Genomic DNA, 71,468 nt, shown 5'->3' with positions numbered 1-71,468 from the left:
AAAAAGCTCTGGGATCCCCTCTCCTTCTTCTTGATTGACATCGGCCCAAGGCTTCCTTGACAAATGGGAAAGGCTACCTCCTGACTGCTTAACACCTCCTTTCCTCTTCTGCCTTATTTCTCTCCACTTACCTTTGTACCTGGGCAAACTGGAAGGAACATATCCATGGAACATGGACATGCTCTGACATCTGAATCTTCCTGGCAGCTCTCTGAGGGCTCCTTATGCAAACAGAATCAAGTGTATCGTAACACAGTGTGTTTGCAAATGATCATCAAGAGAACAAGAGAGTGAAAATCACTCCATTTTTACCTCCCTCTTCATGAAGTAGAACATGGACTTCTTCTTTCCTTCCTTCACTTCAATTACAATTCATTTCCATGCAGTGTTCGTTCCTTTGCTTCAGGGGTAGGATTTCATTATTCCTTGCCTGCACAGAACACCCAGAACTCATCACAATGAGTGCCCTTCCTAAGAGCCATCATGCATTGAATCCTTCCCCTCCACACCCCTGCTCTCTAGCTGCCCTCGGTTGGTGCTCTATGTTGGAGTCTCTTTCCTCATTGACCTATCTTTCTCCCCTCACTATGTTCATGTTTTCTTTCTGAAATTCCATAGAAGTCAAATTATAGGCTATTGGACATTTCTTACTGATATGGCTTAGCCAAATCCACTCTAGATCCATCCACATCTTTGCAAATGGTAAGATTTCATTCTTTTTGAACCTGGCTCCTATTCCATTGAGAATATGTGGGAGATTAGATATCTACATTCATATATGTGTGTGTACACACACACACACACACACACACACACACACATATATATATATATATATATATATATATATATATATATATATATCCCTCATCAGCGAATGGATATTGGGACCCCCTCCATCGTTTTGCTATCGTTGATAATGCTGGTGTCCATATCACGGTGCTTGTACCCCACTGAATGTGCATTTTTGTGCCCTTGAGGGAAATTCTTAGGAGGGCACCTGTTGTGTCCTAGGGTTGTTCAGTTTTGAGCATTCAGAGGAACCAGCGTGCTCTTGTCCAGAGTGGCTGTAACAACCTGCATGCCCACCGACAGTGCACGAGTGTTCCTCTGGATGCAGAACCTTCCCTGCCAGCAATTTCCTAAGGAGGAAACAGAAAACCTGGGGGATAACATGACTCAGACAGCGTCCGGCAAGCAGCCCCAGAAATTCACCCCAGGGTTCCTGACGCCATGCCCTTTGGAGGCCATCAGAATGCCTCTATCCAGTGGAATACCCAAAGACTCTCCTTCTGACTTCACCACCCATGGAACTGCAGAGAAAGGATGCCATGGCCAACTCTCTAGTGGGTCCACTGAGTGAGACTAGAAAGTCAAGCTTCCCTTTTCAATCGTCCAAGGCTCCTTGGAATCCTTTTGAATGTTCCCTCTGCCCTCATTGGAACTCTTTGGATAAAAAAGACAAATCCATTAGGATCCATCCCCTTGGACAGAGGAGAAGCCATCCTCCCAGCCTCTATCTGACCACAAACCGCCACCTGACTCTAGATGCAGGCCATCCCACCACAGCCTAGGACCCATGGAATCAACATTGTTCGATGAAGGAAGACATTCTAGGTCCCAAACACACATCAAGTCCATCTCATCTTCCTTTTTGAATCCAAGGGATTGCCTAGGAAAGAGATGTTCCAAATACCTCTGTGAGCCAGAAAGAAGCCGAGAAAATGAAATCCCCTGCCAGGTGCTCCCTGCAGGAAAACTCAGAACCCTAGCACCCACTCTCCATTGCTGACAGCTGTGTGTGACTTTTTGGCTCCACTGGAGATATGAGAAAACCCAGGATGTTTGTGGTGAAAGAGGTTTTATCTCTCGTCCTGGCATGGATGTGACCTTGCGCCCAATTGGTCTGCTGTTTTCTCTGAATGCTGAGGTCCTGGGACAAGCCGCATGATGGACTCAGATGCTGATTTCCAAATTTCAGGTCTCATGGAGCCAGAGCGAAGAAGGACTGTCAGGTGCAGATAAGTAGGCACCTCCCACCTAAAGCCTACACACCTGCTCCATTTCCTGGGCAAAGGAGAGACACATGCTTGTTTCTTCAATGGTCATTCACTTCCTTCGAAAGCCAGCCAATGCCCTTGTCCTTTTTGGAGAAGCAAATAGACTCTTCCAAACAAACACTCAACTCCTCAGTTCCAAAGGCACCATGGGTTGAGTTTGGTTCCCCCGGCTGCAGAGCCCCATCAGGAGGACCCTCCTGAACCATCCTGAGAGCACATTCCCATCCAACCTGGGGCAACGGGGCACAGCACTGACTGAGTGGCGGCCTGGTTCCAGCTGTTGTTACCACCACTCTTGAGCCTAGGGAAACAGAGAGTCTTCAGCTCAACACTCTATCCTGTCAAAACAAGCTGCAGTGCCTCACGTTTCAGGGTCTCTCACCCAGCACCTCCCCACTGCCCTCAGAGCCAGCAGGCTGCACAGAATCCTCTTCTGGTGTGTTTCCCATGGCAAGTCGCCACTCCCTCCTGTGGTGGCAAGTAGCATTGCCACACCTACCATGCTCTCTCACACCACAGCTCACCAAGCCCCCCAGGGGTGTGAATTGGCACTGCCAAGCCTTCCACAGACTCCTGATGCAGCTCCCACACCCTCCACAGGTCTAAAGCCACACTGGCACTGTCCCTTCAGATTGGGACCTCTAGGCCACACCCCATGAATCCGCCTGCCACCAGGAGGAAGCCGTGCCATTCGAAGCTATGTAGAAACCTAGGAATGGTACAACCTTCATGCCTCCCTGAGGACACCCCCAACCTCAACGGACCCCCCAGTCACAAACTCACAGCCTGACGTGCTTCCTGACCTCTGTGCTTGACTCAGCCCCCGGGTTCTTGCCTCAGGGCCTGAATACCCCTAAGCCCTAACACAAACCCTAGTTTGTGTTTTCAGGCTTCTGCGCCCAAAGATATGGCCAACGAGCCCTCCAGATTGGGAACCCCTTGGCCACACCTAAGGACTCCACCTGCCATCCAGGAAGAAGCCCTATGGTCCGGAGCTGCCCACAACCCTCAGACTGCGAGAGACCCGCATGCATTCCTGAGGCCACCCTCACTGCAAATGGCCCAAATGACAACAAAACCCAGATCTTGCCACTTGACCCCCATTCTTGACTCAACCCATAAAGGAACCTGCCTCAGCACCAGCGGATTTGTTCTGCCATGCCCCTAGGCCCTAACCTTATCCCATACCATCAGTGACACGCTGGGCCTAGAACTAAGAGACTGATGTGTGGCCACCACCCGTACGTCAACTCTCCCCTAAGAAACCTCCCCTGTGCTGGGGTCCTCTGGGGAGCCATGTGGTCACGGCCCATTTCCCAGAGGGTTTCAACACGCATCGAGTAAAAAAGGGGTCTAGAACACAGCTGACAGTGCGGCCCAAATCACCTCTCAATACGGGCCAATTCAAATGAGCTTTCTGTGAAAATTCACTTTAATATGGGCAGAAAGCTCATGAGAATTGGCCGGAAATCCCCTGGCAAACTTGCTTCATGCATGGCATGTCTGCAGAGCCGCACCCTGGGCCTGGCCCTGGATCGCAAGTTGTCACGGTTCGAACCCTGACAGAAAGCCCTCTGTGAGGAAGGTGTAGGTGAGGCCAATACTCACCCTACGGGGGAACCCTCCCTTGCACTGGCAGATGGGGCCTGCTTTGCCCCTAGTACTGCGCCCTAACCCTCGCCTGGTATCTCACTCTTCCTTTTCCAGGGTCCTGTCCCTTGAGCTCTGCAATTGGGGAGCCCTGAGTCCCACGCCACGAGACCACCTGTCACTCAGGTGGAAACTGTGCCTTTCAGAGCTGTGGAACAGCCTCAGAGCGAGAGAAACCTTCGTGCCCCCACTGAGGCCAGCCTCAAACTTTCTGCGCCTCAGCGGGCAGAACAGTCAGAGGCTGATGCCCAGCCCCAACCCCTCCCTCAACTCTGTTCTGGGAAAGCTCCCCTGCGCCGGGGCCCTCCGGGTGGGCCACGTCATCTTTGAGCGTTTTCTGGGTGGCTGTGACATGCTCTGAACGAGAAAACACTCTAGGGTGGTCCGAAGGGCTGCCCAATGCTGGCCAATTCTCATGAGTGGTCTGCCCAAAGCGATCCCGATTTGGGTAGAATACTTGTGAGAACTGGCCCGAAAACCCCCGGCGAACTCACTTCAGGTGCCGCATGTCTGCAGGGCTGCCCCCTGGGCCTGGCCTGGGATCCCGAGTTATCGCGGCTTGAACCCTGCCAGAAAGCTCTGCTTGAGTCAGGAACAGGCGAGGCCAATGCCTCCTGCTACTCACCTTCCGGGGTTACCCTCCCTTGCACTGGCAGATGGGGCCTGCCTTGCCCCTAGGCCCAGGCCCTAACTCTCACCTGGTTTTTCAGACTTCCTTTTCTAGGGTCCTGTCCCTTGAGCCCTCCAATTTGGGAATTCTGAGTCACACACCTAGATTCTGCCTGCCACCCAGGCAGAGACAGTGTCTTTCAGAGCCACTGAAAACCCTCAGAGCGAAAGGAACCTTCATGCAACTACTGAGGCCATCCCCAATCTTCAATGCCACAGCAGGCCAAAAAGTCACAAGCCCTGACACAACCCTTCCCTCAACTCTGCTCTGGGAAATCTCTCTTGCGTCGCGGGTCCCCAGGTGGGCTGCGTTGTGCCCGCACATTTTCTGGATGGCTGCGGCATGCACCAAGGGAGAAAGCGTTTTTGGCCACAGGCGGCAGTGCTGTCCAAAGGGCTGCCCTACGGTGGCCAATTCTTGTGAGTTTTCTGCCCAAAATGATATTGATTTGGGCAGAAAGCTTGTGAGAATTGGCCAGATACCCTTTGCTAACTTCCTTCTGGCTGTACAGGCCTTCCAGAGAACTGCCTGGGCCTGGCCTGAGTTCCCAAATGGTTGCGGTCTGATTCCTGCAGGAAAGCGCTCTAAAAGCCAGGTGCATGTGTGGCCACACCTCCCCTCTACTCAGTCCCTTAGGAAGCTCACCCCAACACTGACAGATTGGGCCTGCCATGCCCATATCCTCTGACCCTAACTTTATGTTGGGTTTCAGGCTTTTGTCCCCAGAGGACTGACCCCAAATCCCACCAGATTGGCAAGCCCAGAGCTACAACTCAAAACACTGTCTGCCCTCCAATGGAAACCATGAAATTTGGAGCTGTGCAATATAGAAAGCTTTTGCACAGCAAAGGAAACATTCAACAAATCAAAAAAAAAAAAAAAAACCAACCCATAATGAGAGAAGATATTTGGAAATATATATCAGATAAAGGGCTAGCATTCAAAATCTAAGAAGGACTTACCAAACTCAACACCCACTGAACAAATAATCCAATCAAGTCATATCCAAATACATAAACAGACATTTCTCCAAAGAAGACATCAAAATGGCCAGCAGATGTATAAAAACTGTTCAACTTCCCTTGACATTAGGCAAACACAAATCAAAACCATGAGATACCACCTTACACCAGTCAGAATGGCTAAAATGAACAACTCAGGAAATGACAGGTGTTGGTGAGGATGTGGAAAAAGGGGAACACTTTTATACTGTTGGTGGGAATGCAAGTTGGTGAAGCCATCCTGGAAAAGTGTGGACGTTCCTCAAGAAGTTGAAAATGGAGCTACCCTACAACCTTGCAACTGCACTACTGGGTATTTACCCCAAAGATATAAATGTAGTGATCTGAAGGGGCACCTGCACCCCAATTTCTATAGCAGCAATGACCACAAGAGCCAAAGTATGCAAAGAGCCCAGATGTCCATCAACAGATGAATGGATAGGACAATGAATTGAATATGAGACAGGCATCAAAAAATGAAATCTTAACATTTGCAATGTCATGGATATAATGAGAGGTTATTATGCTAAGCAAAATAAGTCAGAGAAGGATAGTCATCATTATCCTTCTCTGATTGACTTATTTCATGTATGATAGGCAGAATTTAAGAAATAAGACAAAGGATCATGGGGAAAGAGAGGGAAAAAGGAAGCAAGACAAAACCAGAGATGGGGACAAAGCATAAGAGACACAAACTCAGGAAACAAACTGAGGATTTCTGAAGGGTGGGCGGGGGTGGTGGTGGTGGATGAATGGGGTGGCTGAGTGATGGGCATTGGGGAGGGTATGTGCTGTGGTGAGCACTGTGTGTTGTGTAAAATGGAAAGATCTCAAACCTGTACGCTTGAAACAAAAAACACACTATACGATCATAATAAAAAAGAAGTCAAAGAAAAACATTTAGTATATAAATGTATACTAAGTAAAGATAAATAAAAAAAAATAATGTCACTGATGAGAAAGCAAGCAAGCAAGCAAGCAAACGAACAAGCAACTAAGCAACCTGAAGTCACCACACTCCAATTTCAAGCTAGATTACAAAGTTGTTGTCATCAAAACAGTATGGTACTGGCATAAAAACACACACACAGGTCAATGGAACACAACAGAAAGCTCAGAAACATAATCATAGTACTTTTTACAAAGTTTATTAATTTTATATTTAAGGTTTATTTAAACTTAGCTCTGATAGAATTATTAACTCTGAGTGGGAATTAATAATATCGATGTCCTATTCCAACAGTTGCTTCCAATAAATGCATTTATTTAAACATGCTGTTTTATATAAATATATATTATAAAATAAAGATGATTCAGAACCCACCCTTTGAGGAAAAATTAAATTCACTCTAATTAACATACTACAGAAAAGGAAATATAGATATCCATCATCACAACTGAGAACATCACAAAAGAAGACAGCCAGCCACATACTGGTGTCTGATGGAAGAATACAATACTACTTAAGTAGTTCTGCCCAAATATTCAACCTGTTGAAAGGTATAGATCCAGGGACTCATTTACAAAAACACAGACGTCAGAGAAAAGTCCTAACAAAGAGTATGAAGACATCATTAATGAAGACCACACTGCATATATTCTGACAGGAAAAATGTTTTCCCAAAATATTAACTGTAAGACCAGAGAGAAGGCAAGAAGGCAAGAAGGGAAGTAGGGACGGAAAGCAAAGCAAAGCAAAGCAAGGAAAGGGAAGGAAAGAAAAGGAAAGGAAGAAAAGAAAAAAGAAAAGAAAAGAAAAGAAAAGAAAAGAAGAGAAGAGAAAAGGAGGAACTTCAGAAGCTAACCCACACATGTATGGTCTTAATCTATGAAACAGCAGCAGAAAATATACAGTTGGGAGAGGACTGTCTCTTCAGTGAACATTACTAGGAGAACTTGACACTAATTGCAGAAGAAGATGATTGGATCACTTTCTTACACCACACATGCAAATTATGAATGGATGAATGACTTGAATATAAGAACTAAATCCATAAAATTCTAAGAAGAAAACACAGGTACTAAGTTTCTCTATATTGGTTTGGTGAAGAGTCTTTTACATCAGACACCAAAAGCAAAGGCAACAAAAGCAAAAATAAACAAGTGAATGGACATCAAACTGAAATTTCTGCATGACAAAAGAAACCATCAAACCCTTAAAAGGCAACCTCCACAATGAGAAAATATACCTACACATCATATGTGTGAAGAGGCTAATATCCAAAATACACAAAAAATTCCTTCAAATCAAACAAAAACTGAATAAAAACTGAGGAGGATATGTGAATAGATATTTCCAAAGATGGTATACAGGTGGCCAACAGACACAGAAAAAGTTCAACATCACTAACTGTTTTCAGGGAAATAGAAGTCAAAACTGCCATCAACTATCACCTCACGTGGTTGGAATGGCCATCATATGAGAGAGAGACACCCGATGCATTAAGGGTGTGTAGACAAGGGGACCTTGTGCACTGTTGGTGGGAATAGAAATGGGTGCAGCCACTGTGACAAACACTATGGAGGGTCTGAAAAAAAAATACAGCTACAGCATGACAGAGTAGCCACTTTACTGAGTATTTCTTTGGAGAACACAAAAACACTCACTCCAAAAGAGAGAGGCGCTACCATATTCACAGCAGATTATTCACAATAACCAGACATGGAAACATTGACCTTGGGAGCCTTATGCTAAGTAACCTAGACATGGAAAGACAAATACCAGAGCCTGTCATGGACATTCTACATGGAAAAATATACTGAATGCATAGATAATGAGAACAGATTGGTGGTTGCCAGCTTCGGAATTGGTGGCGGGAAATGGGTGAAGGTAGTCAAAGGTGTCATGTTTGAGTGATAAAATCCTCAAGTCATGGAATGTTCTGTGCAGAATGGAGACTACTACTTGAAAGTACAGTGTTCCTAGGAAACCTTTCACAGAAGAAATGGTGTAAATGGAAAAAAGAATGACCATTCATTTCTACAGAAAAATGAGTGAGTATGCCCAGACACCAAAAGTTCCTTCTCTTTGGCTCTTCTTAGACCTCAGGACACAGCATCCTAATGGATGCCCAAAATAAATGGAGAGAAAGCACAGCAGATACTCACAGACAAAATTCAAAGTGCCGGTGGCTGGACGCAGAGAGCAGTGCCCAGGAAGGAGCTCGTTGGGGTTCACGCCACCTCTGTAGTGGTTCCCCACAAAACAGAAGCTGAACGCAATGCCACTTCTTGACTTTTTTCATAAGAGGGAAATTCTCTTCAGGTTTCTTCCTGCTACTGGAGCTGGGTAATAACTTAGATCTTTTCAAAAAGCCAAGTGTCTTACCATGAACTTTGAGAAAAGTGGGGGAGACTTGTACTTGAAAGTTGCTGAGGGGGTAGATGTTCAGAGTTCTCCTGGACACACACATGAGCAGGTCCACTGTGAAAGGCATCTTCCTCAGCAGGTGGAACACAGACTACCTCCTACCCCCAGAAACCTCCTTCATCTTGCTCAGGACAACCCACAGGAGCTGGGAGTTACCTCAATTCCTCCTTTCTTGGATTCCCAATATCAAACCTATTGGCAAACCCTGTGAACTCCATCCTCAATAGGTACCCAGAATAGTACTAACCCCTCCTTCCAAGGCCACCCGTCTGGTCCACACTGGAGCCCATCTTTTTCCTGAATTTTTGGAAAAGCTTCATCATTGACCTCCCTTGCCCATCCTTAATGCTCTGTCATCTGTTCTCAACACTGTTGCCAGGATGGCCCATAGGGCCATAGGGTCTCATAGGGTCTGGCCCTGCAATGGCTTTCTGCCACCCTACTGTCACCTCCATGAGGTCATGTCTTAAGCCATCTCCTGTGGCCACAGGGCCTTGTTGCTGCTCCTGGACATACCTGGTATGTTCCTGCCCCCAGGGCTTTGCATTTGCTTTCCCTTCCTTTTAGAAGGCTTTTGATATGAGATCACACACCTTCTTTTTAACTTGACTCAAACATCACCATCCTAGCAAAGTCCCACCTGGACCCTATATGAATAGCAAGCACCACTGTCACCTCCCCTTCAGCACCCCAGCCCTGTCTCCTGCTTTATATTTCCAGAGCAGTTATCACAGTCACCAGTCCATCTCAGCAAGGGCCAAATGGAGGCCTAGTCAGATTGTTTCACCAGAGACTCCCTCCGATTTCCTAGTCCAGAGCCCTGGTGGAGAAGTTGACCAGAGCACTTGCACAGCCAGGATGCCCAGGACAACGGGTCCCCTTATAGGACCCTGAAGACCATTATGGAAATGATCCATAAGAGAAATCCATTTGTACATGAAACCTGAAACCAGATACCTTCCTCAATTCCAGGCGAGCACACACACTTCCTCTCCTTTCCTGATGTACTCATCTCAGAAAGCTGAGCAGAGAGCATCCCAGGGTCCAAATCTCCTTCTGACGAAGGTCCTGGGAAACAGACATCCTGCACCAGCCACCTGTGATTGACATCTGGCATCCTTCTGTGTTGGGGCGGAATGGTGCACCTGTCCCTCTTTCCTGGGATGTCATCACAAACCAGGCATTGCTGCACCGTTTTCAGGAAGGAACATGAAGCAGCAGTAGCAGCAGCAGCAGCAGCAGCAGCAGCAGCAGCAGCAGCAGCAGCAATAGGCCTCCTTGGTTCAGTCTCAGTCTGGCACATGAGGTCCCATGTGGAATGAGAGCTTCAGTGAGACCGGTGTCATGTGGCCTTGAAACCTAATATCAGGAGCTGAGGTTTCAGTTCCAAATGAAAAGTGGTCTCTTCCACACAACACAGGAAAGTGGAGGATTTCTCAGGGGTGTGGATCTGGAAGAAGTGCTTCTGCTGGCTGAATTCACAGACACCAGGCAGAGGACACCTGTGGTGCCTTATCTGAGGAAGCAAGGGGCACACTGGACAAGAATCCAGAAGGCTGCCTGTGGGCTGCTTCCCACCAAGCCCCCTGCTGAGATGAGGGTTTGAGAATCCAACAGGAAACAAATTTCCTATCACATCTGCAGCAGGAGGGCTGGCTGGGGAGCAAAGCCCTGTCCCTGGAGCAAGCTGGCTTGTGCATCAAGAATGATGACCCACTGCCACAGCCTCACAGTCTCCCAGCTATGATCTGACTCCACTGCCAGGCTCATAACTGCTGACACGGTGACTCTTAAGACCCAGAGACTGCTTTCTACCACAGCTCGATGTTACTCACAGAGAAGCCAACTCCAGTCTCAGAAACATGTTCATCATTAGCTCTGAAATTCCCTCGGTTTGTCTACACTGGCCTACACAGGTGTCTCTTCCAGATCATTCCTCTCATCCCCTAGGGTTTCAAGCCACCTTAAAGCTGCCCTTCAAAAGGCGGAAACTGGTCCAATGAGGCAGACCAGCCGGGTGACTCTGTGTGTGGGAAACTCAGACCACATCCTCCCTGAACACCAGTGCTTCCAAGTCCAGGCTTCAAACCCTCACTCACTGGGCATGGAAAACCATGTCAGCATGAACACTGCTCTTTCAAATCTCTTGTCTTCCATTCTTTCAAATCAGAAACCAAGCTCCAGTCACCACTCTATTTTCCCTTCAGAGAAGTAAAGAAAAGGATAGAATAAAGCACTCTGTGTGCACAGCACACTTCTATTCAAATAGAATTCCTTGTTCTTTCTCATACAGGCAGTCCTACATTGCCCATACTAATGAGAGGCACCACAAGTTCAGTCCTCATATATATATTTGATCTTGTGTTTTTCCTTTTGATATTTGGATTTCAAAGTCAATGTCTATATTACTTTCTTAAAATAACAAGAATAATAATGGCATGGTCACATAAAAGTCTGGATCTCCTTAACCAGACAACATGGTTCTGGTTCAGATAAGGATGAAGACTCAACCTCTTGCCAGGAAGCAAAGCCCACACCCTCAGGGATCCTGAAATGCCTCATTGGTGATGGATTCCTTTGCTCCATGGAGTTGTTTGAGTGCAAAGGATGCAGGTGCCCTCTAGGATTCATTCTGTTTCTTCATAAATTCCCCAGTTAAAGTGAAAAGGGACTCACAGGGTCAGGATTCAGAGCCCAGGATGTGCCACCAAGTAAGCAGCCACACACACACACACACACACACAGCCTCCCAGCCCCCTGCCAGGGAAGGCTAACAGGGGCTTTTGTTCAATTGGGAGCACAATGAGCCACTCCCCAGGCTCCTAACAACTTACACTCCTCCTCCATTTCGCCCCCTCATAAAGAGCACTGCACCCCATTACTGCTCTTAGGCTGTGCTTTACTTTAAAAAACAATTCTTTTAGATTCTCAGAAAATACGGCAGAGAAGTAGCAGGCTGAGACTACTTCAGGTAGCAGGAGATCAGCTAGATAGCTTATCTAAAGATTGCAAACACCTACAAATCCAACGGGAGATCGAAGAGAAGAAGAACAGCAACTCTAGAAACAGAAAATCAACCACTTTCTGCAAGGTAGGACTGGCGGAGAAGTGAATCCAAAGCAACGGGAAGATAGACCGTGGTGGGAGGGGCCGGCTCCCGGCAAGCGGCGGAGCAACGGAGCACAAAATCGGGAATTTTAAAAGTCTGTTCTGCTGAGGGACATCGCTCCAGAGGCTTAACCGGGGTGAAGCCCATGCGGGGTCAGCGTGGCCTCAGGTCCCGCAGGGTCACAGAAGGATCGGGGGTGTCTGAGTGTCGCAGAGCTTACCGGTATTAGAACAGGGAAGCCGGCTACAGAGACAGAGCCGAGGAGTGACTCTCAGCTCGGGGTTACCTTGAACCGGTTGCAGGCTCGGTCAGCTCGGAGCGCGGCCGGAGGCCAGGGTGACCGGAGTCATTGGGCGCTGTTCTCTGAGGGTGCACTGAGGAGAGGGGCCCTGGGCTCTTGGCTCCTCCGGGCCAGAGACCGGGAGGCCGCCATCTTCATTCCCGCCCTCCAGAACTCTACGGAAAGCGCTCAGGGAACAAAAGCTCCCGAAAGCAAACCCGAGCAGATTACTCAGCCGGGCCCCAGGTAAGGGCGGTGCAACTCCGCCTGGGGCAAAGACGCTTGAGAATCACTACAACAGGCCCCTCCCCCAGAAGATCAATGGGAAACCCAGCCAGGACCAAGTTCACCTGCCAAGGAGTGCAGTTTCAATACCAAGGAGAGCGGCGGAATTCCAGAGGAGAAGAAAGCAAAGCACGGAACTCATGGCTTTCTCCCCATGATTCTTTAGCCTTGCAGTTAATTTAATTTTTTTTCTTTTTCAATTTTTTTTCTTCTTCTGCTAAATTTTTTAAACTTTGACCCTTTTCTTTTCTAACGGTTTTTAACTAGTTTATCTAATATATATATATATATATATATATATATATATTTCCTTTTTATATTTTTTCTTTACTGGTTTTCTTTTTTTAATTGATTTTTTTTTCTTTCTGAATCTCTTTTTATCCCCTTTCTCCCCCCTCACGATTTGGGATCTCTTCTGATTTGGCTAAAGCATATTTTCCTGGGGTTGTTGCCACCCTTTTAGTATTTTACTTGCTCCTTCATATACTCTTATCTGGACAAAATGACAAGGTGGAAAAATTCACCAAAAAAAAAAAAAAAAAAAAAAAAGAACAAGAGGCAGTACCAAAGGCTAGGGACCTAATCAATACAGACATTGGTAATATGTCAGATCTAGAGTTCAGAATGACGATTCTCAAGGTTCTAGCCGGGCTTGAAAAAGGCATGGAAGATATTAAAGCAACCCTCTCGGGAGATATAAAAGCCCTTTCTGGAGAAATAAAAGAACTAAAATCTAACCAAGTGGAAATCAAAAAAGCTATTAATGAGGTGCAATCAAAAATGGAGGCTCTCACTGCTAGGATAAATGAGGCAGAAGAAAGAATTAGCGATATAGAAGACCAAATGACAGAGAATAAAGAAGCTGAGCAAAAGAGGGACAAAGAGCTACTGGACCATGAGAGGAGAATTCGAGAGATAAGTGACACCATAATATGAAACAACATTAGAATAATTGGGATTTCAGAAGAAGAGGAAACAGAGAGGGGAGCAGAAGGTATATTGGAGAGAATTATTGGAGAGAATTTCCCCAATATGGCAAAGGGAACAAGCATCAAAATCCAGGAGGTTCAGAAAACCCCCCTCAAAATCAATAAGAATAGGTCTACACCCCATCACCTAATAGTAAAATTTACAAGTCTTAGTGACAAAGAGAAAATCCTGAAAGCAGCCCGGGAAAAGAAGTCTGTAACGTACAATGGTAAAAATATTAGATTGGCAGCAGACTTATCCACAGAGACCTGGCAGGCCAGAAAGAGATGGCATGATATATTCAGAGTACTAAACGAGAAAAACATGCAGCCAAGAATACTATATCCAGCTAGGCTATCATTGAAAATAGAAGGAGAGATTAAAAGCTTCCAGAACAAACAAAAACTGAAAGAATTTGCAAATACCAAACCAGCTCTACAGGAAATATTGAAAGGGGTCCTCTAAGCAAAGAGAGACCCTAAAACTAGTAGATCAGAAAGGAACAGAGACAATATACAATAACAGTCACCTTACAGGCAATACAATGGCACTAAATTCATATCTCTCAATAGTTACCCTGAATGTTAATGGGCTAAATGCCCCAATCAAAAGACACAGGGTATCAGAATGGATAAAAAAACAAAACCCATCTATATGTTGCCTACAAGAAACTCATCTTAAACCCAAAGACACCTCCCGATTTAAAGTGAGGGGGTGGAAAAGAATTTACCATGATAATGGACATCAGAAGAAAGCAGGAGTGGCAATCCTTAGATCAGATCAATTAGATTTTAAGCCAAAGACTATACTAAGAGATGAGAAAGGACACTATATCATATTCAAAGGATCTGTCCAACAAGAAGATCTAACAATTTTAAATATCTATGCCCCTAACGTGGGAGCAGCCAACTATATAAACCAATTAATAACAAAAGCAAAGAAACACATCGACAAGAATACAATAATAGTAGGGGACTTTAACACTCTACTCACTGAAATGGACAGATCACCCAAGCAAAAGATCAACGAGGAAATAAAGGCCTTAAATGACACACTGGACCAGATGGACATCACAGATATATTCAGAACATTTCATTCCAAAGCAACAGAATACACATTCTTCTCTAGTGCACATGGAACATTCTCCTGAATAGATCACATTCTTGGTCCTAAATCAGGTCTCAACCATTATCAAAAGATTGGAATCATTCCCTGCATATTTTCAGACCACAATGCTCTGAAGCTAGAACTCAATCACAAGAGGAAATTTGGAAAGAACCCATATACATGGAGACTAAACAGCATCGTTCTAAAGAATGAATGGGTCAACCAGGAAATTAAAGAAGAATTGAAAAAATTCATGGAAACAAATGATAATGAAAACACAACGGTTCAAAATCTGTGGGACACAACAAAGGCAGTCCTGAGAGGAAAATATATAGCAGTACAAGCCTTTCTCAAGAAACAAGAAAGGTCTCAGGTACGCAACCTAACCCTACACCTAAAAGAGCTGGAGAAAGAACAAGAAAGAAAGCCTAAACCCAGCAGGAGAAGAGAAATCATAAAGATCAGAGCAGAAATCAATGAAATAGAAACCAAAAAACAATAGAACAAATCAATGAAACTAGGAGCTGGTTCTTTGAAAGAATTAATAAGATCAATAAACCCCTGGCCAGACTTATCAAAAAGAAAAGAGAAAGGACCCAAATAAATAAAATCATGAATGAAAGAGAGATCACAATTAACACCAAAGAAATACAGACAATTATAAGAACATACTATGAGCAACTCTACGCCAACAAATTTGACAATTTGGAAGAAATGGATGCATTCTTAGAGACATATAAACTACCACAACTGAACCAGGAAGAAATAGAAAGCCTGAACAGACCCATAACCAGTAAGGAGATTGAAACAGTCATCAAAAATCTCCAAACAAACAAAAGTCCAGGGCCAGATGGCTTCCCAGGGAATTCTACCAAATATTTAAAGAAGAACTAATTCCTATTCTCCTGAAACTGTTCCTAAAAATAGAAATGGAAGGAAAACTTCCAAACTCATTTTATGAGGCCAGCATCACCTTGATCCCAAAACCAGACAAGGATCCCATCAAAAAAGAGAACTACAGACCAATATTCTTGATGAACACAGATGCAAAAATTCTCGCCAAAATACTAGCCAATAGGATTCAACAGTACATTAAAAGGATTATTCACCACGACCAAGTAGGATTTATTCCAGGGCTGCAAGGTTGGTTCAACATCCGCAAATCAATCAGTGTGATACAACACATTAATAAAAGAAAGAACAAGAACCATATGATACTCTCCATAGATGCTGAAAAGCATTTGACAAAGTACAGCATCCCTTCCTGATCAAAACTCTTCAAAGTGTAGGGATAGACGGCACATACCTCAATATTCTCAAAGCCATCTATGAAAAACCCACCGCAAATATCATTCTCAATGGAGAAAAACTGAAAGCTTTTCCGTAAAGGTCAGGAACACGGCAGGGATGTCCGTTATCACCACTGCTATTCAACATAGTACTAGAAGTCCTAGCCTCAGCAATCAGACAACAAAAGGAAATTAAAGGCATCCAAATCGGCAAAGAAGAAGTCAAACTATCACTCTTTGCAGATGATATGATACTCTATGTGGAAAACCCAAAAGACTCCACTCCAAAACTGCTAGAACTTGTACAGGAATTCAGTAAAGTGTCAGGATATAAAATCAATGCACAGAAATCAGTTGCATTTCTCTACACCAACAACAAGACAGAAGAAAGAGAAATTAAGGAGTCCATCCCATTTACAATTGCACCCAAAACTATAAGATACCTAGGAATAAACCTAACCAAAGAGACTAAGAATCTATACTCAGAAAACTATAAAGTACTCATGAAAGAAATTGAGGAAGACACAAAGAAATGGAAAAATGTTTCATGCTCCTGGATTGGAAGAATAAATATTGTGAAAATGTCTATGCTACCTAAAGCAATCTACACATTTAATGCAATTCCTATCAAAGTACCATCCATTTTTTTCAAAGAAATGGAACAAATAATCCTAAAATTTATATGGAACCAGAAAAGACCTCGAATAGCCAATGGAATATTGAAAAAGAAAGCCAAAGTCGGTGGCATCACAATTCCGGACTTCAAGCTCTATTACAAAGCTGTCATCATCAAGACAGCATGGTACTGGCACAAAAACAGACACATAGATCAATGGAACAGAATAGAGAGCCCAGAAATAGACCCTCAACTCTATGGTCAACTCATCTTCGACAAAGCAGGAAAGAATGTCCAATGGAACAAAGACAGCCTCTTCAATAAATGGTGTTGGAAAATTGGACAGCCACATGCAGAAAAATGAAATTGGATCATTTCCTTACACTACACACGAAAATAGACTCATAATGGGTGAAGGATCTCAATGTGAGAAAGGAATCCATCAAAATCCTTGAGGAGAACACAGGCAGCAACCTCTTTGACCTCAGCCGCAGCAACATCTTCCTAGGAACATCGCCAAAGGCAAGGGAAGCAAGGGCAAAAATGAACTATTGGGATTTTATCAAGATCAAAAGCTTTTGGACAGCAAAGGAAACAGTGAACAAAACCAAAAGACAACTGACAGAATGGGAGAAGATATTTGCAAATGACATATCAGATAAAGGGCTAGTGTCCAAAATCTATAAAGAACTTAGCAAACTCAACACCCAAAGAACAAATAATCCAATCAAGAAATGGGCAGAGGACATGAACAGACATTTCTGCAAAGAAGACATCCAGATGGCCAACAGACACATGAAAAAGTGCTCCATATCACTCGGCATCAGGGAAATACAAATCAAAACCACCATGAGATATCACCTCACACCAGTCAGAATGGCTAAAATTAACAAGTCAGGAAATGACAGATGCTGGTGAGGATGTGGAGAAAGGGAAACCCTCCTACACTGTTGGTGGGAATGCAAGCTGGTGCAACCACTCTGGAAAACATCATGGAGGTTCCTCAAAATGTTGAAAATAGAACTACCCTATGACCCAGCAATTGCACTGCTGGGTATTTACCCTAAAGATACAAACGTAGTGATCCGAAGGGGCATGTGCACCCAAATATTTATAGCAGCAATGTCTACAATAGCCAAACTATGGAAAGAACCTAGATGTCCATCAACAGACGAATGGATAAAGAAGATGTGGTATATATACACAATGGAATACTATGCAGCCATCAAAAGAAATGAAATCTTGCCATTTGCGATGACATGGATGGAACTAGAGGGTATCATGCTTAGCGAAATAAGTCAATCGGAGAAAGACAACTATCACATGATCTACCTGATATGAGGGAGAGGAGATGCGACATGGGGGATTTAGGGAGTAGGAGAAGAGTAAATGAAACAAGATGGGATTGGGAGGGAGACAAACCATAAGTGACTCTTAATCTCACAAAAGAAACTGAGGGTTGATGGGGGGAGGGGGGTTGGGAGAGGGAGGGTGGGATTATGGACATTGGGGATGGTATGTGCTATGGTGAGTGCTGTGAAGTGTGTAAACCTGGCGATTCACAGACCTGTACCCCTGGGGATAAAAATATATTATATATTTATAAAAAATTAAATAAATAAATAAATAAATAAATAAAACCAATTCCTTAAAAAAAGATTTTATTTATTTATTTGACAGAGAAAGACACATCAAAGGAGGGAACACAAGCAGGGGAGGTGAGAGAGGGAGAAGTAGGCTTCCTGCTGAGCAGGGATCCCAATGCATGGCTTGATCCTAGGACCCTGGGACCATGACCTGAGGTGCAGTTAGATGCTGAATGACTGAGCCACCCAGGTGCCCCTCAAACATAATTTCTAGTATCAGAATGTGATTCACAGGAGAGAAAAACATAAACACTCACAAAGGATTCTTTGACTATTTCAGAAGGCTGTTTTACTATTGTTTAATGAAATCAGGAAAGAAAAACACACAGACTGTCCTTCCACTAACAGGTCTGATTCACTTCAGTGATTGAAAGAAGAACAAGAAATAAAAGGAACATATGTTCTGAAGACCCATCATTCCAACCATCAAACTTTTGAAACTTCACACTCAAAGAACGAAGCCCAAACCAATGTTTCAGCCTGGCAACGTGGAGAAGTCTGAACTGGAATGACAGGGACAGACTAGGAGATTGTGTGTGTTGGCTGAGGCGGTGGCACAGAAGGCGCTCTGCCTACTCTCCAACTGGGCCTCAACTGTCCTTAGCTAGGAACCTCTTCACAGCCCTGACCTGTTCACAACTGTCACATGTGAGACACACAGCCACCACTGGTGCCAACCTGGCCACACCCTCCTGCAGAATGCACTCCAGTCTCCTCCAGGACCCCTGAATTCTACCCAGACCTGGAACTCCCCTGTCTGCCATAAAGCTATGGGATCCCCCCTCCTTCTTCCAAAATTTCACTGGCCCAAGTCTTTCATAAGAAAGGGAAAATACTCCTTCCTGAATGCTTAACACCTCTTTTCCTCTTCTGCCATATTTATCTCCACTTACCTTTGTACCTGGGCAAACTATAAGGAACATATCAATGGAACATGGACATGCTCTGGGATCTGAATCTTTCCTTGAAGCTTTCTGAGGACTCCTTATACAACCAGAAACTAGTGTATCCTACCACAGTGTGTTTGAAAATAATCATCTACAGAATAGGACAGTGAAAATCACTCCATTTTTACCTCACTCTTCATGAAGCAGAACATGGTCTTCTTTTCTTCATTGACTTCAATTCCAATTTGTTTCCATGCGGTTGTTAATTCCTTGCTTCAAGGGTAGGATTTTGTGATTCCCCACCTGCATAGAACACCCAGAGCTCATCACAACATGTGTTCTCCCTAATAGCCATCATCCATTTAACCCTTTCCTCCACAACCCTGCCCTCAACAACCCTTGGTTTGTGCTCTAAGGTTGAGTCTGTTTCCTCATTTGCCTATCTTTCTCCCTTCACTATGTTCATCTGTTTTCTTTCTGAAATTCCATAGGAGTCAAGTCAAGGGTATTTGTCTTTTCTTACTGATTTTGCTTAGCTAAATCCACTCTAGATCCATCCACTTCCTTGCAGATGGTAAGATTTCATTCATTTTGAAGCTGGGTTCTATTCCATTGTGTGGATAGATCAATAGATAGATTTATATCTAACTATATCTCTATCTACCTATCTATCTATCTCTATCTATCCCTCTATATCTATCTATCTTTATATGTATTGTAAGGACCTATTTAGCCAGAGTGATTCCATCTTGGCTAAAAGCCATTTTGTTGTTTGAGCAGTAAAACTTAAACTGACCCTGCTGCCCCCACCCCCAGAGAAACTTACTTAAAACCAAGTATGGGAAACCAGCAGAATATGGTCAGCTAGTTCCTGATAACAGAGCCCAGAATACAAGGACGAGTCAGGCCAGGTGGAGACATCCAATCAGTAAAACACACATACTTTTTCCCTAACCACCAAAGAATGTAAACCCCGCCATTTGGGCACCAACCTTGAGCACCAATTCTGACCAGAGTAATAGGTTAGTTCAAACAGCTACTATAGGGTAAATTGTAATTCAATTGGCCACCTGCATGAGACCTGACATGACTACAATCTCACTGGCCACCTATGTGTGGCCAGACTTTTGTTCTATAAAAGGTAGTCTGTAAGATGGGGAAGGGTCGCCCTCTTCAGAGGTGGCCCTGACCGGTCAGTCAGTCAATTCTTGAGCCTGTAAGCTGGGGGTGGTTGCTCTCTTCGGAGACGGCCCTGGCTGGTCAGTCTGACTTCTAATGCTTAACATAAAATAGAACTTTACATAACTTTCACCTTGTCTCAGTCTCGTTCCCCTGACCGATCAGTCTAACTTCTAATACTTATCATAAAATAAAGCTTTAAATAACTTTTACTTTGTCTCAGTCTCGTTTTGTTTAATAATGGACCTAACATGTATGTGTGTGTGTGTGTGTGTGTGTGTGTGTGTGTGTGTATCCCACATATTCTTTCTCCATTCATCAGTGAATGGACATTGGGACTACCTCTATAGTTTCACTATTCTTGATAATGTTTCTATAAACATCATGGTGCTTGTACCCCACTGAATGTGCATTTTTGCGCATTTTGGGGAAATACATAGGAGTGCAATGGCTGGATCCTAGGGTTATTCAGTTTTTAGCTTTTGGAGGAACCACCATACTCTTTTTCAGAGTGGCTGCAACAGCCTGCATGCCCACCGACAGTACAAGAGGGTTCCACTTTAAGCAGAACATTCCCTGCTACCCATTTCCTAAAAAGGAAATGGAAAACCTGTGGGATAACATGACTCACCCAGGATCAGGCAAGCAGCTACAGAATTTCACCCCAGGGCTCCTGACGCTAAGCCCTGTGAAGCCACCAGAATGCCTCTATCCAGGAGAATTCCCGAAGACTCTCCTTCTGACTTCACCACCAATGAAACTGCAGAGAAAATATGGCATGTCCAACTATCTAGATGGTCCACTGAGTGAAACTAGAAAGTCAAGATTCCCTTTTCAATCATCCAAGGTTCCTTGGAATCATTTTGAAATTTCCCTCTGCCCTCATTGAAACTCTGGATGAAAAGACAAATCCATTCGGATACATCATCTTGGACATAGGAGAAGCCATCATCCATGTCTCTATCTGACCACAAACAGCCACCTAACTCTAGACGCTGGCCATTACACCACAGCCTAGGCCCAACAGAATAAACACTATTAGATGAAGGAACACATTCTATGTTCAAAACACACACTGAGTCCATCTCATCTCCCCCTTTTAATCCAAGGATTGCCTAGGAAAGAGCTGTTCCAAATACCTTCATAAGCCAGAAATGAACAGAGTAAATGGGATCCCCTGCCATGAGCTCCCTGCAGGGAAACTCAGGACCTCTGGCACCCACTCTATATTGTTGACAGCTGCTTCAGTGTGACTTTGTGGCTCCACTGGAAAGAAGAGAAAAGCCCAGGATGTTTGGGGTGAAAGAGAAGTTTTACCTCTTGTCCTGGCATGGATGTGACCTTGCACCCAATGGGCCTGCTATATTCTTTGAACACTGATGTCCTGGGACAAGCTGCATGATGGACTCAGATGCTGATTTCCAAACTTCAGGTCTCGTGGAGCCAGAGTGAAGAAGGGTTGTCGGGGGGGATAAGTAGGCACCTCCCACCCAAAGCCTGCACACCTCCTCCAATTCCTGGGAGAAGGAAAGACACATACTTGTTTCTTCAGTGGTCATTCACTTCCTTTGAAAGCCGGCCAATGCTCTTGTCCTTTTTGAAGAAGCAAATAGACTCTTCCAAACAAACACTCAACTCCTGGGTTCAAAAGACACCATGTGTCGAGTTTGGTTCCCCCTGGCTCCAGACCCCCCACTGGGAGACACCTCCTGCACCATCCTGACAGCCCATTACCACGAACCTGGGGACACAGGGCACAATGCTGAGTGGGGGCCCGGCTCCAGGGATTGTTACCTCCACTCTTGAGCCTGGGGAAACAGACTATACAGCTTACCATTCCATCCTGTAGACAGAGCTGCAGTGCCTCACCTTTCGGGGTGTCACCCAGCACTTCACCACTGCCCTCAGTGCTGACAGGCTTCACTGACTCCTCTTCCAGCACTTTTCCCATGGCAGCTTGCCACTGCCTCCAGTGGTGGCAAGCAGCATTGCTATGTCTTCCAGTGACTCTAGCACCACAGCTCACCATTCCTTCCAGTGGTGTGAACTTGCACTGCTAGGCCTTCCAGCGTCTGGCAATGCAGCTAACAATGCCTCCACTGGTCTCAAGCCACACTGGCACATCTTCCACCATCCTTCAGACTGCAACTCAGCACTGCCTCCAGGGGAGGGAATCCACACTGCCTCGACTTCCCATGCTTTGTACCGTGCCTGTCCACTGCATCCATTGTCAGGAAGTTCCAGCAGCACATCTTCCAGTGTCTCGCCCACTGCAGCTTATCACTCCCTCCCTTGGTGGCAAGTTGAAGTGCCCTTTCAGCATCTGTTGCACTGGAGCTCAGCACTGCCTCCAGTGGTGGAAAGTTGAGTAATGATAGTTGTTTGATGGCATGGCAGTGAAGAATTCTGTCACTGGAAGCAGTGCTTAGCTGTATTGTGAGAGCAGCTGGGAGATGTGCCAGTCAGCTTGCAACCACTGCAGGCAGTGGTGAGCTGCATTGTGAGACCCTGGAAGAAATAGGAAAGTCATGTCCCACCACTGGAGGCAGTGGTCAGCTAGAGTGTGAGTGATGCCAGAAGGTTTTGCAGTGCTCATTAATGCCATTAGAGGTGGTGATGATCTGCAGTGTGAGACAATTAATGTCGTGGCTTTGCAGAATGTGGCCACTAGAGGCAGTGTGGAGTTGCAGCATGAGACCTTGGTAGAAGTGCAATGATGGTCCCATCACTGGAGGGGGTGGTCAGTTGCAGTGCGAGGGAAGCCTGATGGCTTTGCAGTGCTGTTTACAGCCACTAGTGGCAGTGCAAGGCCATGGATGGCATGGCTATGCACCTTGTCTCCACTGGAGGCAATGCTGAGCTGTAGTTCGAGGCACTAAGAGGAGTGCCAGTGAAGTATCCCACCACTGGAGGCAGTGGTCAGCTGCCATTTGGAGCATACCAGAAGGCTTTGCAGTGCTCCTTACTGCCATTAGAGGCAGTGGTGAGAAAGAGTGGGAGACTATAGGTAGCATGACTGTGCAGCTTGTTGCTACTGGAGGCAAGACCCTGCAAGAGTGGCCACTCAGGTTCCTACCACTCGAGGCAGAGGTGAACTGCAGTGCGAGTTCCTGGAAGAAGTCACCATGTCAGTTCCTGCCACTGGAGACAACAGTGAACTACAATTTGAGATGCTGCAAGGAGTGGCAATCTCGTTACCTAGTGGAAGCAGTGGTGAGCTGCATAGTGAGACGCTGGAAAAGGAAGTTGTGCTGATTCTTGTTACTGGAGGCAGAGGTCAGCTGCCTGTTGCTTTGCAGTGTCACTTATGGCCAAAGATGCAGTGTTGAGATGCAGTGCAAGTCTGTGGCTGGCATTGCTGTACACATTGTCTCCGCTGAAGGCAGTGGCTAAGCTGCAGGGTGGGATGATGCAAGGAGTGGCAGTGCAGTTTCCTGCAATTAGAGGCAGTGTTGAGCTCCAGTGGGAGACACTGGAAGTAGTGGTAGTGTCAGTTCCTGCCACTGGAGGCAGAGGTCAACTGTAGTGGGAGGGACACCTGAAGATTTTGCAGTGCTCCTTATGGCCACTAGAGGCAATGTTGACATGCAGTGTGGGACCCTGGATGGGTGGCCATGCAGTGTGTCGCCCTGAGGCATTGTTGAGCTACAGTGTGAGACCCTAAAAGAGTGGCAATGCAGTTTCCTATCACTGGAAGCAGTAGTGAGCTGCAGTTTAAAGTGCTGCAAGGCCCGGCAGGTTTTTAAATTTTTTTTATTTTAACCACTGGTGTCAGTGGTGAGCTGCAGGGCAAGACCCTAGGAAAGGCAGTATCCATTCCCATCACTGGAGGCAGTGGTCAGCAGCAGTGTGAGGGATGTCTGAAGGCTTTGCAGTGCTGCTTACAGTCACTAGAGGCAGTGTTGAGATGCAGTGTGAGACCATGAACGGCACGGCTGTGCAGCTTGTTGCTACTGGAGACAAGGCTGAGCTGCACTTCAAGGCATTGGAAGGAGTGGCGGTCTAGTTACCTAGCACTGGAAGCAGTGGTGAGCTGCAGGAAGAAGAAGAAACTATGTCTTTCTTTCCACTGGAGGCAGTGGTCAGCTGCAGTGCGAGGGATGCCAGAATGCTTTGCAATGCTGAGTACTGCCACTGGAGGCAGTAGACAGTTGCAGTGTCAGCCACTGGAAGGAGTTGCAGTGTTGGTTCCCGCCACTGGAAGTATGAGATCTCAGTCCAAATCTCATGATAACTCAGGCAGTTCCCATGAGATTCTTCCCCAAATGTCATGAGAACTCCTTCCAACTCAGTCCAAATCCTGAGAGATTTCAGTACAAATCTCATGCGATCTCCATCTAAATCAGGAGTCAAATGTATACATAAGGTCTTATATTTAAGAACAAAATGTGTAAACTTAAATAAGATAAACACTTGAGGATAAGGAGTTAAAAAGAACAGAGCTAACCAAAGCATATAAATGGTAGGCCCTGATATAATTTGAATAAACAATTTTAAAGGATAAAACAAAACAAAAAAATCAGAGTGTTTGCCAATAAAATTGAGTAAGAGTGTGTTTTATAAGAGTAGGAAAAATAGAAAAAGAACAAACAATATTAATAACACACAGAAATAAGATTTTATGATCACTACAGATTCAAAACTAGTAACAGGATAATGTAGAAAATTATATGCCAAGAAATTGAAAAGTACATACAAATGGAAATTTTTTTGATGAACATGTTTTAAAATATAAAATGTGATTTTGGATTCTATTCCCCACATTATGACAGAATTTATGTGTTCAGAAACATTCTCCAAATGGAGAACACATTAAAAATTTAGATAAAATAAAATTAACTCCTAAATTTATGTGTAAGCTAGCAGTAAATTAATTGAAATTCTGACATTATAAAGAATGAGTATAGGAATAGTAATAAGCTTTGAAGTCACTTTCACCATTTAGAGAATTTGCACATGTCTGGTGTACTAGAGTTTGAGGTTTATGGGGTGAATACTTGAGGAAGACAGAGACAAAGCCTGGTGGTTATCCAACACGGTGAGCCATTCAATGTGAGATTCTTCATAAATTCAATACCTCTCTTAAAGAAAATAGCTTTAGAAGTTAAGAAATGGAAAACTATTTTATCCTACATAGTACAAACATAGATATTCCAGCCTAATTTTTCTCAACAGCATTCGAAACCACAAACCTACAATTACATGTATATATCAGTATAATTCACACAACATACATGGTGCCAAAAAACAAACCCCAAATCTGCTCACCAGATTGGCAAAAATGAATGAAGTTCCTTTGCACAATAATTTAATTTAAAAGCAAAACTGAAAGAATTTTCATAGATAAAATAATAAGGAATCTGTTTTAACAGTCAATTTCTACAAAACATACCACAAAACAAACCTTTGTGATGAAAATTACAATATGAAAATAAGAACAGAATCAGAACAGATATTACACTATTGAAACTGTAGATAATAGGAATATCATATAGAAAAAAATCTTTAATATGTCTAAATAAATATGTTAAAGCCAGACTCACAGTCTGAATAATCTTATTAACATAAAAATAACTCTATTACTGAAAAAATTGTAACATATTAGGGGTGCCTGCATGGCTCAGTTGGTTGAGTGACTTTGGGTTTTGGCTTGGGTCATGATTTCAGTCATGGGATTGAGCCCCAAGTCAGGCTCCTAGCACAGTGGGGAGTCTGCTGGAGAGTCTCTCTCCATCTCCCTCTGCCCTCTGCCCCTCTCCCTGCTCATGCTCTCTCTCTCTCTCTCAAATAAATAAATAAATAAACAAATCTTTATAAAAAATGTGACATTTAAAAGATTATATTCCTCAGGTTGTGGAAGTGCAGAGAGAGACCTAAGATGAGAGAAGGTAAGATCTCTGAGATATATGCAAGTAGTAAACATGGATTTCTTCCCAATGGCTCTGTTGAACCAATGCAAACACAGTAGTTACTGAGGATTCCTTGATACGGGAAATACAAAAATATAAAATCTAGGACACAGCAGATGTGGGGAGTCTAAAATGCTACCTCCATATAAAAAAGGAAACAAATGTGAACAATAATTAAATTTACTGCACAGAAGGAGAAAGAATGGAACATGTATATCTTCAAGTTGGTGTTAAATAGGAAGAAAACCAATTTCCATTAAGAATTCATAACCAGGGGTACCTGAGTGGCTCAGTTGGTTAAGGATCTGACTCTTGGTTTCTGCTTCGGTTGTAATCTGAGGGTCATGAGATCGACCCCCCATGTTGGGCTCCATGCGCAGAGTGCAGTCTGCCTAAGGTTCTCTCTCCCTCTGGTCCTCTGCTATCTCCCTCTATCTCTGTCTCTGTCTCAAATAAATAAATAAATAAATAAATAAATAAATAAATAAAAAGAAAAAGAATTCATGCAGAAGAGTGCAGTCACCAGGATGGTGACATAGCTAATTTCTGACTTCACTTCCTCTCAAAAGAATGACTAACAACTATTCATGAACAAGATGCCACTGAGAGCATTCTAGAACACAGGAGTGAGGCTGAAGCACCCCCTGAACCACAGGGAACAAGACAGACTTGTTAGAGGGGTAAGGGAAAGAGATACATACTGATTGTATTGCCCTTCCCCCAGGCTGGCACAGCACCAAGCACAGGGATTTCTTTTGAGCCTACATCTCCAGTGGGAAAAGAGAGCCCAGGGGTGGAATCCAGCCCCTCCAGTGTTGCAGGCACTTGTGAGGGCCTCTCTTCTGGTCTGGTCTCACGGGAATTGCAGGGGAATCTTCAGGTCAAAACTGGGACTCTGTGACAGAGAAGGGGGAGGGGCTTCCAACAACTTGCACTCGGGTATTGGCAGACTGAGTTCCTGCCCGCAGAGCCTAAATAGTAGTTCCAATCAGTGGCTTTGCTCCCCTGCAGAACCAGTCAGTAGTGCAGTGTGACCAGGGGTGCAGGTCTGCCTGATTCAGGTCCTTGAATGAGCAATTTGCTGGTCTGGAACCTAGTCTGCCCATGCCAAGGTAGGGGACCTGAGTCATAGAGCCATCTGGTCTGGGGCATGGCTCCCAGTCCCTGGTAAATATGAGAGCTGAAAGCTGTTGAAATACCTGAAAACTGTGTAACTCAGTAAGTCTTGAGCCAAGAGGTGGATGGGCAGAGTTGATCACCCTCAGAGCAAACTCTATGGCCCTTTTTGACCAGGGAAAGTGGGGCACAGTTCGGCTTGAGTTAAGACCACAAGCAAAGAACCTTAGCAGCCTTGGAGTTGCTTCTCTCGCTGCACATGTGCAGAAAAACTAATCTGTAGACCAACTCATTGCTGAATATAGCCTTCAGCTTGCCTGCCTAGGGAACCTAACCAGAGTATATATGAGAAGCTGTATAGCCCATCCATCAGCCCTGCTTACAGTGACACTTAACAGATAACAGCGACACTTAACAGTGACACTTACAGTGACTGTGGCTTTATCTTTCAGCAGAGCAAGACTCGTGGCCTCATCTGACCAGGGAACTCAGGTTCCCTGCCTGATTCAGGTCCCTAAACAACAAGTCATGTAGGTCCTGTTTTATCCTGCTACCCTTCCAGACCCAGGAAGTTAAGTTATGGCCCCACCTATTGCTAAATACAGTACCCAGTCCTGATCTACAAATGCAGACAACTTTGGAGGCCATCCTATAGCCATAGGTGGGCAGGCAAGCAAGCCAGCAGTCTAATCCAGCTATTATAAGCCAATGGCACAATCACACCCAAACTGAGCTTGCCCCAAAATAGACCTTAATAACAGGCCCCACCTGTTCAAGAATATTACCAGCAGACATGTCCAAACACCCAAACTGAGCTGCAAAGGTAAAAGACTATCTCTGCAGAAGCAAACCTGTAAATTCTGGAAGAGGAGCCCACTTTCTCAAATGCCCAGATGCCAACATAAGGAATCAAGGATCACAAAAAAACAGGGAAAGAGGACACCACCAGATGGAACTAATAAAGCTCTAATAACTGACCCCACAGAAATGGAGATCTATGATCTGTCAGACAAAAAGTTCAGAGAAAGTTTAGTGAACTACAAGAACACAGAGAGACAACTAAATGAAATGAAGGAAATAATACATGAACAAAACAAAAAGTTCAACAAAGAAATAGAAACCATTAAAAAATCACAAAAATTATAGAGCTGAAAAATATAACAACTGAGCTGAAGAATTCAACAGAGAGCTTCAAAAGCAGACTGAAACCATGTCCTGGAAGAGAAGACATTTGAAAGTATCCAGACAGGGAAAAGAATGAAAAAGAGTGAAGAAAGCCTGTGGGATTTATAAGACACAATAACAACAAACAAAACAAAACAAAACAAAACAAAACAAAAACCCAACAATATTTGCATTATGGAAACTCCAGAAAGATAAGAGAAGGATAACAGGATAGAAAGTATATATATTTTTTTAAAGATTTTATTTATTTATTTGACAGAGAGAAATCACAAGTAGGCAGAGAGGCAGGCAGAGAGAGAGAGGAGGAAGCAGGCTCCCTGCTGAGCAGAAAGCCCCATGTGGGGCTGGAACCCAGGACCTGGGATCATGACCTGAGCCGAAGGCAGCGGCTTAACCCACTGAGCCACCCAGGCGCCCCAGGATAGAAAGTATATTTAAAGCAATTGAACTTCCCAAACCTGGGGAGAGAAACAGACATCAAAATCCATGAGGCCCAAATAGGCTGAACCTGAATATGGCTACCCAGATACACATTAGAACTAGATTTTCAAAAGCCAAATACAAGGAATTTTGAAGGAAAAGGAAAAAGTAGAGAAATTACATTTAAGGAAATCCCCATGAAATGATAGATGAATTTTTCCAGCAGAAACTTTTCAAACTAGGAGTGAAAGGGATGACATATTCAAAATGTGGAAACAATAATCCTGTCAATCAAGAACTCTACACTCAGTGAAGTAGTCCTTCAGAAATCAAAAGGGATAAAAACTTTCTCAAACAATCCAAAGTGAGGGAATTCAACACTGTGAGACCTGTCTTACAAGAAATGTTAAGGGAGTTCTTTGAGTGGAAGAAAATGATGTTAATTAACTTAATAAAAACATCAGGAGATAGTGTAGAACTCCTTGGTAATGGTAAACATGTAGTCAAAGTTAAAATCTACAACATGAAAATGATGTTGTATAATTCACTTATAACTCCAGTTTAAAACTTAGAAAAAAATAGCAAAAAAAGCCATAACAACAATAATCTGTTATTAGCTATACAACATAAGAGATACATAAATTGTAGCATCAATAATCTAAAATGTGAGGGGAAAGAGAAGTAAAAGTATAAAGCTTAGGGATTCTATTAAAATTTAGTCATTATTAGTTTATTATTTTATTTTATTTTATTGAAATTTTATTTAGTTTTTAATGTTAAGCAGCAATTGTCCATTTTATTAATTTTAATATATTTAACAAATGTTTTCAGAGTGTCATAACACACTATTCCAGACACCGTTTGTATCCACTGAATTAGGAGTAGATGACCCATGTTCCAGTGACATTTCAGTCTGATAAATCCTGAATAATAAATCATTTATTAGTATGTGTAAGCTTAAATATCTTTTCTCATAAAAGAATGGCAATATCATCTGGCCGGATGGTATGTGCTACGGTGAGTGCTGTGAAGTGTGTAAACCTGGTGATTCACAGACCTGTACCCCTGGGGATAAAAATATATTATATGTTTATAAAAAATAAAATTAAAAAAAATAGTACTAGAAGACATAGCCAGAACAATCAGAAAAGAAAAAGAAATAAAATACAGCCAATTATGGAAAGGAAGAGTAAAATCCTATTTGTAGATGACATGATTTTATGTACAGAAAATCCTCAAGACTCTACCAAAATATTACTAAATCTAATCAACAAATTCAGTAAAGTTGTAGGATACAGAACTCACATAAAAAAATTAGTAACATTTCTATACACTAACAACAAATTATCTGAAAAAGAAAAATTTAAAAAGATCTCCTTTATAATAGCATCCAAACCAATAAAATACTCAGGAATAAGTTTATTTAAGGAGGTGAAAGAACTCTACCCTTCAAACTATAAGATGTTGATGAAAAAAAAAAAAAAGAGAGAGAGAGAGAAGATACAAATAAAGGGAAAGTTATTCTGTGTTCATAGATCAGAAGAATTAATATTGTTAAAATGTCAATACTACCAAAATCCATCTATGGATTCAACACAATCACTATCAAGACTCCAATAGCATTTCTTACAGAAGTAAAAAAAAAAAAAATCTTAAAATATATATGGAACCATGAATCGACCCTGAATGAACAGCAATCCAGAGGAAAAAAGAGTGGGAGGCATTGTACTTTCTGATTTCAAGCTATATTATAAAGCTTTATCAATCAAAAGAATATGATATTGGCATCAAAACAGACAACAAAATGAAAAGACAACCTATGGAATGGCAAAAATGTGCATATTATATATCTGATAAGGGATTAATATCCAAAATATATAAAGAACTCATACAATGCACAGTAAAAAATACCAAATAATCAAACCAAAAAATTGGCAAAGGACCTGAATAGACATTTTTCCCAAAAAGTATCAATGAATCACCAACAGGTATGTGAAAAGTTGAAAAGTTGCTGGGTATCACTAGTTATTAGGGAAATGCAAGTCAGAACTGTAATGAGATTCACTTGACACCCATGGGAGTGCCATCACCCATTGACAAGAACAATGAGACTGCTTATAATGAGGCTGTTAATGACAGTGTCATGTTGGCATTACCACATCCCCACTGTACTTCTGATGTCTACAACATCTGCCAAAATCAGAAGAGCCAAAGTTTAGTACCAGCCTCCTCCTTACCCTGTTAACAAGATTTGCTTTTCCCAAATCATATTTAAGCCAAACTTTTAAACTAAGAGTTTGGTGGTGAACAATTTTCATTATGCAGGAGATGTCCTGTGTTTGCCTATGTTGCTTCAGCTCGTTCCTACTGATGAACCCAGTCCCTGGGAGCCATGTGAAAAAGGCACAGATGTTTGGTACAGCCCAGCTTTTCAGACAGAGGAGCGTGTTTTATCTCAGTCATCTGCCTGAGCAACCTGTGGACAGCAGGAGCCAATGGCAGCCAAAGGTACTACTCTTGACCGGTTCTTAGGTTACACGTGAAGCGCAGATCCACCAGGGCCTAGAACTCTGTTGGCGGCAGAGTCTGAAAGGGAATAAAGCCCTCCTGTCTGGGGACCAGAGCTCTAACGGCAATACCCAGGGTGCCCCTTACCCCCAAACATCTCTCCAAAGCCCATTACCCTGGCACTTCAGAAATGATGCCTGCCTTTGTTTGGGCTTACTGAGAAGCCCCTGTGTGGTTGTAAAATAACAGGGTACATGTGTAAGTGCTCCAGACAGTCGCAAGTGCTCTGAATTTGGATCTCACCAGCCTGTTTACATCACCAGACCTCACATCCCTCAGGAGCAGCTACGTTGGATACGCTGCCTGTCAGCCCCTTTGCCCTCTCTCGGTGTTACTTAGAGCGGGATGCTTAGCCAGAGAGCCTGGAGCTGATGGTTCTCAGGTCTGGGCCGAAGGGGTGTCCTGTAATCTCAGACGCTCTTGTTGCTAAAGCCCACAAACCCTTCTCTGACTCCTGTGGGAACTCAGCAAACAACTTACCTCGGGTGTTAGAAATAGGATTACCCCAAACTGTCAGAAATTATGTTTTGATTTCATTTTGCCCAGAACACTCCATCATCTACGTGCTCTGCTTTTAGGGAAGCAAACTGGCGATGTGAAACAGGTTGTCCGGAAGAGGGAGCCAAAACCTCAAAAGATGCAAAAAGATCAGTGTAACAATGTAGAAGGGCGGGGAAGCCCAGAGCGAGGCCTCCCACCTGCCCTTGTATGCGGGTACTAAGTGCTAGAAGACAGTGTCGTTGCCTGGAGGAGGCTGAAGGGTCTGCTGGCCTGGGAAAGAGAGCAGCCCGTGCTGGAAAGAGAGATCTGACCTCCAAACAAGCAGGAATGCAGGCGAATCTATTAGAGAGGGCACGGATTGCATGGAGCACTGGGTGCGGTGCAAAAACAATGAATACTGTTACGCTGAAAAGAAATAAAAAATTAAAAAAAAATAAACAAAAGCAACGCAAATGCAATTTTATACAACTTGTATAAAACTTGTATAAACTTACAAAAGTTTACATTAATTATTGTTAGAGTTTGGACTGAGTATCTTCTAAGATTCTGATTTTGTGTTGTTGTGTTTTTTGTTCCAGGATCCCAAGCGAGGAGTTTATATCTGGGCCCACATAAACAGGCAGGCAAATAAAGGACCATTTAAAAGATAAATTATGATGACTAAATTGTCCAAAAAAGAAGAATCCATTTTTGGAGAAAATAATCTCATAATCTAATTTTTAGTTTTGATATCCTTCTTTGTATTATCCCTTGGATAATATTTGATTACCAAATTGTATTACCAAATTACAGCACGTTATCTTTCTTATAAAATAAATTTGTTCATTTTCTACTATTAGCGACTAGAAAATACACTTGTACAAAATTCAAACAGAAATAATGTGAAAGCCTGACGATTCGCAGAGCTGTACCGCTAGGGCAAATAATGCATTAGATGTTAATAAAAATAATTAATAAAAAAGAAATAATAATAATAAATGATAGATGATACATAATCAGTAAATGCATGTTCATTTTCAGCGCCCCCCCCATGGCGATGAACTGTATGTCACAGTTACCTTGCTTTCCAAACACATATGTACACACTGTATCAGACTACTTGCAGCCTACTTTCGGTAATTAACATCACATGCCTGTTTTATGGATTAACATAATTCAGCTATTTTACCGATGCCTACAAGATATTCTGTGGTCTGGGTATATCACATTTATTTAATCAATTCCCACTTTACAGACATGAGGTCAGCTGCTCGGGAAGCATGCATGTGTGTAATGAACAGCGCTTTCTCTACATTCTCTGGGGGGTTGAATTTTGCCTGGGGTGTGTGCAGGGTTTTGAGAGGATGCAGTGAATGAAGAAGGCAATCAGCAGTGGAGAGATCTAGGGAAATCGAGCAGGGGTTATCCTGGAGACTGTTGTGGGAAGGGAAGAAGGAGGTGGGAGGATTTCGAAAAATCACAGAAAATATGTTGCTTCCCAGCAAAGTTATGTTCGGCCACCGACAAGGTGGAAATTCTACTTGGGAGGTGTGGCCACTATGAAACTGGGCTGCCATCTATGTCTGTGTAGCTCTTTTTTGGAAAGTTTCAATGATTCTGCAAAATGGGACATAATTCTTGGGATTCTCCTTACCTTGTAAAAGCAAACTTGAGAACCTTATTTTTACATATTTTACCTTATTTTACAGGTTTTTTAAAAAAATTTTGTTTTAATTAGCCCATTTCAGACCAGAAATAGCTAGCTAGAATGCACTGTAATTAAGAGAATATTCTCCACAGTAAGACTTATGAATATTTACTTAGAGTTGTTCTATCCTAGACACTAACTGGTGTTCTCTAATCTTTAGGTGAAGTCCAAGGCCACCTCATCAGCCTACTAACTTCATTTGACCCACACACCCAGTTTGTACGTATGTCCTGACCATGAAGTCCTGCCTGATCCCAGAGCCCCTGCTCTGTGACCATCATGTCTGTGTTTAAAGTACTAGAGAAAGTTAGAGTGAGAGATCATTTAAAATATCTTCCAGTATTTGGAAAGAATGCAATTATACTTGAACATTCTTCTGTTGATTTGTTTTTCAGTTGTTCTGATATCCCAGAGAGGGAGGATGTCAGCACGCTCCCATTTCACAGTGGATGGCAGCCCATGGCACAAAGCAGAGGAGTCAGAGAAACTGACACTGTGCCTGGCCAACAGTAGAGGTGCGAGGCTATGCCATGTGCCCTCACGTGCACTGGGCTCTGAACATCACACAGATGGTTGTGTGCACCGCTACTGTCTGAACAAGCCATCCCCAAGTCACTGGAGTAAACTCTTCAACACAACGAAAGTGTGTTTTTTGCCTATATGTCAGACTGTAACCAGTTAGATGACCAAGTGACCTGATCTTCCTGGAACCTCTTTTCCAAGGGGCCACTCATGGAATCTGTTTCTTTATGTGAAGAAAAAAAAATTATATATAAGTTTTCCTCACTTCTCGTTGCTATCTCACACTCTCAACTAACTTGTCCTAAGTGAAAATGCAGTGAGCACAATAGCTGTCTGCTCCTGAGCCCTTCACGTCTGCCCCGAATGTTGACATGGTGTTCTGTGATGTATGACGTCTACTCCACAGAGACCTCTCTTTTCATAATCTGTTTATGTTCCGAAGAATGGCTTCCACCTGGAAGCCTGACAGAGGATGGTACTGGACCTGTCGCTTTTAGGGAACCCAATAGAGTCTAAAGCTCCATGGACATTTAGGGACTGGTTCCTGGGGGGACCAGCCAACCTGTTTTGTATTTGGAGCTGGCAGACACCAGGAGTGGAGACAGGGCATGATTCCAGAGGACCTGAAGTTTGGAGTAGCCATCCTCACTGTCCTCTTGGGAGCCATGCTCTAACAGCAGCACTGAGCAGGAGTTACCATGTGTCACCGGGCAAGACATTGTGTGCTATGGTAGTTGGCTGTGTCTATTTCATGCATCAGGCACAGCCTCAGTATTGGTAAAATATGAGAGTGAGTGATCATTACCTATGTTATTTGGTTCTATAAAGTCATCTGTCCTGTCACCGGGGCGAACGGAAATGCACCGATTAGGGGCTAACAAAGACAGTCTTAGGACAGCCTTTTCTTTTGTCTGGTGTGTCTTCTTCAGGCTATAGAACGAGTGTATTTGTTGGGTGCCGACAGCCACTGCTCTTCTGTGGGGAGAGTGGTGACAAGAAATATCAACACAACATGGGCTCATACCTTGGATTCTGTCACAGAAGATCCCATTGGTCATTTGACAATAGTTCTGAGAGTTAATTTTTAATTTTTTATTATTATTTTTATTACATTAGTGTTTAAAAATAATTCTGAAATCACAGGAGGACAGCTGTTATCGGACATACTGTCACTGGTTGATCTGCTTGTCCGATGCTTGCGAGTCATCTCAGAGGATGATTGCCTGCCGCTCCAGATTTAATCACTGCATGGTTTCAGATTTGACTGTGCTTGGGGGTGTGTGTCGGCATTGTGCTGCCTGATAGGAATCTGAGTGGTGCTCACTGTGGCTACTGTATCCTTGAGCCCGGCTGATTCAGGGCAGAGCCGGGACAGCTGGGGGGCAGTCAGGAGAAGGGATCCAACGTGGCACATGTATGGTTTTCTGGTCAATAGTTGCAGAGAATCACAGGAATTATTTTTCTCTGGTGTCTCTGTCTGAAAGTGAATTTTGCAATTTTGATTTTGTTATTATTTTTATGTTTTCATTTTTATTTCTATTATTTAAATTGAAGTATAATTAACATATAGTTTATATCCATTTCAGGTGTACAATATGATTCAATAATTCTATACATTTCTAGGTGCCCATCAGGATAAGTGTGCTTTTATTTTTTTAAAAATTATTTATTTATTTATTTGACGGACAGAGATCACAAGTAGGCAGAGAGGCAGGCAGAGAGAGGGGGTAAGCAGGCTCCCTGCTGAGCAGAGAGCCCGATGCAGACCCACTGAGCCACCCAGGTGCCCCAGGATAAGTGTGCTCTTAATTCCCTTTATATTACTCATTCCCCATGAGCTTCCTCTCTGACAACCACCAGTTAGTTTTCTGTATTTGAGTCTGTTTGTTTGTTTCATTTTTTCTTTATTCATTTATTTTGTTTCTTAAATTCCACACATGAATGAAATCATATGTATTTGTCTTTCTCTAACGGACTTATTTCCCTTAGTATTATACCCTCTGTATCTATCCAGGTTGTTGCAAATGGCAAGATTCCATTCTTCTTTATGGCTGAGTCATATTGATTTTATATATTTATTTATATATCTAGATATATATCTCACATCTTTTTCACTTGGGTTGCTTCCTCATCTAAGCAAAGATACTGAGCCCTAACTCTTCTTTGGGTCTTCATTTCCTTATGAAATCTTCTGTGTCATGCAAAACTTTTTATTAAATAAATTTGCATGCTCTTCTCCTCTTAATCTGTCCTTGTTAGTTTAATTTTTAGACCCACCTGGAGACCCTAAGAGGGTTGGCAGAAACTTTCTTCCTATATATCAGCTACTGTTCTATTATTGTTAATTATATTATCACCTGAGAATGTACTTTACATGATTTAAATTTTATTACTTCAGACTTGTTAATATTTGTAGTCCAGAATATGGTCTTTCATGTGCATTTGAGATAACTTGTGTTCTATTCTTAGAGGGAATGTTTTGTGAGCATCCATTGTTCAAGCTGGTTCTAAGTGCTGTTCAGTTGACCTATATCATATTTGATTTTCTTACTTTTTTTCTATCAATTCCTGAGTGGGGAATACTTAAATCTCTACCTAAAACTATGTTTTTACACCTTTTCTTTGAGATTTATGAGTTTGGCTTATGTGTTTTTTTTCTGATTTTTTTTTCAGTAGATTCTTAAATTTTATTATTTTTTTTATAAACATATATTTTTATCCACAGGGGTACAGGTCTGCGAATCGCCAGGTTTACACACTTCACAGCACTCACCATAGCACATACCCTCCCCAATATCCATAACCCCACCCCCCCTCTCCCAATCCCCCTCCCCCCATCGACCCTCAGTTTCTTTTGTGAGATTAAGAGTCACTTATGGTTTGTCTCCCTCCCAATCCCATCTTGTTTCATTTACTCTTCTCCTACCCCCTTAAGCCCCATGTTGCATCTCCTCTCCCTCATATCAGGGAGATCATATGATAGTTGTCTTTCTCCGATTGACTTATTTCGCTAAGCATGATACCCTCTAGTTCCATCCATGTCATCGCAAATGGCAAGATTTCATTTCTTTTGATGGCTGCATACTATTCCATTGTATATATATACCACATCTTCTTTATCCATTCGTCTGTTGATGGACATCTAGGTTCTTTCCATAGTTTGGCTACTGTAGACATTGCTGTTATAAACATTCAGGTGCACGTGCCCCTTCGGATCACTACGTTTGTATCTTTAGGGTAAATACCCAGCAGTACAATTGCTGGGTCATAGGGTAGTTCTATTTTCAACATTTTGAGGAACCTCCATGCTGTTTTGCAGAGTGGTTGCACCAGCTTGCATTCCCACCAACAGTGTAGGAGGGTTTCCCTTTCTCCGCATCCTCGCCAGCATCTGTCCTTTCCTGACTTGTTAATTTTAGCCATTCTGACTGGTGTGAGGTGATATCTCATGGTGGTTTTGATTTGTATTTCCCTGATGCCGAGTGATATGGAGCACTTTTTCATGTGTCTGTTGGCCATCTGGATGTCTTCTTTGCAGAAATGTCTGTTCATGTCCTCTGCCCATTTCTTGATTGGATTATTTGTTCTTTGGGTGTTGAGTTTGCTAAGTTCTTTATAGATTTTGGACACTAGCCCTTTATCTGATATGTCATTTGCAAATATCTTCTCCCATTCTGTCAGTTGTCTTTTGGTTTTGTTCACTGTTTCCTTTGCTGTGCAAAAGCTTTTGATCTTGATAAAATCCCAAAAGTTCATTTTTGCCCTTGCTTCCCTTGCCTTTGGCGATGTTCCTAGGAAGATGTTGCTGCGGCTGACGTCGAAGAGGTTGCTGCCTGTGTTCTCCTCAAGGATTTTGATGGATTCCTTTCTCACATTGAGATCCTTCACCCATTATGAGTCTATTTGCGTGTGTAGTGTAAGGAAATGATCCAATTTCATTTTTCTGCATGTGGCTGTCCAATTTTCCCAACACCATTTATTGAAGAGGCTGTCTTTGTTCCATTGGACATTCTTTCCTGCTTTGTCGAAGATGAGTTGACCATAGAGTTTAGGGTCTATTTCTGGGCTCTCTATTCTGTTCCATGGATCTACGTGTCTGTTTTTGTGCCAGTACCATGCTGTCTTGATGATGACAGCTTTGTAATAGAGCTTGAAGTCCGGAATTGTGATGCCACCAACTTTGGCTTTCTTTTTCAATATTCCTTTGGCTATTCGAGGTCTTTTCTGGTTCCATATAAATTTTAGGATTATTTGTTCCATTTCTTTGAAAAAAAAAAAAAAAGGATGGTACTTTGATAGGAATTGCATTAAATGTGTAGATTGCTTTAGGTAGCATAGACATTTTCACAATATTTATTCTTCCAATCCAGGAGCATGGAACATTTTTCCATTTCTTTGTGTCTTCCTCAATTTCTTTCATGAGTACTTTATAGTTTTCTGAGTATAGATTCTTAGTCTCTTTGGTTAGGTTTATTCCTAGGTATCTTATAGTTTTGGGTGCAATTGTAAATGGGATGGACTCCTTAATTTCTTTTTCTTCTGTCTTGTTGTTGGTGTCGAGAAATGCAACTGATTTCTGTGCATTGATTTTATATCCTGACACTTTACTGAATTCCTGTACAAGTTCTAGCAGTTTTGGAGTGGAGTCTTTTGGGTTTTCCACATAGAGTATCATATCATCTGCGAAGAGTGATAGTTTGACTTCTTCTTTGCCGATTTGGATGCCTTTAATTTCCTTTTGTTGTCTGATTGCTGAGGCTAGGACTTCTAGTACTATGTTGAATAGCAGTGGTGATAACGGACATCCCTGCCGTGTTCCTGACCTTAGCGGAAAAGCTTTCAGTTTTTCTCCATTGAGAATGATATTTGCGGTGGGTTTTTCATAGATGGCTTTGATAATATTGAGGTATGTGCCGTCTATCCCTACACTTTGAAGAGTTTTGATCAGGAAGGGATGCTGTACTTTGTCAAATGCTTTTTCAGCATCTATGGAGAGTATCATATGGTTCTTGTTCTTTCTTTTATTAATGTGTTGTATCACACTGATTGATTTGCGGATGTTGAACCAGCCTTGCAGCCCTGGAATAAATCCCACTTGGTCGTGGTGAATAATCCTTTTAATGTACTGTTGAATCCTATTGGCTAGTATTTTGGTGAGAATTTTTGCATCTGTGTTCATCAAGGATATTGGTCTGTAGTTCTCTTTTTTGATGGTATCCTTGTCTGGTTTTGGGATCAAGGTGATGCTGGCCTCATAAAATGAGTTTGGAAGTTTTCCTTCTATTTCTATTTTTTGGAACAGTTTCAGGAGAATAGGAATTAGTTCTTCTTTAAATATTTGGTAGAATTCCCTGGGAAGCCATCTGGCCCTGGACTTTTGTTTGTTTGGAGATTTTTGATGACTGTTTCAATCTCCTTACTGGTTATGGGTCTGTTCAGGCTTTCTATTTCTTCCTGGTTCAGTTGTGGTAGTTTATATGTCTCTAGGAATGCATCCATTTCTTCCAGATTGTCAAATTTGTTGGCGTAGAGTTGCTCATAGTATGTTCTTATAATTGTGTGTATTTCTTTGCTGTTAGTTGTGATCTCTCCTCTTTCACTCATGATTTTATTTATTTGGGTCCTTTCTCTTTTCTTTTTGATAAGTCTGGCCAGGGGTTTATCAATCTTATTAATTCTTTCAAAGAACCAGCTCCTAGTTTCGTTGATTTGTTCTATTGTTTTTTTGGTTTCTATTTCATTGATTTCTGCTCTGATCTTTATGATTTCTCTTCTCCTGCTGGGTTTAGGCTTTCTTTCTTGTTCTTTCTCCAGCTCCTTTAGGTGTAGGGTTAGGTTGTGTACCTGAGACCTTTCTTGTTTCTTGAGAAAGGCTTGTACCGCTATATATTTTCCTCTCAGGACTGCCTTTGTTGTGTCCCACAGATTTTGAGCCGTTGTGTTTTCATTATCATTTGTTTCCATGAATTTTTTCAATTCTTCTTTAATTTCCTGGTTGACCCATTCATTCTTTAGAAGGATGCTGTTTAGTCTCCATGTATTTGGGTTCTTTCCAAATTTCCTCTTGTGATTGAGTTCTAGCTTCAGAGCATTGTGGTCTGAAAATATGCAGGGAATGATCCCAATCTTTTGATACCGGTTGAGACTTGATTTAGGACCAAGAATGTGATCTATTCTGGAGAATGTTCCATGTGCACTAGAGAAGAATGTGTATTCTGTTGCTTTGGGATGAAATGTTCTGAATATATCTGTGATGTCCATCTGGTCCAGTGTGTCATTTAAGGCCTTTATTCCCTCGTTGATCTTTTGCTTGGGTGATCTGTCCATTTCAGTGAGTAGAGTGTTAAAGTCCCCTACTATTATTGTATTATTGTCGATGTGTTTCTTTGATTTTGTTATTAATTGGTTTATATAGTTGGCTGCTCCCACGTTAGGGGCATAGATATTTAAAATTGTTAGATCTTCTTGTTGGACAGATCCTTTGAGTATGATATAGTGTCCTTCCTCATCTCTTAGTATAGTCTTTGGCTTAAAATCTAATTGATCTGATCTAAGGATTGCCACTCCTGCTTTCTTCTGATGTCCATTAGCATGGTAAATTCTTTTCCACCCCCTCACTTTAAACCTGGAGGTGTCTTCGGGTTTAAAATGAGTTTCTTGTAGGCAACATATAGATGGGTTTTGTTTTTTTATCCATTCTGATACCCTGTGTCTTTTGATTGGGGCATTTAGCCCATTAACATTCAGGGTAAGTATTGAGAGATATGAATTTAGTGCCATTGTATTGCCTGTAAGGTGACTGTTATTGTATATTGTCTCTGTTTCTTTCTGATCTACTAGTTTTAGGGTCTCTCTTTGCTTAGAGGACCCCTTTCAATATTTCCTGTAGAGCTGGTTTGGTATTTGCAAATTCTTTCAGTTTTTGTTTGTCCTGGAAGCTTTTAATCTCTCCTTCTATTTTCAATGATAGCCTAGCTGGATATAGTATTCTTGGCTGCATGTTTTTCTCATTTAGTTCTCTGAATATATCATGCCAGCTCTTTCTGGCCTGCCAGGTCTCTGTGGATAAGTCTGCTGCCAATCTAATATTTTTACCATTGTACGTTACAGACTTCTTTTCCCAGGCTGCTTTCAGGATCTTTTCATTGTCACTAAGACTTGTAAATTTTACTATTAGGTGACAGGGTGTGGACCTATTCTTATTGATTTTGAGGGGGGTTCTCTGAACCTCCTGGATTTTGATGCTTGTTCCCTTTGCCATATTGGGGAAATTCTCTCCAATAATTCTCCCCAACATACCTTCTGCTCCCCTCTCTGTTTCCTCTTCTTCTGGAATCCCAATTATTCTAATGTTGTTTCGTCTTATGGTGTCACTTATCTCTCGAATTCTCCCCTCGTGGTCCAGTAGCTGTTTGTCCCTCTTTTGCTCAGCTTCTTTATTCTCTGTCATTTGGTCTTCTATATCGCTAATTCTTTCTTCTGCCTCATTTATCCTAGCAGTGAGAGCCTCCATTTTTTATTGCACCTCATTAATAGCTTTTTTTTTATTTCAACTTGGTTAGATTTTAGTTCTTTTATTTCTCCAGAAAGGGCTTTTATATCTCCCGAGAGGGTTGCTTTAATATCTTCCATGCCTTTTTCAAGCCCGGCTAGAACCTTGAGAATCGTCATTCTGAACTCTATATCTGACATATTACCAATGTCTGTATTGATTAGGTCCCTAGCCTTTGGTACTGCCTCTTGTTCTTTTTTTTTGTTGTGAATTTTTCCGCCTTGTCATTTTGTCCAGATAAGAGTTTATGAAGGAGCAAGTAAAATACTAAAAGGGTGGCAACAACCCCAGGAAAATATGCTTTAGCCAAATCAGAAGAGATCTGAAATCGTGAGGGGGGAGAAAGGGGATAAAAAGGCGTTCAGAAGGAAAAAAAAAAGAAACTATTAAAAAAAGAAAGCCGATAAAGAAAAAATATAAAAAGGAAAAAAATATATATATATTAGATAAACTATTTAAAAAACGTTAAAAAAGAAAACGGTAAAAATTAAAAAAAAATTTAGCAGAAGAAGAGAAAAAAAATTGAAAAAAAAAATTAAATTAACTGCAAGGCTAAAGAATCATGGGGAGAAAACCATGAGTTCCGTGCTTTGCTTTCTTCTCCTCTGGAATTCCGTCGTTCTCCTTGGTATTGAAACTGCACTCCTTGGTAGGTGAACTTGGTCCTGGCTGGGTTTCTCGTTGATCTTCTGGGGGAGGGGCCTGTTGTAGTGATTCTCAAGCGTCTTTGCCCCAGGCGGAGTTGCTCTGCCCTTACCCGGGGCCGGGCTGCGTAATCTGCTCGGGTTTGCTGGGTTTGCTTTTGGGAGCTTTTGTTCCCTGAGCGCTTTCTGTAGAGTTCTGGAAGACAGGAATGAAGATGGTGGCCTCCCGGTCTCCGGCACGGAGGAGCCGAGAGCCCGGGGCCCCACTCCTCAGTGCGCCCTCAGAGAACAGCGCCCAATGACTCCCGTTACCCTGCCTCCGGCCGCGCTCCAAGCTGACCGAGCCTGCGACCGGTTCAAGGCAACCCCGAGCTGAGAGTCACTCCTCGGCTCTGTCTCTGTACCGGCTTCCCTGTTCTAATACCGGTAAGCTCTGCGACACTCAGACACCCCCGATCCTTCTGTGACCCTGCGGGACCTGAGGCCACGCTGACCCTGCCTGGGCTTCACCCCAGTTAAGCCTCTGGAGCGATGTCCCTCAGCGGAACAGACTTTTAAAAGTCCTGATTTTGTGCTCTCTTGCTCCGCCGCTCGCCAGGAGCCGGCCCCTCCCCCCGCGGTCTATCTTCCCGTCACTTTGGATTCACTTCTCTGCCAGTCCTACCTTTCAGATAGTGGTTGATTTTCTGTTTCTAGAGTTGCTGTTCTTCTCTTCAATCTCCCGTTGGATTTGTAGGTGTTTGCAATCTTTAGATAAGCTATCTAGCTGATCTCCCGCTACCTGAAGTAGTCTCAGCCTGCTACTTCTCCGCCATCTTGACTCCTGTGTGGCTTATGTGTTTTTTTTAATGGATAATAAATTAATTCATATAATGTAAAATGATTTTAAAGTAAAAAATTCAGAGGAATATAGTTCATTCACAATGTTGTACAACTAATATCTCTGTCTAGTTCAAAAACATTTCTATTACCCGAAAAAGCAATCTCATACCTATTAAGCATTCTCCCATCTCCCTGCTCCTCAGGGCCTAAAGACCATCATTATGTTTTCTGTGTCTGTCTTTACTTATTCTGGGTATTTTGCATAAATGGAAGTACACAATATGTAACTTTTGTGACTCATTTCTTTCACTTAGCTTGATTTCAAGGTTCATTGACATTGTAGCATGTATCAGCACTTGATTACTGATCAATCTCTGCTTGTTGCATATTTATTCTGATTTTCTATTTCTTCTTTAGTCAGTCTTGGTAGTGTGTGTTTCTAGCAATTTTTCTATTTCATCTAAGTCATCCAGTGTGTCAGTGTACAGTTGTTCACAGTATTCTCTTATAATCATATTTTATTTTTATAAGTTCAGATGTAATGACCCCATTTTTATTTCTCATTTTAGTTATTTGAATTTTATCTCTTTTTCTTAGTCTAGCTAAAAGGTTTGTCAATTTTGATGATCCTTTCAAAAGTCAAGTTCTGGTTTCATTAATACTTTCTGTTTTCCATCCTGTGTTCATTATTTCCTGCTTATGGTGACTATTTGCATGAAGTATATTTTCCATACTTTCACTTTCAATATATTTGTATCTTTTAATATCAAGTGAATCTATTGTAAGAAGTGCATATTTAATAATTAAAAAATACACTGAGCCAATCCTTAAATTTGATTAGTGAATTTAATCCATTTATATTTATATTAATAAAGGACTTACTCCTGTCATTTTGTTATTTACTTTCTCTATGTCTTTTTCCTTTTCTGTACCTCATTTTCTATGACTGCTGTTTTTGGGGGATTTAATTGATTTTTCTTTTTGTAGTGTATCATATTGATTTCCTTCTCATTTCATCTTCTATATATTTTTAGGTAATTTTTAGTGGTTACCACTGGAATTACAATTAACACTATAGACATGAAATGATCTAATTTGAATTGATGCCAGTTTATTTTCACCAGATTAAAAAATCTCTGATCCTGTATAGCTGTCTTCTCCTTTATGTTTTTATTATCTAAAATCACATTTTTATACATTGTACACTGATTTAGATAGATTTATAATAATTGTTTTATGCATTTGTCTTTTAAATATGTAGGAATTAAAATGAGGAATTATAAATTAAAGTTGTAAACTAAAATTGTAAACTAAAAATACAATACTGCTAACTTTTATATTGGCCTACGTATTTACCATTACCAGAGCTATTTATTTGTATGCCCTTGAGTTACCATCCAGTGTCTTCTCCCTTCAGCTTGAAGTTGATGGTTGTTGTTCTTATTCATACCAGAGAAAAATGCCTTGAATGTCCTTGTTTTTGTCTCTGTGCTTGACTGTGAGTCCTTCCTGTGTTATACTTCCTGGAGAGGTGGTCTTTTTGCATCTCTTGCTGCTTTGGACCTCAGTCCTTGGCAGTAGTCACAGTCTTCATAAATATTCTTCGTCCTTCCACATGGGTAGAGCATCTTTTACTTTCCCCACTTTGTTCCTTTGTTTCCAGTGTGTACCTACTAACATCTGAGACTTACGATTTTGAGGCCTTTCCTCTGGATTATATGGAGTTCTGCATTATATGTCTCAGAGAAGACTAAGTGAGTCCTGTTTCTCCTTCAGGCATTTGTCTTTTCCAGTTTTTGAGTTGGTTGCTTGCTGTGAAAATACCATTTCTGATGTGGTCAAGAAAAGTCATGATACAGAGTTTCTTCAGGTTTCGTCTTTTAAGAATGGAACAATAGCTTTCTAACTCTATGTCTCTGAGGTGAATGTTCTTTTCATTCTTTTGAATGATTTTCACCATGTGTGGTAGCTAATCCTCATGTTTTGTGCTTCAGTTGAGATGGTTTTATTTTTTGAAGGTAGATATGTATTTCTGCTTCTTATTCCCTTTCTAAAAATTGTAGTATAGTTGAGACACAACAGTACATTAGTGTCAAATACACAACATAGACAGTCAACATATAGATGTTATGTTATGCTTACACTGTATTATGCTTATTGCAAGTGTAGCTATGACCTGTCACCATATGACGCTATTACAATATCATTGACTATATTACTGATGCTTTACTTTTCATTCTCATGATGTATTCATTCCATAACTGGAAACCTTCACCCATTTTGCTCATCCTCCTACTCTCTTCCCTGTGGCAATCATCAGTTTGTTCTCTGTATTTATAAGATTGATTTTGCTTTCATTCATTTATTAATTTTTTTGGATCCCACATATAGTGAACTCATATTTGTCTTCCTATTTGTCTGCTATTTGTTTTTATCTATCTGACTTATTTCATCTAGTATAATATCTTCTATGTCCTATTCTCTCTTATATGGAATGCATTTGAGGGAGAAGAGGCAGAGTCATCTTACTCTATCACTTTATGTATTTATTTATTTAAAATTTCCTCCTTTTTATTCATCAGAGAAAAAAGTTACCACAATTGAAACTAAGCCTGTCTCAATGACATTAGCATGTACAAACATATACCCAACAATGCTGCTAACTTATTATGGCAAATTCAGTAATCAAAAGATCCAGGAGAAAGAGAAAACTCAAACATTTTCTTTGTCATTATTTCCCCAATGATAGCTCAAGAACCCATGATTTCTCTCTTAAAACTCTAAGAGCACATCAGGTAGGTCCAGGAAATATTTTAGCCCAAGGAAGCTTTTAATGTAGAATATTATTACTTTAGATATTAGAAGATATTCAGATATATTATTAATCTGAAAATTTATTATTTGCAACAAGCCTCTATGCCTTCCAGAATTATTTTTTATAAACAACTATTACTTAGATTAAAATTTTTACATTTAAAAATACAGACTTTTTTCTTTTTTTTTTCTTTTTTAAAATTTCTTTTAAGTGTTCCAGAATTCATTATTTATGTACTACACCCAGTGCTCCATGCAATATGTGCACTCCATAATTCCATGCAATATGTGCACTCCATAATACCCACCACTAGGCTCACCCAACCTCCTACCCCCACCCCTCCAAAGTCCTCAGATTGTTTTTCAGAGTCCACAGTCTCTTGTGGTTCATCTCCCCCTCCAATTTCCCCCAACTCCCTTCTCTCTCCATCTCCCCATGTCCTCTGTGTTATTCCTTATGCTCCACAAATAAGCGAAACCATATGATAATTGACTCTCTCTGCTTGACTTATTTCACTCAGCATAATATCCTCCAGTCCCGTCCATGTTAATACAAAAGTTAGGTATTCATCCTTTCTGATGGAGGCACAATACTCCATTGTATACATGGACCACATCTTCCTTATCCATTTGTCTGTTGAAGGGCATCTTTGTTCTTTCCACTGTTTGGTGACTGTGGCCATTGCTGCTATGAACATTGGGGTACAGATGGCCCTTCTGTTCACTACATCTGCATCTTTGGGGTAAATACCCAATAGTGCAATTGCAGGGTTATAGGGAAGCTCTATTTTTAATTTTTTGAGGAACATCCACACTGTTTTCCAAAGTGGCTGCACCAACTTGCATTCCCATCAACAGTATAAGAGCGTTCCCCTTTCTCCACATCCTCTCTAACACACGTTGTTTACTGTCTTGTTAATTTTGGCCATTCTAACCGATGTAAGGTGGTATCTCAATGTGGTTTTGACTTGAATGTCCCAGGGGATGGCCAGTGATGATGAACATTTTTTCACATATCTGTTAGCCATTTGTATGTCTTCATTGGAGAAGTGTCTCTTCATGTCTTCTGCCCATTTTTTGACATGATTATCTGTTTTGTGTGTGTTGAGTTTGAGGAGTTCATTATGGATCCTCGATATCAGCCCTTTGTAGTGTCATTTGCAAATATCTTCTCCCATTCTATGGGTTGCCTCTTTGTTTTGTTGACTCTTTCCTTTGCTGTGGAGAAGCTTTTGATCTTGATGAAGTCCCAAAAATTCATTTTCACTTTTGTTTCCTTTGCCTTTGGAGACATATCTTGAAAGAAGTTTCTGTGGCCAATGTTGAAGAGGTTACTACCTATGTTCTCCTCTTGGAATCTGATGGATTCCTGCCTCATGTTGAGGGCTTTTATCCATTTTCAGTTTATCTTGTGTGTGGTGTAAGAGAATGGTCGAGTTTCATTCTTCTGTACATAGCTGTCTAATTTTCTCAGCACCGTTTATTGAAGAGACTGTCTTTTTTCCACTCTATCTTTTTTCGTGCTTTGCCAAAGATTATTTGACTATAGAATTGAGGGTCCATATCTGGGCTCTCTGCTCTGTTCCACTGGTCTATGTGTCTGTTTTAAAAAATAAAAATTAAAAAAAATAAAAATACAGACTTTTGAGGATTTTTTTTATTACTCCGCCACTTTAAAACCAGATTTTAGCATTGTTTTGATGCAAATTTACTTAATCCATTGTGTAGGAACATTAATATATTCCTATTATTAGAAAAGAGAGAGTCTGGTAACAAGACTTAACAATTTACTGCCAGAATAATTTACTACAAATCCTTTGTTTTATGTTATTAAATAAATTATTAAAAAAAACAAGTCTTACATCTGGCAAAAGCTTTTACTTTTTACATTTACTCAGAAAATTTGGAAGAAAGTTAGTCTAAGATAATATGGTGGCTTAAAAGGGAAGAAGAAAGGATGAAAGTTTTGGGTAAAGTGGGAAGTTGCTAATAATTAAAAAAAAAGATTTTTATTTATTTGTGAAAGAGAAAATGAGTGAGAGAGAGAGACAAAGAGAGAGAAAGCACAAGCAGAGAGCCCAATGTGGGGCTCTATCCCAGGACACTGAGATCATAACCTGAGCTGAAGGCAGATGCTTAACTGACTGAGCAACCCAGGTGTCCCTCACTAGTAAATTTTAAAAATAATTTATGATGGAATGTCTTCCAGGAATTGTCCAAGAACTTATCTGATTGTATTATGACCTGTTTGATAACAAAGCCTTCAGATTTTTCATATTTACATTTATGCATTCATTAAAAATATCTTAGGGAACACTTTTTTTGTTGTTGCTTAAAGATTTTATTTATTTATTTGACAGAGAGAGAGAGAGAGACAGAGAGAGAGGGAACACAAGGAGGGAAGTGGAAGGGGGGAAGCAGGCTTCCTGCTGAGCAGGGAGCCTGATGCAGGGCTCCATCCCTGGACCCTGTGATCATGACCTGAAGACAGATGCATAACGACTGAGCCATCCAGGTGCTCCAACACTTTTGTTTTTTATAACTCATATTTTTCTTAACACATAGGTCTAATATGATTAAAATATTTCCAAATTACTTGGATGCAATTTTGTTTTAAAATATTGGTAGAGATTAGAGAAAGCAAAATAAAATGGAACTATGGTAAACATCTGGTATATACCTCTGTGCTGGAAGGTAAACATAAACTAAAAATCCCATAATCAAAAACTTAAGAATTTAAATCCATAGGATCCATATTCATTGCCAACTTCTAAGTACCAGCACATCTGTTGGATGGTTCATGCAGTAAACATAGTTTATCAAGAGAATTCTGAAATTACACAGAAGGTAGCTTCATGACCCCAAAAGAGTAAATCTTCAGGAAGGAGAATCTTTATGGACTTTTCTTAAGCACCACAAAAGAAAATCAGGTCATAAAACTTATCTCTCCCAATGCAAAGAGAGTTCATAATGCTCTGAATCCCATTCAGTAATGTGAAATTCACTGTTTTTCTTGTCTATGATGCAAACATTTAGTGTTCTTGTGAAGTGTACATATGATATTAAATTTTATTTTTTATTTTTATTTTTTTTGAAGATTTTATTTATTTAGTTGACAGAGAGAGATCACAAGTAGACAGAGAGGCAGGCAGAGAGAGGGAGGGAAGCAGGCTCCCTGCTGAGTAGAGAGCCTGATGCGGGACTCGATCCCAGGACCCTGAGATCATGACCTGAGCCGAAGGCAGCAGCTTAACCCACTGAGCCACCCAGGCACCCTGATATTAAATTTTAAACATATAGGTTGCTTGCTATGTGTCTAAATGTCATTTACAAAATAGGTCTCCTCTTAGTTATGTTTATTACAGAAAAGTCTGAAAAATAAAGGTCAGGCAATGAATGAATGAATAAGATCCCTTATATTTTTGCATTATATAGCATTGGTTATATATCACTATATTATATATTATCTTTCTATTTTATTAAATAACTTGGGCAAGGTCATTCATATTGTTAAGAATGTCAATAAACATGTACTTGAGTACTCTTTGAGAGAAAATTCAGTATCAATTAAACTTTCCAGTTGCATAGTACTTTCTTTGTTAGGAACATACCTAAGGAAACAACCATAGAGAGATACAAATTTTAAGCATGATTTATAATAGTGAAATATGGTAAGTGGCCTCAAGTGTCCAACAGTTGCAGGCTGATTTATGGCATGTTTGGCAGGCAGTCAAGGTGGATAGTCTGATCCCTCAGGAGCAGAGCAGGGCACAGGGCAGGGGGAATGTGGAGCAGATAATTAAGAAACACCACAAAACCTTTCGGCATTTGATCTAAGAAAGCCAGCACAGATTAAAGGAGAAAGGAAAGTGCAGGTGAATACCATGGACTTCAAAGGAGATGATTTTGAGAGGTAGGGATGGAGCCAGAACTATGAGAGGGAAGAGGGTCCTCTCTAGAGAGAGGTGTGTGGGTGAGGTTAAAAAAAAACACACACACACTATTGATACTGAAGAATGTGTTTGGCTCCTCATGGAAGATGATAGGAGAAGCATGCCAGGATATAATAAGCTATTTTTCTCTATAAAGGGTGTTATGTGGGGCCCAGTTAATGGGCACTGGTTCTGCTTGCTGAGGAAATTGACTTGTCATGGCTTCTGCAGTCCCCAGAGTGACAGTCCAGGTTGCGGATGTTGTCACCATAATCAATCAGCAGAGGTGGAGAGGCTCTGCACTGTGATGCCAGCTGGGCAAGAGAGATCACTTCACTGAGTACCAGCAGGGCTGGATCCAGAGCCACGGGGGCTCTGAGCTCCTGTGGCTGCAGTAACCACTGGATGTTGTTACTGGAAAACTGTGGGTGAGTCAACACCAATGGGAGAGTAAGAAAAAAGAGATAAATCCTTCTTTTCCCACCTGCACCCTCGTACTGTCCGAAGAAGTGGTGGTATGACTGGCATCTCTGAAATGACCCTCTATGATTGAGCACTGGCTGCACTTGCTGCCGCGGGTTGGTGTGATGATCAATACTCCCTTCTCTACATGATCTCTCTCCTTCTCTGCTTTCTCTTCTCCCTCTCTTCTGCTTCCTTGAGATTTCAATCCCTAATACCATGTCAGTATGTCAGCTGATCCTCAGGGAACCAGAGATATTATGGTTTGTAAAGACAAGTCTTCAGAACAGAGAATAGAATAAAAATAAAAAGCAAAGCACATAAATCACATGATGGGCTTATGAGGCACTTGGTATTTAACTGAACAGAAATAAAGGAGAATGAGACAGTGGGGAATAGAGCTTCATGTACTAGATTGTTGAGAAGGAAAGTACTCAAAGTAATTAGAGGGAAGAGAATTGAAGTAGAAACAATTCTAGGTTAGATGTCAAGATTAATTTTCTGTTACTAAGGTTGCTCTTAAAGAATCAGTGAGCCAGTCAACAAGCACTTACTGAACTCCTGCAGGCTTGGGAAGCATGTTGAAAGGATGGACTCTCCTTCGTATATTTCTAAATTGGGGGGAAAAACCCCTCAAAGAAACACAAGAGAAGGTAATCCTTACAAAAAGAAAACAGGCACAGAGTTTCACAGACCTCTTTCTAGTTTCTCATTCTATGACTGTGCAATTTAGAAACACACACACACACACACACACACACACACACACACACACACACACCAAAAAACAACAACCAAGAGCCTCTTCCAGCCTTTGGACAGAACAAAAGAGAAGATGCCTAAAGTCTCTTGAGAATAACAGATCTCATGATCAAGGCAGGAGACACACTGATTAGGGAAATGAGACTTGGAAATGAGAAAAGGAAGAATCACAGGTGGCAGATGTACAAAGAGAAAAATAGAATGGCCTACATTCAGGACAAATGATCAGAGAAAAGAGAGAAATAAGACATCTGCAAAGACCAAAAATAAAACCAAGTTCATAATGAGCAAATTAAGAGAGGAAATGTCATAAAACACAATGACAATCATTTACTGCCTGCAAAGTACCAGTTCTGAACTATTTTAGGGAAGATATTAAAGTATTCATGTGGCTATAGATCATGGAGTTGTGCTTCTGAAGATTTGGTCTTAGTTACCACCAAGGAACTAAGACTACACCTACAGCCTTCTGTTGCTCTCAAGGTAGAAAATTTTTTATTACCTGAGTGCTCTCAGGTCCTTAAAGTATTTGTGGAAAAAGGTTTATGCTTAGTACTGGAACACCGAACAAAGAAAATTGAATTCCTTCCATAAAACTACAAAGATAGTCAAACTCTTTAACTTTTTTATTTTTATTTTTTAAAGATTATTTATTTATTTGACAGAGAGAGAAATCACAAGTAGGTAGAAGTAGGCAGAGAGGCAGGCAGAGAGAGAGAGGGAAGCAGGTTCCCCACTGAGCAGAGAGCCTGACATGGGGCTCGAGCCCAGGACCCTGGGATCATGACCTGAGACGAAGGCAGAGGCTTATATCACTGAGCTACCCGGGCACCCCTCTAAGACTCTTTTAAATAAGAAATTCAACCATTCTCTCTTTCTAAATAACTTGATGTGTTTATAAATAGAAGTTGATTAAGCTGAGGAGAAAGATGAGGAACCTAAAGAATTGTCATAGAGACCAAAATTAGTCCTAGACATGCAGAGAAAATTGGGAATATTAACTCTTTCCTTGCACAGTATCCTTTTCTTCTCCTTGGCGAGTGTGATAGACTGAACATTTGTGTCTCCCCAGAATTCATATGTTGAAACCTAATCCCCAATGCGATAGTATTTAGAGGTGGGCCTTCTCAGAAGAGATTTGGTCATGAGGATGGAGCCCTCGTGAATGGGATTAGTGTTCTTATAAGAGACCTGAGAGAGAATGCCGTCACCCTTTTTGCCATGGGAGGACAACCACAAGATGACCCTCCGAACCAGGAAGCAGGATCTTACCAGACACAGAATCTGCACCTTGATCTTAGGCTTCCTGGTCTCTAGAAATATGAAAATAAATTTCTGTTGTTTATAAGCCACCTAACCTGTGGCATTCTGTTATAACAGTCAAGATGGACTAAGAGAATGCGATCCTTTTTTCCAGTCTTTTCCTGTCCGATGTGCTGAATGCCTCCCTTTCTCTACCATGAACCTTCTTAGCACCAGAGGGCTTTTAGATCTTATTTCATACGGCCTTTCTTGAAACCATCCTGTTTCACCTGGCACCTTCTTTCCCTCTTTGTAGAGACTGGCCCTGACCAATACCCTTTAATTAAGATTTTCTCTAATATAAATGAAGATTTTAGAAAGAAACTTTGTTCCATTTTTTAATTTATATATGCCTAATTGATCCCGGTGAAATAAATTTCTTGAATTCTTAATTATTTGAATATAGCCTATATATTGGATCATTTTAGAGGATTATTTTATATTTAATTGACCCCTACACTTGAATCTCTGAGAAATTTTCAACACTTTTCATTCTGCCATTTTGTGTATCTTCAGGAATTAGTAAAGCAATTTGAACCTAAGAAAAGAAATAACTAAGAGTTGGGTGCATTATAGAGCTACAATTCTCGGTCTTTCCAGGTTATGAATCTTTTTGAGATCAGATGAAAGTCACAGAATGTAGCACATAAAAGTGAACTTCACTTATCCGCACACACTCACCTACAATTGCACACAAAATTCACCAGGTTTTCCAATCTCTTGAATCTGGTCCACAAGCTTGTGTTGGAATCCCTAAAAAGGATCACACGTCTTGGAAGGCAGAACTCAGAGCAAAAAAAATTACTGATGTTTGTGTGTCTGCCTGACTTTCTCTTATGCTCTTGAGATTATACTCTCTGTTTCCAGTGGAAACATTGGAACATATGCAACAATACTTGAGAGGATTTATGTCAACACTTAGAAGAGCTTGCAAGAATAATATCTGAAACTATTTCATGAGGCAACCATCTGTGTAATAAAGGCAGTAACAACACCATCCAGTGAGACCCGCAGAGCCTAAACACAAGGACTCATGGAGGTGCCAATTGGGCACCTCAGACCGATAGCTTCCATGGAAAAATGGACTGCAGCTGCAGCACTGAAGCAACAGTCATGGAATAAGCCTGACAGAGACTGTGGACAGAAACCACAGATGGCTGGGCTGCCCAAGTGACACCCTCAGTTGAGAGTCTGACTCTGGTTTCAGCTCAGGTCATGTTGGTGTACTTAATGGTGTCCCAAGTTTCTCTGAGGTGCTGTTCATTTTTCTGCATTCAATTTCTGCTCTATTTCTCAGATTATAGAATCTCTATCTATCTTCAAGATTTCTGATTATTTCTTCTACCAGTTCAAATCTACTGCTGAGCCCAACCAATGAATTTATAATTTTATTTATGGTACTTTTCAACACCAGAATTTTCATTTTTTTAAAAATAATTTTTGCCTCTGGATTGGCATTCTCTATTGGTGAGATGTGGTCTTCATACTGTGATTTCCTTCTTTAAGTATGATTTACATCCGTTTTTGAATGTATTGTTTCATGGCTATTTTGAAAATTTTGTGTATTAAATCTGTAAAATTTTGTGTATTAAATTTTGTGTATTAAACCCTACTCAAAGGCAATTTCTGTTGCCTGTTTTTTTGCCCAAATATGTGTTCCTATCCCTATTTCTTTGCACTTCTTATATTTGTTGTTACTGTTGAAAACTGGATATTTTGGATAATATATTGTAGCAACTGTGGGTACTGATTCCCCTCCCTGTTTCCAGGCTTGTTGTTATTAACTTGTCTATTTGTTGTGTGACTTTATTGGCTGTTCTTCTGAAGTCTCTTTCTTCCACAGTGTGAAGCAGCAGGTATCCTCAGACGGTGCAGCTGGGACATGTAGACAGTCGCCCTGAGATGGTGTAGTTTCGTCTCTCCATCATCTCTCTGTTAAGCTGTCTCTGTTAAGCATTTTGGTATTACTTCTCTGCCCACACATACCCATACCCACCATACCCATGGTCCTGTTAATTACCTTGTGATTTCTCTACTGTTTTCCCCAGTGAGCTGGACATCACCTCTTCAACAGTCTGATCCAATTACATTTGGGCAGAGGTAGATTTTTAGGCTAGTCTTTAGCATCTGTTTGAACCCTAGGAGGCCTCTCAATGGCCTCTTTCCCTGGGTCTCTGGTGAACGAGCTGGTCAATGGCTCAGCTTGTCAATCTTAACTAAGAGAGACTATTGTCTTGAGCTCCTTTCACTTGAATTGCCCACACCCTTTGTGGAGAATTCTGGAGCTCGCTTTTCTTATGGACTTCTGCTCACCCTGGACAAACTCTCTGAACCACACTGGGCACCAGGTGAGACAGTAGACTCTGGTCATTTCAGCTTGCCTCTCAGAAGTGTGAAAGCTTGTCCCCAGGTGAACTGTAGTGAGGGTGGCTAGGGCCCCAGGATTCTCAGTCTGCCATGCTTTCACTGGAGCCTCCATTTTGTGGGGAGAGGCTGTGTCAGAGGAGGGAGGTCATGGCCTCTTGGCTACACTTAGCAGGAATATAACCCTTTTAACTTGGGGTTGAAGGAAGTGAGAAATGAGGGTGGCCTATCCCTCTTGATGAGATACAGTAAGCCTTGATTGAGAGCAGAGGGAAAAGGGGTCCCATCTTCTTGGCCATGCCCACCTGCAGAAGACCTTCTGCTAAGTCCATCTGGTGATTCTGGTGATGAGGGAAAGAATAGTTTGTGGCTCAAATGCCATAATATTCATACACAGTTTTAGAAAGTTTTCTTGAATCAAGGTTTCTTCATTTGCTACTACCCGGAGGACAATTTCTAGATACCTTTACTTTTTCCACCAGCTTTGCTGGCTTCACTGGGGAGTGGGTCCTTGGAGCTTCTCACAGTCATCCTGGAAGTGGAACTCCATATGGTATATTTATTACAAACCTCTTTCTTATGTTTATCTTGAGTAATTAAAAAAATAAAATCGGTAACATCCTAATAGAGTTCAGTATTCTGCTTTTTTCTTTTAATATTGTATACATGTTCTTTTCCCAAGTCACATTACATTTTTTTGAAGATAATGATTTTTAATGACTGCCTTGACATTTCCACTCTATGGAGGTACCAAAACTTCCCTGGGGGCCCACGAATTATTGCTGCTACAGTTTTCTGTGCCTTCTGTGCTCCGCTATGCTATGCTTTGTTCGGGGGGTTGTCCTTCCAAAGCACGAATCTGATCACTTTATTTTTTTCCTCCGAGACCCTTTGCTTGGGTGCTGTTTACACGGGCAAGCTATCAGATGTGCTGATGCACTACTCAAGCTGCCAGCCTCCAAAGTATTTGTCCGTGATGCCAGAGGCAGCTGCTGTCCTGAACGTGGCATTTGAGACCCCTTACATGCTACCCCAACCAACCGCTCAGCCTCTACCACCAGCGAATCCCCCATTTCTTCCTGATGCAGGCACTTGCCCACCCCGGTACTACCAGCACATTCTTGCCTCAGTGTTGGGCTCACCGTTAATTCTATCTCCCTTCTGTCTGAGAATTACTGCTACAGACCTTTCCTTGTGGCTTCAAGCCAAAACTCCTTTTCTGCCCCCATGCAAGCTCTTTGTGATAAGCATTTTCTAGGGAGATGTGTCCTGTCATAATGATCGCTTTAGATAACTTTATTCCTTTTGACAGTGCTTTAGGCATCTGGTCATTCTATCTTATTCCCTCCTCCTTCTCTTGGTTACAGACCTTCGCAGGGGTCAGCACCTCACTAAGGAAGTGTTGGCATGCCTTTCGCTGTTAAAATGAATGATAGGGAGAAACAGTCACGTGGCTGTATTTTCTTTCCTCGTTAATCACTGTGGCCTTTTAAGTGCAGCATCCTCTATTGCTCATGATTTAAAATATGTGGACTATTTTATTCTTCAAGCAGGTGCCAGTTGTTACTAGTAATTCATTTAAATTTTCTTGAAAATAAAATTAATGTGGGGGTGGTAATGGGTTTTGGGCAGTGAATGTCCTCTTCAAAGAACAGCAAGAGTTCTGACTGGTTTTGGTGTGGATGTGGCAGCTTCCTGTCATCAAGTTCAAAACAGTCTTATTCCATAGACAAAAGAGGAAAAAAAAACTTTAGAGACACAGAATTTAAAATAACTTTACATTCATTAAACAACTATGGATAGGATTATAACCCATTAGTTACAGACCAAAATTGGAGTCAGGCTCTAAGCCAGTCTCAAATTTATCTGCTTTCTTCAGGATCACCTCAGGGAATGTTTTGAGTGGGCTGTGATTGGTGTTAGTGGGGATGGCAGGCATATCAAGATGCGGGAGCTAATTAAACACCTCGTGACAGCAGTATTTAGTGAAATTGAGTTAAAATCTCCCCAGGAAATTTTTCTTCATTAACTTGACCTTAAACCACTTTTTCTAGGCTCTTCTCAGGACATCTTAAAAGCCTGTGTTGTTTTCTTCCTACAAAACCTGTCTAGGAGGATCCTGAAACAGCACAGACTTTTAAGATGCAGGCATCTTCTGTTTGCTCTTTGGGCAAAAGATTTTCAAGTACTAAGAGCCTCACAAACAACCTGATGCCCGATGACTTCCTAAAGATGCCAAAGCATAAGGAAGGTTACATACTTTGAGAATGTCTAGTAATGATGTACCAGTCCACTTGGGCTGCTTTAATGGAATACCTTAGACCGGATGGTGATGAGAACAAGCATTTATTTCTAATCATTCCAGAGCCTGGGAAGTCCAAGATCAAGGTGCTGGTGGATTCAGGTCCTGATGAGGAACTGGCTTTCAGCTGGTCACCTTCTTGCCGAGTCCTCACATGGTGGAGAGAGAGCTTTGCTCTCTTATTATAAGTCCACTAATTCCATCGTGGGAGCTCCACCCTTATGACCTCATCTAAACTTAATTATCTCCTGAAGACCAGCCCAGTGAAGGGCATCACCCTGGAGATTAGGACACAATATATGAATCTGGGGAGTACACAAACTCAGTACATAACAAGTGAGCTTCCACATTTTCTACCGGAGTTGTACATAATGACAGAACCCTCTTCCCCAGCGTCCATAGGCATGTTCCTATGTTCCTATGTTCCTGCACACTGGGGAAAGCCTTGATCACCTCCCTCTAAAAATCCATTTCCTGTTACCTGGAGATAGGTGGCAGACAGCAATCTGAGTCACTCTCTCTTACTTTTTTCTCTTTTTTTGAGATATAATTCACATGTCATACAATTAATCCATTTCAAGTGTACAATTCAGTGGAAGAATCCCTTTGCAAGTATTGTGGGAAGGCTACTCTTAAATGAAACAGAACTGTGATGAAAGAGAATATATGGTAATCTTTCACACATAATGGGAGTTGATTAGTGGTTGTGACACCACTAGCTCAAACACAGGAACTCTTACTCTGTGAGCTAGATGTCCAGGTTATTTGGCAGGAAACGCTTCACAGATAATTCTGAATGAGTGTTGGCCATTGTTCCTCACTGGCTTGAATATAGGTCTTGCCCATTTCCATCCTTCTATTGTTTGGGTGATTTCTTGTCCTCAGCTCATTTCCAAGTGGGGTTATTTGCAACGGAACAAAGAAGGGGATAATTTTACTCAAGCATTTGGTAGAAGAAAGGTGAGAGAGAGGTTATAAAAGAAAGGGAGGAGTGGGGGGCAAGAAAAGTGGAGGCTTGGCTGGGTCAGCACTAAGTTGCTAACAGCAAAGCTGCTGTGCTTATTTTGGAGACTTCGTGACAGAATCTAATTGCCCTGTCCATCTTGTCAAGGATTTTGTGTGGGGATGGGGTCTAGGTTTCTCCCCACACTCAGTGTGTTCTTGCTACCTGTTGCCAGGATCTACAGACAGACAGCTGTGATGATGGCGTATGATAGATTGGGTGTGAGCTCATGGCAGGAGCTGCAAATTATTCAAGACTTTCACCCAAGAGTTTGGACTTAGACTCTCCAGGTAATGCTGCAATCAGTCACAGAGTAGAAAAACTGCCTCGGTCTGCCAAGGGCAATCAGGAAGGGCTGTCTCAGAACCCTGTCCATTGACCTTGTGGTGGGCAGAATGGCAAAGGGGTCTGTTCATGGCCATCATGGGGTGATAGGATACTATTCAGGCTGGGTCTCCTAATGGAAGGTTTGAGTGTGTCATCTGGACTTTCCTCTTTTCCAGCAGAAACAAGTGTGATAAAATGGGCTTAGAAGAGCATTTGAAGGTCATTTGTCGGTTTGTTTGTTTTAGGATAACCGTCTCTTGTTCAATAGTAAGGGTATGTCATTATGCTTGAAATACTATAGCCAGTTTGAGTTATAAAGAAAAGCAAAACAGATTTTCTTCAATCAGGAAATTTTAAAAATTTTTTTAAAATTAAAAAAAAAATTATTACTATTTTTTAAATTTTAAAAATAAACATATAATGTATATTTAGCCCCAGGGGTACAGGTCTGTGAATCACCAGGTTTACACACTTCACAGCACTCACCATAGCACATACCTTCCCCAATGTCCATAACCCCACCCCCTTTCCATACCCCTTACCCCCTGCCCCCCTCAGTTTGTTTTGTGACACTGAGAGTCTCTTATGGTCTGTCTCCCTCCCGATCCCATCTTGTTTCATTTATTCTTTTCCTACCCCTAAAACCCCCCACATTGCATCTCCACTTCCTCATATCAGGGAGATCATATGATAGTTGTCTTTCTCCATTCAACCAGGAGATTTTTTAAAAAAAACCACTTCATTCCAATGACTTTTCCCCCATCTCTTCTGTTGAGGGAACCTAAACTGCACATTCTGTTGTGCAAATAAAAACGACTGATTTTCCCATTGGTCACATACCTTCAAGTATCTGATGAGGGTCTCCATATAGTCTCACGTGTTTCAGGGAGTTGATCAAACTTGATTACATAGGACTCATAATTTTAGCTGATGCCTTTGAAATTGATATCAAATATAAAAAGTGTTACATTCCTCAGAAGTCCTCAAAAGCTGGTCCTCGGAGCGGGGAGTAATTTGAGAATGAGGAATACGCTTCTCATTATCCTTGTCATTATGTATTTTAACAATCCACATGTGAAGAGTTTTGTAGTGAGCCTGTGAGGTGAAAAAGGTTAAGTTATTAATAATATTAATAAGTTCTGTGGAGTTACATTGTTATTATAAACACATTTATTGATAAAACTAGCATGTTCAGAGTTGGGAGATCTCTGTAGGAAGTCAGGAATATTTAGATCTTGTCAAGTAGAGGAAAGCTATATATAAAAATAAATGATTTTACTTTTGTGGGTGCCAAGAAAGTGCTGTGTGAATCTATCACCCCCAATGAGTTCCTAGCTCAGACCTCTGCATGGGAGACGGTAAAGAGACTCTAAGTACCTCACGCCTTTGTCATCATTTCGGAGACAGGGAAATGGAAGACGCCCTTAAAACCCTCAACTCCTGCATATATTTAAAAGGGATCCCCATGTTATAAGTTGGCTCCTTCTTACGAAGGCAAGTGTTTCCTGCTCTGCGCTAAATAGACATGTTGCCCTTAGGACTCATCAGTGTCCTTTCTGTCTTTATCAGAACAGGGGACTTCAGGAAGCTGAACCCCACCCCCCTGCTGTGACAGTGGCATGGACCAGAAGAAATGCAGGGGAGATGTGGGGACACATTGCCTGAGTTCAGCTCTGAGAGTGAGTAGAGGCACAATCAAGCAGCAGGGGAGAGTCAGCAGGGCTCTTAGGTTCTAGACACTGTCTTATTGTGCTCAACAAAATCCCATCAGGCCTTCTCGGATTCACTATTATGTTTTTTAAAGTGACAAAACAGACCTCTGATTTGAAGAAGGGAGGACCGTGAGTGACATGTAACATAGAGACTGCCCACATGCCCTTTAGGTGTCATATACTTTATGTAGTTTAACCATTGGGGTTGAGGTAAAGGTGTCAATGGTGGAGATTTAAGAAGGATCTAGAAGCAGATGCTCTCTCCAGCAGTTTGCATGTTCTGGGGACCCCCTAAGAAGCTAATGTTTGCACATGATGCATCAGCATCAGGCCAGTGGAAGAGGAGGTTGGAGAAGCTACCTCGGAAGATGGAAAAGCAACCCTTTTATGAGATCAGTATAACCGGAAGACTAAAATATGTTGTCAGGCTCACTTAGGTTGTGATATTTAGATGTTTGAAATAGGAAAATTACAAGTTCACTTGATGTCCTAATTTCAGTATGTGCTGAGAGGATAAGCATCATACGCACAGATTTTTTTGTGTATGGTAGGGAGTACAGTTTGCTGACCCCAGGATACTGGGAGTAAACCAGAATTCCAAATCTCAAAGGTGTTTGTTTTTGGCTGATATTAAGAAGAGTATTTCCAACCTCTTTTTGGGGGGGGGTTGTTCCTGCCTTTTGATTATTATAAATAGTGTTGCCATTATCTCTCAATTAAAGTTTTTATTTACACAGTTGTGTTCAGCCATTTGGGGTATGTGCCTTAGGAATAGAACTGCAGTAATTCTACATGCAAATTTTTGAGGAACCACCAAACTGTTTTCCACACCAACTGAACATTTTCACATTCCCACTAGCAATGGGTGATGGTGTTGATTTCTTGGCATCTTTGCCAACAGTTGTGACTTTCCATTGTTTTGATTATAGCCATCCTAGTGGGTGTGTAGTGGTATCTCATTGTGGTTTTGATTTGTATTTCCCTAATGAATAATGATGTGGAACCTCTTTCTGTGTGCTTGTTGCCATCTGTAAGTCTTCTTTGGAACAGTATCTGTGCAAGTTCTTGGCTCCTCTATGATTGTCCTTTTGTTCTTGAGCAGTCCATAGCTTGCTTTTCCATTCTTGTCCTTTAAAAGTGGCATTGTGAAGCATGTCCTCGTTTGTCGTGGACTTTTTTCACACAATGTTATGTCCATGGATTCTTCATGCATGCTAACTGCTGCCTTGTTGCTCACTTTGCATTCACAATTTATTTTCCTTTATGCTTCTGATGGGCATTTCATAGTTTCCAGTTTTTGCCTATTCCAAAACATGCCGCAGTAAAAATTCTAATGTGTCTCGTGGTGAGCATTTCTATTTGTGTCTGTTGGTGCTGTGGCTATCGAAGGATTCACTGATAACAGTTTATACCATGAGCAATTGGTCTGAGTGATCTGGAGCCTTGGACACAGCTGGGATCCATGGGTTATCATTTCTAACATAGAATCTCCTTAAATGAGAAGTTCTTGACCCTCCTTAGCGAGCAACCACCTCTTGTTACATTGGAAAGTACGTTGACAAGCAGCTGTCTGCCCCTCCAGGGGAGAGGGGTTTCTAAGGACAGAAACCATGTCTTGCCTTCATTGGTTTTTCTGTTTCAGATGGGATTTTGTCTCTTCTGGAGTTAATAGATGCAGTGGAGACTTAATGGACCAGATGGTTATGGAATACCAATAAAATGAAAGATATCCCTTGGTAAATATAAGATTTGCTAAGACATGGTGTTTTCTTTCCTTTTTGCTTGTCCCTAGAACTGTTTGCTCTGCACTTTCTTAGATTACTGCATGGAGTGCTCTTACCAGTAACAGATCAGGACCTTCAGCTGCACATGGAGGTCCAGAGCAAAGCTGCTCTGTACTGGCCCTTCAGTGAGTGTCTTTCTGCCTGTGCCAGACATGTATTTCTGGAGTTCTTTAAAGATGCGTTAGATTATTTTATGAGTTATTTCATCATCTCTAAAGTAGATAAAACTCTAGAGCTAATTGATGGACTTGCCTTCACTTCCTTCGGTGTAACTAAGAATGACAATATTACTCACTTTGCTTATTACAGTAGAAGATAAACACACTTCTGGATTTAAAGTTTGAAGGGACAGGGTATATCATGTCTTTATGATGATCTTTTATCTTGTTTGCCACTAATTAAGAGACCGAATGAAATTCCTTCAGAAGAAAAAAAAAATTCCAAATAACAATGTACTTTGGCTAGGAAAACTTTCCTTAAAATTCTCACCTGGCTTTATGAGTTTGTTATTTTTGGAAGTTCTATTCCTGTGACTTTAAAACCCTTTTTCTACCAATTATGACTGTACAATATAGATGAGATATTTATTTAGTCCATTTATAAGCCCTTTTCTGTCCTGGCTTAGTTGTGTTTGTTCTAGATCATTTAGTAGATTAATGCCTGTGCTGCCTGCATAGTGAAAGAGTGGGGGTTTTCAGAACTGGACAGACCTGGTTCTCTTCTTTATCACTGGAGTGTCCACAGACAACTCCCTTAATCTCCCAAGTTTTAGCCTCTGCATATTTAAAATAGAAGTAATAGTATTTGTCTTGGAGGGTTGGTATGAGTTAAACCCCATTGACAGAAGAAGTACAAAGATTTACTACACAGCAATCAAGAAAGAATTGCCTTTCCTTGCAAAACTGGGCCATGCACACAGGGAAGAAACAAGGTGCCTGATAAGAGGAAACACTAGGACGCCTGGCTGGTTCAATCAGAAAAGCATGCAACTCTTGACCTGGGGTGTGGATTTGAACCCCCCACGTTAGATGTAGAGATTACTAAAACAATAAAAGGAACTTAAAAAATAATAAAAAAAAAACCTTAGAAAAACATTTTTCAGGTTTGAAGGGAATCCTGGCTTTCATCAAGATTCATGTGAACATGGCTGGGTGATCAGTTTCTTCATGCACGAAGGCTTAATCTGGGCCCGACCTGCAGCACTGTGGACACAGGGGGGTTGGCTCCCCTCACTTCTGTTTCTGGAACATGTGCACCTGGGGGCGGACACCCTGAGCAGGGAAGAGAATGTGGGGAGAGAGCAGAAGGGAACTTAGAAGGGTAAATGTCTTTCGAATGTTTCTATAAAAATAGAAGGCACTTTACTTTTCTTTTTTTAAAGATTTTATTTATTTACTTGTCAGAGAGAGAGAAAGAGAGAGAGAGTGCAGGCAGACAGAGTGGCAGGCAGAGGCAGAGGGGGAAGCAGGCTCCCTGCTGAGCAAGGAGCCTCGATGTGGGATTCCATCCCAGGACACTGGGATCATGACCTGAGTCAAAGGCAGCCACTTAATGGACTGAACCACTATGGAATATTATGCCTCCATCAGAAAGGATGAATACCCAACTTTTGTAGCAACATAGATGGGACTGGAAGAGATTATGCTGAGTGAAATAAGTCAAGCAGAGAGAGTCAATTATCATATGGTTTCACTTATTTGTGGAGTATACCAAATAACATGGAGGACATGGGGAGATGGAGAGGAGAAGGGAGCTGAGGGAAATTGGAAGGGGAGATGAACCATGAGAGACTATGGACTCTGAAAAACAACCTGAGGGTTTTAAAGGGGCGGGGGGTGGGAGGTTGGGGGAACCAGGTGGTGGGTATTGGGGAGGGCATGTATTGCATGGAGCACCGGGCGTGGTGCAAAAACAATGAATACTGTTACACTGAAAAGAAATAAAAAAGAAATAATAATAATAGAAAAAATGGACTGAGCCACCCAGGCATCTCAGAAAGCACTTTACTTTGCAAGGTGCCCCTGGTGACTGGGTTCTCTCATCTTCGGCATCTACTTCAGAATATTGATTGTCTTATAAATCACTGTTCTGTCATACCAAGAGCATTGTCATTTTGGCCTGTCTGCCTTCCACCTTCCCCAAATGGCAGTTCGGTGTCCCTCCCTCCCTCCTCTGCTCCCTCTCTCCCTTCCTTCTTGGTTTTGTTTATTTATTGATTTGAGAGAGAGCACAAGCATGAGTGGGAAGAGGAGCAGAGGCAGAGGGAGAGCAAGAATCTCAAGCAGACACCAGGCTGAGCAAGGAGCCTGACGTGGGGCTCGATCCCATGAGCCTGAGATTATGACCCTAGATGAAAACAAGAGTCAAACATTCAACCAACTGAAAAATCCAGGCGCCCCTCTTACATTTTATTTGAGGGGTGGGCATGAATGGAGAAGGGAATAGGTGTTCACTTGGAGCTCATTACTCTTCCAACATCCTCAAGGCAGAATGCTTTGGGCCATTTTGTTGACCCATGGGAACCTCCATAAAATGCTCCCAGAAGCTGCCTCACAGGGGAGAGGTTAACTGAGGTGACCTGGAGGAAACACGTGGGCTTCTGAGGTGCTCAGTGCATGGCTGCTACCTCTTTCCTTCTCATACAGTTATCTGTCAGGGGATCAGGAGCCAAAGCTCAGGTGAAATCTTGGGGTTAGGATGATCCTGACGTCTTCTCCATTCATAAACTGTATCTCATGGTCTTTCTGCAGCAAAGATTCATGAAAAGCTTCAAGTTATTAGAAAAAAAGGTTGCTAGGAAAATGTAGGATCATTAATGTGACAACAGTGCTACTTCGGTTTCATTCTGCCCATACCCTACAAATCTTTTCTTCTTCTCTTGTCTTCTCCAGTGCATGGTTTGTCCCAGGTGCTGAGTGACAACTACATGATGTCCAGAACTAAATGATATCTCAGTGAAGTTAGAGGTGATTTCATGAGTACAGAGTACTTCCAAAGAATGAAACAGTGGATGAATGTTCTTTGTGGAAATATTTTTGCTTAAACTAATGTATTGGAGGAAAATCTTAGTCACCTTGAATAAATGATAATTTGGTTGTTTGTGCTAATGCCACAGTCCTCCATATATATGGTCCAGCCTTTGAAAGGGCTCAAAAAGAAGTGGCTGAATGAAGTATGTAAATGGTAAAATTGATCAAAATTCATTCTTTCTTTTTTTTTCAGGTAGCCGTATTTTTTTTTTAAATTTCTTTTCAGCATAACAGAATTAATTGTTTTGGCACCACACCCAGTGCTCCATGCAATACGTGCCCTCCTGGCTCCCCCATTTCCCACTCCCCACCCCTTCAAAACCCTCAGATTGTTTTTCAGAGTCAGAGTCCATAGTCTCTCATAGTTCACTTTCCCCTCCAATTTCCCTCAACTCCCATCTCCTCTCCATCTCCCTATGTCCTCCATGTTATTTGTTATGCTCCACAAATAAGTGAAACCATATGATACTTGACTCTTTCTGCTTGACTTATTTTACTCAGCATAATCTCCTCCAGTCCCATCCATGTTGATACAAAAGTTGGGTATTCATCCTTTCTGATGGAGGCATAATACTCCATAGTGTATATGGACCACATCTTCCTTATCCTTTTGTCCATTGAAGGGCATCTTGGTTCTTTCCACAGTTTGGCTACCGTGGCCATTGCTGCTATAAACATTGGGGTACAGATGGCCCTTCTTTTCACTACATCTGTATCTTTGGGGTAAATACCCAGGAGTGCAATTTCAGGGTCATAGGGAAGCTCTATTTTTTATTTCTTGAGGAATCTCCACATTGTTCTCCAAAGTGGCTGCACCAACTTGCATTCTCACCAACAGTGTAAGAGGATTTCCCCTTTCTCCACATCCTCTCCAACACACGTTGTTTCCTGTCTTGCTAATTTTGGCCATTCTAACTGGTGTAAGGTGGTATCTCAAGGTGGTTTTAATTTGAATCTCCCTGATGGCTAGTGATGATGAACATTTTTTCATGTGTCTGATAGCCATTTGTATGTCTTTATTGGAGAAGTGTCTGTCCATATCTTCTGCCCATTTTTTGATATGATTATCTGTTTTGTGTGTGTTGAGTTTGAGGAGTTCTTTATAGATCCTGGATATCAATCTTTTGTCTGTACTGTCATTTGCAAATATCTTCTCCCATTCCGTGGGTTGCCTCTTTGTTTTGTTGACTGTTTCCTTTGCTGTGCAGAAGTTTTTGATTTTGATGAAGTCCCAAAAGTTCATTTTCGCTTTTGTTTCCCTTGCCTTTGGAGACATATCTTGAAAGAAGTTGATGTGGCTGATATAGAAGAGGTCACTGCCTATGTTCTCTAGGATTCTGATGGATTCCTGTCTCACGTTGAGGTCCTTTATCCATTTTGAGTTTATCTTTGTGTACGGTGTAAGAGAATGGTCGAGTTTCATTCTTCTGCATATAGCTGTCCAATTTTCCCAGCACCATTTATTGAAGAGACTGTCTTTTTTCCACTGTATATTTTTTCCTGCTTTGTCGAAGATTATTTGACCATAGAGTTGAGGGTCCATATCTGGGCTCTCTACTCTGTTCCACTGGTCTATGTATCTGTTTTTATGCCAGTACCATGCTGTCTTGGTGATCACAGCTTTGTAGTAAAGCTTGAAATCAGGTAACGTGATGCCACCAGTTTTACTCATGAAAGAAATTAAAGAAGACACAAAAAGATGGAAGACCATTCCATGCTCTTGGATCAGAAGAATAAACATTGTTAAAATGTCTATACTTCCCAGAGCAATCTATACTTTTAATGCCATTCTGATAAAAATTCCACCGGTTTTTTTCAAAGAGCTGGAGCAAATAATCCTAAAATTTGTATGGAATCAGAAGAGACCCCGAATTGCTAAGGAAATGTTGAAAATAAAAATTCATTCTTACTCTAGGTGTGATTTCTCTGGCTTTAGGGCTGTGGGGCGGTGGGGGAGCCTCCCACAGATCCCTGGGAAGGGCTGCCAAGAAAGCTGGTGGTGCACATCCTAGATGGAGAAGAAGCCATCTTCCCTCTATCACATTTTAGAGAATGACTATATTCTCACAACTGAATGGAAACTGCTTCAAATCTGTATTTTTTATTTAATGGATTGATGAGATGTTGACATTTCATTTATAAGATGATGACAGTCATCTTAGAATAAATTCTTTTACTTAAGGACTTTCCCCATATGGTTGAGGCTTTGGCTGAGTGTGAAGCAGAGGAGTAAGCATGGGATAGCTCATCTGCTTCATGGAACTGCCTCTGGACCTGCCAGGTTAGGAAGACAAATACCTAAGGGATAGGACATGGTTTGTGATAAATTCCACACAAGTGCCAGGCAAAACCTCCTTCTTTCTTAGTCTGCACACAGGGTTTGCTCTAAGCATCCCACCTGTGGGTGATGAGCAAACTTCACTGCCCTTTAAAAAAATATGGCAGGTGCATTCCCCCTCACACTTTCCAGATGGAGACGCTGTTTGAAAGAGGTAGTTTCTATTTCCATTGCTAACACCCCTACCCTAACTACATACACACAGTGCAGGGATGAGTTTTTTGGATTGTGTTAAAGTGCCAGAAAGTGAGGGTGTGGAGAAAAGGGAACACTTGTACACTGTTGGAGGGAGTGTAAAGCCATTGTGGAAAACAGTATGGAGGTTCCTAGAATCTTCAAAAATAGAATTACCATATGGTCCAGCCAAGGACTGAAGGAAAAAAAATTTGGGAAAATGAAGCAGAATAACTCGACAGTGATCAGAAAATGTTCGTATTTCTCAATATTCATATAGTTAATGTTCTGAACTTTTTCTTTGTGTCCCAAATGGTTGTTGTCATAAGCCATTTTATTCAATCCTTAAAAAAAAAAGACCATGTTCATCAGCACTTCTTTCTCTCTGACTACCAATTTTATGCTGTCAGAAGGAAAGGTCTCTGAATAGTGTTACAGCCTCTCTGAAATTGGGGTGATATGTTTCTGCCTAGATGAGGGATTAAGTCCCATGATTCCCACAAAGCAGATGATTGTGCCTATGTACAATCCTCAGTGGAGACCATCAGATAGCCAACAAATGGCTTGGGGATTATTCCTGTCCCCCCACCCCAGTTGGTAGAATGTTTATAGAATACATACACAAAAAATTAGCTGAGAATAAGAATCATCACTAGAAATTGTTGGGCAGTCACCAAGTTCCATATTCATCCTAAATTGTCAATAAAACTGACTTGCATGTAGGATTGCTAAGAATATGAAAAGATCACATAAAGAAGAGGGTACCCGAGACTTGGGTGAATGTGACAGCAGTGGCACCAAGCATTGACTAAGGAGGCAGTTGTGGGATGAATGAGTCATGTGGGTGCAAAATGGTGGCATTCAGTTGGTCCAGGTGTGTTGGAGGAGGATAGAGGGGACAGGGTAAGATAGGTGGGAACCTCTTCTTCCTCTGCATTGTTAGGACTTGTTGCTCACTTCCACCTTTCCCCCCACCACACATCTGCCACTTCTGCTCTACTTGAATTCAATCTCCAAAATGAATGGCCCCAAGTTGAGCTTTTCACCTGTGTTCAAGTCTGAATTTAGAGCAGGCTCTTATTTCAACTCAAGCTGATAACAAATGTCTTGTCAACTTACATGTTAAAGAGTGGTTATAGGAGTGTGCCATCTATTTAAGATTCCAAAGAGGGAGGAATTTTGCTTTTAAAAATTGTTCTAGAACATTGCAGTATTTGGGAAAAAAAAGAATATATATATTTGTTTCTTTTTCCAATTTATTAGTCATGTTACATGGGTAGAATTTTAGAATTTTCAAATGAAAAATAAGATTACTGGTGTCTTTTAACTGCTCAGGGGTCTGCTCTAAGTGCTGTGGATTGATGCAAAATGACATAAGACAGTGCACTTGTGTCCAGGCCCAAGGACATCCCTCTTAAGGAAGCTAATATTGTGTATTTCCTTGCAGCATCTCAGTTCACAATGAGGTATGTCTGGAACACAAAGGACTAAGGATTGTTGATTATTAGAGCAATTAGCTTTTTTTCCCAATCACTGGTTGCCCAGGGGTGGCATGCCCAGCCTGTTGCTCTCTGTGTCTTCTTGCCCTGCAGTCTGCTTCCTTTACAGAGTGGAGGGAACCACAGCAAGCCAGTGATGGTCTTTGCTTAAGTCAAGATGGGGCTCTCGGGCAGCAGCCTATCTCCTTAAACAGAGCCTGCTCCCTCAAAAAGGAATAGGAGGAAGTATTCAAAAACATTTTCCTAATGTTTCTCAAGCTTGCCTCTAATGGCATTTTCTGCTTGTTTCCAACAATGAATCAAAACACAGTAGTTTGTTACCATATTATTACAGTGAGGATATTGAATATTCTTTAGCTCTCCCTACACCTGGGGTGACATTAACAAGACTGGAATACTAGAATTTATTGAGCCATTTTTATTCCTAAATAGCCCAGCAATTCCAATCCGCCTGTAGGATGCTGGTTACTTTCAGCATTAAACTTACGTTACTTTCAGGTCAGGGTTGGAACATCACATGATGGGAGGAGAAGAGAAAATTAGGGCAGAGAAGGAATAGGAAAAGAGGCCGGGGTGAAATGGAACAGCTTTACAAATGAGAATATTTGAGCTAAATATAATAGGGTACATTTGTACCCATGGTTCATAATAATCACAAAATTTTCAAGGACATTTCTTTTGCTAAAGGTTCTGTTGCCTGAATAAGCACGGTTCACATTTTACTTGGTTTTAATGCAGCATTTATTAGATTTATTAGGATACTTTCATATTTTCTAAACCCACTTTTAAAAATGGTTTTTGGATCTTGTACACACACTTTATAGTGTGGTTGGGTATGTGTATGTGTGACTGTAGGGATGCATGTTTGTGTGTAGGTATGTGTATGCATGCATGAGTATCTGTGTGTAAGTTGGTGTGTATATGTGTAAATGCATGCATGTATATAAATGGGGGTGTAGGTGTGTAAGTGGGTGTGTCTGTGTGCATATGTGTGTATGTGTTTATGCATGAGTATGTTCCTTATTTGTGCTTGTGTGTATTTGCACACACGTTCATGCATATGTGAGTGTATTTGTGTAAGTAAGTGTGTTTGTGCATATGTGTGTGTCTGTAACTCTTTGTGACAAATGTGACAAATGTGACAGTTATTACAGAGGCAAAGTTTTCATGTTTGTGTTTTCAGAACACTGAATGTCAACTTCCTGCACCATGCTGACTGGCAGAAATTAAGTTGCAAAACACATGCTCTGAGTTATACATTGGAGTAACAACATTCGATTTGTTGACAGCTCTTACTGAATTAAATGTCATTTTTTTCTTGTTCTATCGGTTAAGTGGCTTCAGAAAGGTACATTTTCATTCTAGAAACCATACTAATTTGAACAGCATTATAATTCAGGTTTGGAAAATATAGTAAATAGCTTTGTACTTAAAAGCTTTGTTGATATACTAAATTTATGTTTTCATTTACCTTTGTTGTTGTTGTTGTTATTGTTGGAGGCTTTATGTTAAGTGACACAGTTATTAGAGATAAAAAATTTTTATGCCATAGCTGCTGAAACTAGAACCAGGAAAAGTGCCCTGGACAGAGGTTGTGAGCTAAGAGAATGTCTTCAATGTTGTGATGCCTGCTGATGAACGTTCGAGGAATGGATTATATTTCTAGCTCCACAACTAATTACTTTGGGTGGCTGAGACATTCTAATTTGTATTTATAAACCCAGAATGAATGAGTTGCAACTTAATTTTCCATAATTAATTGATTCTAAAATAATACATTGTGGGATGGAAAACAGTATGAGGTGAGGGGCAGTATGTAGTTTTGTGAGCCCCATGTATGATGGGGGGGGGTCCTCTTCTTTCAGATCCAGACTGACTATGTCCCTTGGTAGAAGGTTTACGGAGTAAAAGAAAAAATTGAACAAATACCACTGGATTTATTCATGTTCTGGTCATTCTAAGAATTAACTTTTGCAGTGTTAAAACTGTGTCTGTGTTTTCTCCCTCATTGATTTCTGCTCTTATTTCTATTAATTTTTCCTTCTTTTTTCTTCTGGTTTAGCTGCTCTCCTTTGTGCTTACAAAGATGGATCAATGTAATCTACTGTGTTAACAGTCTAAGAAAAAACTAGATGATTATATGAACTAATGCAGACCAACCATTTCACAATAATCAACAGCTGGTCTCTCAACAGCTAGGAATGCAAGGTAATATCTTCAAGCTGATGAACAAGATCTACAAAAAGACCTGCAGATAACATCATACTTAATGGTAAAAGGCTGAATATTTTCCCCATCTGATCAGGAACAGGGTGATGTCTGCCCTTACTACTCCCTGGAAGGACTCCGGGTGAGACTGTGATTTCCACTGTTGTGTTACTCAGAACACGAGAACTGTGTTTAATTTGCAGCAATGTCAATCCTGTGGCTGCAAGAAATAGGTATTTTTTAAGGGGTTATGTGGAAACCCCTCTGGTTCTCAGGCTGTCATCTGAGAATTAAAAGACCTGAGCTTGTTCTTTTCTCTCTATAAAAATTTAATTACACTAAAAATTATTCATCCCACACTGCAGTCATCAACACTGCTGTACTAGTCAAGGGCAGCAACCACTTGGGCTCT

At 41.5% G+C, this 71,468-nt stretch overlaps 1 long non-coding RNA gene across 1 annotated transcript; it reads left to right on the top strand.

Moving 5' to 3' along the window:
- The first annotated feature begins 17,916 nt into the window (after positions 1–17,916).
- Positions 17,917–32,774, top strand: LOC125084260 (uncharacterized). The gene is made up of 3 exons (XR_007122568.1): positions 17,917–17,951; positions 22,353–22,355; positions 32,706–32,774. It is a non-coding gene; the product is annotated as an uncharacterized LOC125084260 (long non-coding RNA).
- The last annotated feature ends 38,694 nt before the right edge of the window (positions 32,775–71,468 follow it).

This window comes from Lutra lutra, chromosome 14 (assembly GCF_902655055.1).
Source record: "Lutra lutra chromosome 14, mLutLut1.2, whole genome shotgun sequence".
NCBI lineage: Eukaryota > Metazoa > Chordata > Mammalia > Carnivora > Mustelidae > Lutra > Lutra lutra.
Note: the sequence above shows the minus strand (reverse complement) of the source record. Positions and strands in the feature narration are given on the sequence as shown.